At 33.6% G+C, this 72,089-nt stretch overlaps 2 protein-coding genes across 3 annotated transcripts in view; both read right to left on the reverse strand.

The window, feature by feature from the left end:
• Window positions 1–2,993: 2,993 nt before the first annotated feature.
• On the reverse strand, window positions 2,994–35,976 carry LOC121371360 (spastin-like). Of its 2 annotated transcripts, XM_041497186.1 has the most exons (16): window positions 35,577–35,976; window positions 19,435–19,518; window positions 18,213–18,296; window positions 17,655–17,768; window positions 16,689–16,858; window positions 15,541–15,682; window positions 14,903–14,967; window positions 14,369–14,443; window positions 14,014–14,085; window positions 12,924–12,999; window positions 11,928–12,019; window positions 11,348–11,427; window positions 8,923–9,045; window positions 8,168–8,238; window positions 7,560–7,600; window positions 2,994–7,142 (listed from the first exon to the last, which is right to left on the reverse strand). In XM_041497186.1, exons 1-16 carry the CDS (start codon window positions 35,974–35,976, stop codon window positions 7,020–7,022), a joined length of 1,812 nt encoding a protein of 603 aa, XP_041353120.1. In that variant the 3' UTR covers window positions 2,994–7,019. The 2 variants fall into 2 exon arrangements, with proteins under 2 accessions (XP_041353120.1, XP_041353121.1); XM_041497187.1 differs by lacking the exon at window positions 17,655–17,768.
• A 24,451-nt stretch (window positions 35,977–60,427) lies between these two features.
• LOC121372359 (proto-oncogene c-Rel-like) overlaps window positions 60,428–72,089 on the reverse strand; it is an 18,788-nt gene continuing 7,126 nt past the window's right edge. The window contains exons 6-13 of the mRNA XM_041498660.1: window positions 71,667–71,758; window positions 70,651–70,767; window positions 69,898–70,011; window positions 68,916–69,013; window positions 67,769–67,901; window positions 64,293–64,394; window positions 62,446–62,523; window positions 60,428–61,393 (exon numbers count right to left, since the gene is read on the reverse strand). Coding sequence (XP_041354594.1) covers window positions 60,675–61,393; window positions 62,446–62,523; window positions 64,293–64,394; window positions 67,769–67,901; window positions 68,916–69,013; window positions 69,898–70,011; window positions 70,651–70,767; window positions 71,667–71,758 — 1,453 coding nt within the window. The 3' untranslated portion in view covers window positions 60,428–60,674. The remainder of the gene's footprint in view (window positions 61,394–62,445; window positions 62,524–64,292; window positions 64,395–67,768; window positions 67,902–68,915; window positions 69,014–69,897; window positions 70,012–70,650; window positions 70,768–71,666; window positions 71,759–72,089) is intronic.

Raw genomic sequence — 72,089 nt, forward strand, 5'->3', positions numbered from 1 at the left:
AAAACTTGTTATATGTTTGCTTTTTCCATAATAATTCATCGATGGGAAATATGAACACACAAAAATTCAAAGAAGTTTGCATTTATCACTAGACATGTCTACAAAATGTGTGAAAGGTCATTACTATTTTTAAGATTTAGTAAATCAAAGACAAGAGAAAAAAAACACCAACCATTAACAAAAAATATTCCATCACAGTTGATAAATACTTATTAAATGAATTACTGTAAGATATTTTGAAGAAAATATACTTATGTCAAAACTGAAAATGGCAAAAATACACAGATTTTGTTTTACTACAACTTGTGACCAAACGTTACACTTTAAAGAGACGGACCCTAGTTTCAACCCATGAAAATTAACACTAAGTTTAGTTAATCTACAAACGTGTAACACACTTGGATAAAGTTACAATTAAGTGAAACAAGAGTCTGTGACTTTGAAATGGTGAAATACCCTCTAAAATAAGACTAAAACTTGACTCCATAACTGTTACTTCTCGGACGCATGTGTGTTTTTAAAAATATGAAAAATGGATTTTGTGATATTAAAAACACCAGGATGACCAAAAACACTTCGAATGTGCGGAAACGGATAATCTAAACAATAGAATCTAAGTAAAGTTTTATTTCAGTTATTAAAAACAGCTCTAATAGTAAAAAATATGCCTTAGTGTTTAAAAACTAGGGTATGTCCCTTTAATGTTTGACAGTCTGTTTTGATACATCCATTTCATATAATACAGATGAATATAAATTCTGTTTTGCATCTTCAGCAGATTTGATCATAATTATTTGGCAATGCATTTGTAGATTAATTCCAAACTAGGTAATACTTTATATGTGTAATGAGGATTACAATATACACGTATTTACATTTTTTAAATTTAGTAGCTGCATAGAAATAGTCATCAACTAAAAACAAGCGGATGCCAACATGAAAATATTCGGAGGTGTTGTTCAAGAGTCTAAAATGTTTATATTTGGTGTGGTTTTAGGTCACATTAATACAGGCTACGATTGATAATAAAGCACTTAAATGATGCCCACTGTATTACAGTGTAAGACATTACAACACATTAACACAACCCACAATAAAATTACAAAACAAAACCGTTTCACCAACAATAATGGATGAATTTAAATGAATGAATGAATGTTTTTCAAGACATCTCCACTTCACTAGCAGAGTATGTCAACCACCACTATACAAAATGCTACATATGCAATATGCCTTTGCCTATCATAAGATTGCTTTTCCTGTAATACAATGGGCAGGGGCGGAGGGAAGTCCAACATTTTATTAAAAGTCATTTGCATTGCATACACTAAGGGTGGAATAAAATGTTTTTTGCAGACTCAGAATTGGGAGATTCAAATTCAACAAGCTTTTTGTTTTTTTTTGTTACATAATATACATGTCAAACAATTAAAAAACTGTGAAGACTATAATAAACGTGACAGAATTACAACATGTTACCGTAAAATGTACCATAAATACAACTACACACTTAACACCCACAGGTACTATAATGAAATAACATACTAGCATTTATAACTTCAACCTGTATTGCTTACAAAGCCCTTCAAACAAAATATGAGAATAAAATTAGTAAATACCAATGATTTATGCATAGCTTAAATATAACCACACCTAATGAGGAATTACAATATAAGCAATTACTAGTGACATCATGATTTTTTTTTAATGAGATGAACACCTGGAATTTAATGAGATCATAAAAAAACTGCTAGAAAAATATTCAAGAATTTTTAGTTAAAACTATTTGCAAACTTTCACAAATGCTTTTAATTCAAAACTGAAATTTAAGATAACAAAACTGGAAGTTCATCATCCATTTTAACCTTCAATCTTTGCTATAACTGAATAGTAAAAATGGATGTCTTTAATTTGCTAAAAGATTTATTATTTTTATCAGGATATGCCATCAATTCAAGAATGCTTTGAAACACAATTATTATGGTATTTAAATAATGGACTACAATTTAAAATTATATCCAATTTTAACATGACGGTGTGAATGAAGCATTTTCAATAGTATTTTTATCACAAATATTCCATGCTCTATGTTAATGACAAATGTAGTCAACAAGCTGGGCAGTCTCTTCATCAAAATTTGTATAATGTATATCTAAGTTGTATGCAAGCAATATATCTATTCACTTCTTCATGACAGTAGATGAAGAGCCACAAACAGACTGTCTTGTGCACTCATGAGCAGGAATACTTCAACAGTTTTGCTGTTCAGTTTTGTGGCACCATATTAAATTATGTTAAGTGGACTCTGTTTAAACTGGCACAATATCAGTCCCATAAAGCTACCGTTAATCTATTAGCAATACAAATGCCTAAACTAGCTGCTGTTTATTCCAGATTTCAGATGCAAATTCAAGAACAAAGGAATGGTAAAAAGTAATAAGCTCAGTCTACACTGATAAGCAATTTTAACTTTTGAACAGAGACAGCAATTCCCCAGTAATTTGATTGATTGAAAACATATTTTATTGCATAAACAACAAAAGGATTGGGCCCAAGTTAGCCAACTTACTAGGCCTTCTTCTTTTCAATACATGTAGTATTAGGACACCAAAGTGAAATGAAATGATCACACCTCTCTGAATGCTAATAGACAATGAACTGCACCTGGTGTCATGGTTATATGCAACACGATCAACTGGATTATTAGTGCTATACAGAGTTGGTGTCTGGTCACTGCTAGTGAATATAACGTTTTATTTACGCCAGTATTTTCCTATTACAATATTGCAACAACTGTAACTCAGGATAAAGTCTGTCTACACCGACACTCTGTGTAAACTGGCATATTCCGTCAGTCCCAAGTGAGTGCGGTTTAGACAAAGTCCACTGTACTCATTTGGATATTGTAAAATATTATTGTGTGAAGTAAACAAGATCTCAAATGATCGTTACTTTACTGAGCATGAGCAACAATAGAAAACATTCTACAGATGTTTTTAATTACAATTTATTTCAATAAAGAGGATGAAATACTCAGTAGCCAGCTTTAAACTGCCCTTTTACCATTTATGATTACATATTAGCAAGAAACCAACATAATTTAAAAAGACGTAATTTTTAACAAAGTAAACATCTACATTGCATACATGTCCAATCCACAATGCAATAAAATAACCATACACTGAACATGTATTATGTAACAAATATAAACAAAATATTGACACAAATGGAAACAAAATGAAAGCCCTCAAATAATATGTCTTTAACTCAAATACAAGTACCGGTAAAACCAAGAATATTCATTTGTCCATGCACAACAGATTCACATAAACGAACCAATATGCAAATTTAGCAGGATTCCATGCATCCATGACCCCTAGATTTGGGGCCGGAAGCGTAAAATTATGAGAAAAAAATCCCAAAATATCTAGATTACATCATTTACAATTCAAGTGGAATCCTAATATAAAAACAATTCCCAAACTCAATGCCTGCAAACTAAAATCTATAAGCATTACCTTATATTTATGTTGCACAATGACTATTGAGAACACTAGGAACATTAAGTGGTTTAGGATACATGCATCAAGTAAACATTAAACAATATGAAAAAATACCATTCCATTTTTATGAAACACATTTGATAATTGTCCATTTTGTTTCTAAAAAGTGCCCCAAGAAACAACATACTTTTATTAACCCCAAAAAGTAATATGTTACTGCTGAATTATGAAAATTCAAAACAAAGTAATCAACGAATAGTTTTAAGTCCAATGTTTATATCATATGCATGGCAGAAAACTTCTATCACTGGTTTTCTTAAATTTACAAGCAATAAAGAGTAAAACGAACAGATTTTTATTAATTTAAAAACACAAACTGTTCACATGGTAACCAATTAACAGTTCACATGAACCCAAAATTGTGTAACCACTATTTGAAAATGCTTTAAATTGTACGTCTTACGGTAACTAAAAGATATTTTTTACTTCTAGCCAATACCAGTAGTGATTAATAATTAGTAAAAATTTAACAAATTAATGTGGGTAACATATAAAATATCAATGTCCAGCTTTCATAGGTTGCAAAATTTTGACATGCAAAACATGTTAAACTTTTTTTTTTTAAATTTATATATCTACTTTATGTGTAAATTTTAAAACCCAATACTAACACTCTGTAAGCTTTGGGCAATTTGATTTATTTGGCTTTAACACAAAAAAAAGGTTTAAAAAAAACAAACAAAAAAAACAAAAAAACATTGAACTACTAATGGAAATTTGAAATGTGTTAAAACATCAAATAGAGATTCCAAATGATAATGAAACACCAACAATTTACTTAAAATTGGTACTAACACAACTATATGAACATTTGGCAAAGAAGGCTTAACTATTTATTCTAAACCTAATTAATATATAAAATGTTTAACAATATGTAATATCTGACATTCTGAAAGTCTAAGTCTACACAGCATATTGCACTCCTTGCACAAAGACTGTCTGTTCTATAGTTTGAGCCAGCTCAACCCTGCACATAAATTGCCTGGACTTGTTGTTTGTAGAGCAGTATTACTGACTAATGAACTAGACATTTCTTTACTGAAATGAAGGCTGTACAATTAGCACTTTATAAATGGAAGATCAACAAAATAACAAAATGAAAATAAGTATAATAACTCACTTAACATACTTGTGTGAACACATCAATAAACTTATAAATTATTTAAAATTTTACAAACTATACATAACACTGACTGAACACAACTGAAACACACAAATTTACAATATATAGCATAATCACTAATCAAATGGACAACAACTGGGTATGGTGTAACAATATAAGCTTTATAACTTGTTAGTATAATGGTAAATGCAGATTGGAATGCAGTAGTAAACACTGCAAGCATAACCTGATAATGCTGGCATAAACAGTTATTAATTTTCATAAGCTGCATCAGCCATTTTGATGTACATTTTTAACAATAGTATCAAAGACATTTTCTTATTTAGTTCTTATATCTTCAAAATAATTATTAATAATACAGTGCCCAGAACAAAGTAATAATTATTTTACAGGTTAGTTGCCACAGGAGATTCAGATGATTTGGCTTACAACAAAGAACACTCTATTAATTAATGAAGACACTGCAAACAGTTAATGTTTCATGAAAGAGTGGTTTCAAGTCTACATTTAAAATAAAACAAAGCTTCTTGTAACTGGGCCAATTCATATATGGATCTCCATTTTGTCCCATCCTGAACAATATTCATTGCAAATAATGTTTAATGTCTGAAGATTGAAGAGATCAAAAGCTGTTTATATACAGTACTGGGCCTAGGAATATTCACTAAATTAGACAACTATGAATCACCGTTTTTAAATTATTTACAATGCATAGTATTCAGGACGGGCCAAAAAGGAGACCTTTATTTCAAATGGTCCAACTTCAGATAAATGATGGATGGGATATGTTATATGCTGTTAATCACGTGGTATGTGCACCTCATTAAAAATAAAACAAACTATTGTTCACACCATGTATATATTCGGCAAATATGATGGGACTTTAATGGAATTACAACACAATAAGCATTTACCACACTTGTAATATCTTATCAAAAATAATACCATGGAAATGTTATATTTTCAATGCAACAGGAATGTAACTTAAATGAAGCCGTTTTTAAACATTCACAATAAATTTGCTGCCCTTACTCTGAGTCGTGTTATTCTGCTTAAAGGAAGAATGGCATCACATCCAACAAATGTTAATATATTAATAAACTCAGTGGATTTATGGAATGCAATTAATGTGTTAATTGTTTATATATTTATTCATAATTCTTACCAAAAAATATCATCCACTACACTGACCAATTTAATAATGAAAAATCCTTTTTTTTAATGACTTCAGTTCAAACAAAGGATTTGGTAAACTTTCTTTATAATATGAACTACCTAGTGTTTGCACTGTATATAATACAATGTAGTAGCATTACAATATATAATTAGGTAATTATTATAATCTTACTTGGCATCAAATTAAACTTTAAACATTTGTTTCAATCATTTCAGAGTAAAACCCGAAGTATGTTATTTATTACCGGCGAGCAAAATTTAATAATAAGAATTTGCAACACAAGTGGCAACAAATTTTACTGCAATATAATTGTATATTTTAGTAGCAGAAACGTTTAACATAAATCAATAATTCTCCATTACGTATGCCAACAAACACATAAAAAATAAACAGGTTTTAATCTTTAAAGTATCCAGTAGAACTAGTTTAACCACAGATATGTTTTACATGCAGATACTAATCTAACTGTACTCCTTTCATAGGGTGAACACACATGGATGGGATGAAATTAACAAAACGATAAATGGGTGATGCAATAAAATACATATCAGCATGTAATTAAAGAATAACCTATGGTTATGTCTTGCAATTAAGACTAAAATTTAATTGCAAGTAATGATGTCAAGAATAACAATATGGCGGTATCACTGTGGTCGTCAGCATAGATGATGTCATTACCTTAGACTTAGACTTAGATACGGTTTTAACATGCTCCTAGACCTCTATGGTTTCGAACATGCCTATCCAGAGTCCGGCCTCCGATATGATCGGTGGTCTGACTCGGGGCAGGAAGATAAAATAGATAAATGCATGGTGGAAGCAAATCAAATGTTTTAAAACACTTATTTAAATGTCCACTTAGGGGCAGGGGCAGTCTTTAAAAATATTTGTTTTCTCCAATAAATTTCTCGCATTTGAATGGTCAAATATTTTTATTTCATGTTGACAACCACAATCGCCATCATTTAATTAGTGTAACACATTTTAACCATTTATTAGCTGGTTTTTTCCTGATTTGTGTTGATTAATGGATCAAAGGTTATACTGGCAGGACAAAAAGATCTTAGGCTGCTAAGACCTGACTTGGTGGGTTGGCTAAAAAAGTTTAATTGTTGATTGCAACATAAATGTACATGACAGAGCCGAGTTAAAACCATCATGTGGTGATATCACCATAGCTTCTGTTCCAGTCATCAAACTTTTGGAGAGTATCTACAGGAACACTTCGTCTTATTCTCTTCAGAGCATCCATGAAATCACCCATATGGATACTGCGCACCTACAAAAATTATAAAAAAAGAATCAATGAAGGGTTTTCTTTAAAAAATATTTCATCTAATATTTCACACATAATAACTGTAACCACTCCTGCTGTTCCAGTAGTAAGCTGGTCTGATTTTCCAAATATTTAATAATTAAATGGAATCTTCCAATGTATCTGTGGTTCAAGTTTCCTGTTATGTGAACATTCATATGTCCTGTTAATGTAGTTTTAAAACAAATTTATAAATCATAGTGGATATACCATTTAAACACACCTGGCTCTTGGGCTTAAAAGAATATGACTGCATAAAATGAAACCAACAAAAAAGACCACTTTATACAGTATTTTAAGTTATATTCACAAATTTTACTCAGGTAAAAACTTTTAATTGTTAACTAGTTAAATGTGTTTGAACAGTAATGCATCTCTTACCTTATTTGCATCTACACATTTTACTTCATTTAAACTCAGCTCTGAAATGTAAACAAGCTAAATGTAAAACATACAGTTTGTAAAAAATGGAGCTACATGCAAAACTTTGAAGCTGAACTAAACACAAAACATTGACACCATCACAACCATGGGAAACTTAATAGGTATATCTCACTTGTTTACTTTGTCAAGGTAAGACAATGAACGACTGCAGTTACAATTTCACTCAGACTTAAATCTTTTGACCCCTACAAGACCAAGTTATACAACCATATTGGATATCTATAAGACAATAAAGAACTAATAATTATTTTCAGTTCCATATGGATTTCAGAAATGCTGTAACACGAAACAGAATAACATAAGGTTTTGCCTTCAAGATACAGTAAAACTCCTCTAAATCGAACCCTCTATAAACCACAATTCCCTCAAATCCAGACATTTTTCATAGTCCCTTTTCAAATAAGTACAGATGAGAACATCTCCACACCAGATAAAATCAAACTTTTTACTTGGTTGAATGGGTGTCTGGTGTAGAAGAGTTTCACTGTAGACGTTAAACCAATAATTATTATCTGCAAGTGTTTATGTTGCCCTGCATATCTTACCTCGAATGGGCCCCAGAGCGGCATCTTTGGCTAAGGCTGTGAGATCACTACCAGAATAACCATCAGTCAACCTGAAAACAGAAAATAATGTTTAATTGGCATCACTTAAAATCTTCACTTTGAAATACCAAATAAAGTAAATCCTGTGGTCATTGGAATATATATACTATAAAAAAAAAACCAGAAACCTGTTTCTGTAAGAAAATATTGATAATTTGTCAAAAAGAAAACAACAGTTACGTCAGATTGAATGTGTTAAGTAAAATTTCTGTTATCCTTTCTCACAATAACAGTACTACCATCCACCTAGAGTGAGTTTTAATGGCTCATTGTGGAGATTTAAGTTATCTACAAATGGCCTCAGTGGTGTAGTGGTTAAGCAATCGGACCTAATCCAGATAGGTACTGGGTTAGCCTTCTGGTACCCAGAGTAAGTTGAACGACTCGAATCAATGGGTAGGGGTAAGACCACTACACAGACTTCTCTCTCACTAATGACAAACCCACTAACCCACTGCTCTGGACAGAGTCCAGATAGCTGAGGTGTGTGCTCAGGACAGCATGCTTGAATCTAAAATTGGATAAAAGCAAGTATGAATGAATTACTTCCCTCTCACTAACCACTAACAACTAACCCACTGTCCTGGACAATATTAACTGCAGTCCTCAACACACAGCCCAGATAACTGACACATGTGTGGTCATTACAGTGCACTTGAACTTCAAGTGGATATGAACTCGAAAATAATAGTTACCTGGAGAGATGGTCAAGTTCTGAGGGTGACAAAGGATTGTCGTGTTTTGACAACAGATGACTTATCATACTCCGTCTGGTCGCGAGGTCAGGCATCATCACATACACACGTTTTGTGAAGCGCCTGTTAAAACAAACAAATGCATTCTAATCATGTTATTTCTCGACAAAAAGTACATTAAGCTACACAGTTGATTCTATAAAAAATATTTGTTTGTTGAAATAAAACATACTATTTCAGCAGAAAATATAGTTTTTCTTATTTAAATTTTTTCAAAATATTAAATTGAAAAGAAAAAGGAAATAGATTAGGGTGAAAACAATGAATATGTATGATTTTTGTTTTCAAATAAACATTACATGTACAATAATGATTAAGATACTATAAAAGATATTTTCACTGAAATCTGTTTTAACACTATAGTATATAGCTTGTGTACCATATAGTTTTTCTTATTTAAATTTTTTTTAAATATTAAATTGAAAAGAAAAAGGAAATAGATTAGGGTGAAAACAATGAATATGTATGATTTTTGTTTTCAAATAAACATTACATGTACAATAATGATTAAGATACTATAAAAGATATTTTTAATGAAATCTGTTTTAACACTATAGTATATGAGCTTGTGTACCATACTGATTTTACGAAACTAATGTCAGGATTCTTGCATTGCCCGAGCAAGAGTGAAGGTAATACATGAATCCTAACACGAGTTTTGTAAAATCAGTACGACACACACAAGTTTAATAATTTGTTTATTATCCATAATATTATTATAATTGTATGAATGACAAGGACCGTGTCAAAACATTTCATAGCTTAACAAGAAGGAGACGACGAATTGACCAAACAAAATAAAGTCACAAAGAACATTACTTTATTAATGAAATATGAGCTAAGACTGGGGAAGCTACATTATGTTAATGAAATCACTTCCCAAAATCATGTCATTGGTTACTCACATGATTACATCATACCTGCCAACTCTAATGAAATGAAAATCCTAATAATCGATTTATAGCCGAGCCCCCACCCCCCTTGGAACATTTTGAAAAACTACATTAACAATGGTGCATTCTGGAGCATTTTTGAGACATTTTAGGGACATTCTTGAAGTGATTTGTACCAGCTTTCATCATAAGTAAACATATTTACAGTGAGTGTAACACATCAAAGTAGATAAACATGTACAATGTGCACATAATCCTTCAAACTACAAATTTCTAGGTTGGCGTAAGGTGCAAAAGGTGCAATCTAATTAAAATTAGCTCCACTATTACATGTGGATCTAAAGACAGCCAGTTGGAGCTCATGTCCACCAATCAAAACCTTACTTGCAGAATCCTGCCAGTGATTTAAAACTAACAACACTGCGTAGTCCCCAATGTCCAGGTAACATTTCGTCTGTAAATAATAATTTAAATATTGACCAATCACACTTCACCTTTTATAACGTTATTTGGGAGCATACAAATTCTAAAAATATCGGGCGAGTCTATTTTAGTGGCCGCAGTACAGCGAACCATACCAATACGTACAGGGTGGGTTATCAGTCTTCAATTTTACATTAAAAATTATTTATTTATTTTATAAAATTTAAAAAAACTAAATCAGTCTTCAGTTTTACATTACAAATTATTTATTTTATAAAATAAAACATGTTTTAAGGCATTCGTAATTCACACGAAACATGTATACCCTCAGGATAATTCGGAATGTTTTCAAATTATTTTTAAATCACTGGCAGGATTCTGCAAGTAAGGTTTTGATTGGTGGACATGAGCTCCAACTGGCTGTCTTTAGATCCACATGTAATAGTGGAGCTAATTTTAATTAGATTGCAAAAGGTGTAACACTATTTCTTAAAAAATAACTAAAATATAAATTTTCAAATAATTTTAAAATAGTAGTCAAATGGTAATTTTGGAGACCTATATAGCACTAACCTAACTTTTATACACTCAGCAAGTATGTAACTGATGTGACACTGCATTATTAGTTGCCATTTTTTTTGCCGGCTTGGATGATTGAACCCGCGATGAAACACGAGCGACGATTGGTCAAAATTGATTGCATGTGTGACGTAAAGTGCAATTGGACCAATGGATATGCATGTAATTCACTAATAGGACCAGTGTAATGTAATGGGACCTGTGTAATACCAGCATACTACAAACGGGTCACACTCAAAAGGACCGATTTAAGGACGCGCTGAACGATTTTTTTAAATTTGTTTTTAAAAAAGCGGAATACTATCTTTATAATTCGTAGGGCAGAATGGGAATAAACAAATCTTAATTATTCCGCATAAATTGTAATAGTTGGCAAGTATGTTACACTTGTTATTACACAGGTGCTTTGTATGTTTTTTTTTATTAACTTGATTATGTTGAACCCTGTGGATAATAAAGAAAGAGATTACCGTAATACAGCATCGTCCAGTTCTTGTGGTCGGTTTGTTGCTCCCATTACCAATACCTTGTCATCTGAACCACTAGCAACCTGAAAGTAAGTGGAATTAAAACACTTTTACAGATGAATTTGTGTCACGTTTAAAATTTTAAATACTTTAGAGAACTCAATACAAGCAGTAGTTCCTACATAATGACCATTTTCAAAATATAAAACTGTAAGAAAGGATATAAAGTTTGTTTTGTTTAATAACACCATCAGAGGATATTGATTACCTGATTATAGGCTACTGAATGTGAAACATTTCGTAATTCCAACATATAGTCTGCAGAGGAAACACACTACATTTTTCTATTAGTAGCAAGGGATTCTTAATATGGACTTTCAAACAGATAGGACAGCACATACCATGGTTTTTGATATACCATTGTCGGGTGTAGAAATGGAATGTTTATTTTTATGACTACAAAACATTCAAATATAATGAATACTAATAATATATATATTTTTTAAAGGTCTGATATTTGTGAATTTTAGCATTAATAAAAATCATATCTTGTGATATTCCAATAACTAATTTTATTACTTACTCCGTCAAACTGAACAAGGAATTCCGTCTTTAGTCGACGACTAGCATCATTTTCACCCTCTCGTCTCTCACACAGCAGTGAATCTATTTCATCTGAAACACCAACAAACAATGTTTTGAGTTCTGTGGTAACATAAAATTCATTAAAGTGAAAGACCCTAGTTTCTTGTTTAAGGCATATTTTTCACTATTGGAGCATTTTTAATAATTGAAATCTCACATTACTGAGATTTTATTGATTAGATTATCCATTTACACACATTCAAAGTGTTTCTGGTTATACTGTTTTCCTAATTCCTCGAAATGCATTTAAAAAAAAAAAAAAAAAAAAAAAAAAAAAAAAATGCATATACCTCTGAGAAGTAACAGTTATGGAGACGAGCTCAAGTCTGCATTTTAAACGTATTTTCCATTGTAGTGTCACAGATTCGTTTCACACTGTTAAAACTCTATCCAAATGGGCTAGAGATTTGTAGATTAAACAAATTTATTTTCCATTTTCACGGGTTGAAACTAGGGTCTGGGACTTTAATGGATGTTAAGTTACCAAAGAATATGCTACCTAGTGATGTTATAGTTAACACAGATTAATATTTAATCACAGTACAATCTGTTCAAGTATTTTCTGTATAGGAAATAGTTTATTTTCTTATAACCAAAATACTGTATTTACATGGTTTGACCAGTAGAAAAAAAAGTTTGTTTTGTTTTACGACAACTATAGGAAACATTGATTTATTAATCATCGGCTATTGGATGTCAAACACATGGTCATTTTGACAGTTTTTCCATTAGTAGCAAGGAATCTTTTATATGCACCATCCCACAGACAGGATAGCACATACCACAGCCTTTGTTATGCCACTCGTGATGCACTGGCTGGAATGAGAAATAGCCCAATAGGCCCACCGATGGGAATCGATCCTAGACTGACTGCACATCATGCGAGTGCTTTACCATTGGGCTACGTCCTGCCCTGACCAGAAGAAATACGAACCCATAAATATGATGGATGGCTGAAGTTCCCTGGCAGCTGCAAACAGAGTGCGGACAAGTTTTTCTCCTTCTCCCACCTGTAAATCCAGACAATAATAACATGTAGAAATATTTAAATATATAACTTATAAATATTTTATGAAGAAAATGTATAACTGTATTAAGAACATTATGTGTGTGTGCTAAATGTAGGAAGAGGCTTTAAAATAAGGAAGAGCCTGTTGGCCAATTCCAATTCTTGGCTGTATTTGATTGTAAAAATAAAATACAGCTTAAACGAATACCATTTTAATTTATCTGTACGTAAATGTTTAAAAGACCAGGTGCAACATCCTTTTCAATTCAAAACTAATGTTTTACTGTACCATTTGTATTAAATACCTAGAGAAAAATATATACCAACATCCAATGTGTAATGTATTGAAAAAAACCCATCAACTACTTTAATAATGTGAAATAAATGAAAACGTTTAAAATGAGATGGTGGTGTAATGGTTAAGACTGGTAGTTAGTGGGTTCATATCCTGGTACCGGCTCTAACTGAGAGCAAGTTTAACAATGCAATGGGTAGGTGACTACAACACCGATTTCTCTTTACCACTAATCCACTGTCCTGGACAGACAGCCCATTTAGCTGACGTGTGTGCTCAGGACGAAAATAACTATGAATGAAAAGAGGACGAAAATAACTGTGAATGAAAAGAGGACGAAAATAACTATGAATGAAAAGAATGAATAAAATCACCATTCAGTGTATAATAAATATTATTATCCATATGGATAAAATATCTTGGTACATATCAAAGTGATACATCCCACTAGAACGCCAAGTATGATGTAACACTTTGTGATGTCATCGATTAGTGCACTACAATTTTACAGAAATGTCAACCAAACAAATTGAGTGATATATATTAAGAACAATTAAGGGTAATAAATAGAATATTAAACTCGCTACCATTTCATATCATGTTTATGTCTCTCATGAAATAAATTTCATTGTCAATTGCGACAAATGAAAATTATTTCACTTGGGACATAAACATGAAACGAAATGGAAGCTTGTTTAATATCCTATAAAAGCAGCCTACCCATTTGGATGTGAGACTTGATGCACTGATGTTGAAGAAGACAGAATTAGACTCATTGGCAACAGCTTTAGCCTGAAATAAACATTTGAGTTAAATAATGATAAAGCTAACGATGTGTAAACTATTACTTTTAGATGTTGAATTTAGTGTGTGGAACTTGAAACAAAGGATTAATTTGATTTTTTTAAATTTTATGTTAAAAGAATTTGGTAAAAAATCCTGAAAGTGAAAGAAAATTATACCTTTACCATATAACTATTCAAACATTTTTTATAAATTAAGTACTTATCACTTATATTTATAACCAAAAAATATTTAGTTGTTTCCTATATAGGAATTAGAGCGAAGTACTAACCAACATTGTTTTCCCATTTCCTGGAGGTCCAAACAATAAAAGACCTCTAGCTGGGGCCCGCAATCCCGTGAACAGCTGTAAAGAAAATAGTATCCATCAGGCTTAAGTCTACAGTATTACAAATATAAATCTTCTTTTTTTTTTTAATTGTAACAAATTATTATGATCACATGTAAAATGAAAGTTTACTGGAAAAAAAATCTTTAAAAAAACATCAAACTAAGATGTCTTAGTTTGAAATTAGTCACTGGCAGGAATATGAAATGAAGGCTTTTACTTTTCTTCATCTCAGCCTCCACCTCCTACTTGTTCAATTTTTAAATGGCCAATATCAAATTCAGATATACACATTTTTAAAACGTTATTAATAGTTTAATGGACAACATAGAAAATGTCCTTACAATAGTGTATCATAATTATTATCAAACATGAATACATAAGGATTCATTTTATTCTTTTTAAATTACCTCAGTGAAAATGACATTAATCAATTAAATGAACTACTGGTAATTTTAAAGTGAAAACTCCACTCACCTCTGGTCTAAGTGCAGGTAATATTACAATTTCTTGCAGTGCTTGTTTGGCAACATTCTGACCAGCTGTAACAAGAACAAAATGTGTTCAATATAGCTGTTAATACTGGTGGATTCCCAGTAAACAAATTCATAGGGACAGTAATGTTAGATGTATTTAAATGGCTCTTAAAATGGCTCATAGTCAAATACTTGAGGTACCAATCAGCACCACTTACAAAAATTAAAATTTGTGAACCTAACAAGACCCATAAAGAGATGCCAAAAACATTTTATAGAAAAACTCTGAAGGTACGACTCCCCATTGATAGACAACAAAAAGTTCAAATTGCCTGCAATGGTCCATTTCAGACTGCATAATGTACTTGTTTATTTGAAGTTGGTTATAATAATAATGTTATTTTGGGCCACATTTTGGATGTCTGAGGGAACTAAGCATATCCTTTGATAGTGAAACTTCCATTAGAAAGTTGCCACCTTGTCCCATTGTCAGAAATAGCACTTGCAGCGATACAGCCTTCTAATAAACCAGTCTTGGAACATTGATCAGAATACAAAGGGCCTATATCATTGGGTCCATTGAGAATCATGAACTTGTTACCTATCCATCTCTGACTGATTTCATTTATGACAACCTACCAATATCCTTAAAATTGACAGGAGGTCCCTGGTCGACCACTTCATTGAGTATCATGTTGGCTAATTTCTTATCACAATTCTTCAGGCCAGACAATGACACCTTCCTTTGTTGACCAGAAGAGGAACTTCCTGAGCTTTTCATCTGTAACACCAAACATCATGTCAATTAGTGGATGTGGTTCATTTCTAAAGATTATATGAGTAAACTTCAGGAAGTATTAAAGGGACATTCCTGGCTTTGCTGCATTGTAAGATGTTTCCGACTAATAAAATATTTCTACGATTAAACTTACATATTAAAATATTTTCTTGTTTATAATATCAGTGTTTGTATATTCAATGTGTTTCTAGTCGTCTTAATATTTGTAAGAAGCCTAAACTGGATTTTGTTTTCAAATAATTTCGTATGTACGAAAAAAACATATTTTAGGAAATAAAATGAGATTAAGCTAGTACAAATATTAAAACGATCAGAAACACGTTTAATACACAGCCACTTATATTTTATGCAGACAAATATATTTGATATGTAACCACAATCGTTAAAAACTCTCTGTTAGTCGATAATTGCAGCAAACTCAGGAATGTCCCTTTAATGAAAAATATGAGTTTCAACTGGATAAAGTGGACACACATCTATATAAAACTAACTGCCAAAGTAAGTTCAAGAGACATGATGAAATGATCAACAGCATTTCTAGCGGAAATGAAATTCAAGTCTGTCTGTCTGTCTGTCTGTCTGTCTGTCTCTCATACACACAAATTAATATCAACATGACTAAATATAAACTGCAAATATATATGTATCTACTAATATTCTTTCTTCGAGGTGCATCTGAACTGACATGTTTTGGTTAGTACAGATGATATCAAACAACAGCAAAATCACATACCTGAATATACAATCCTTTTGGTTTTTTAATTCTAGCATTAAAATAATTTGTTTGGGTTTTTATTTTATCGATCTATTTAATGTTGTGAATCACGTTATATTTTACCCTATCAAAATGGACCTACTGACTGATAAAATTAAAAAGAAATGTGTACATCTCCTTCAGACTAAACGAAATCCCACCATGAATCAGCAAGTAAATCCAGTTGGATTGTAGATTTTTCTTTCACTGTTGATAAATTCGTGTGTGACTCACCTCTCCTTGTGAAAGGTTTCTCGTATGAAGGGATCCTTTCCTGCCAGTTCGTGGGGAGGTAAGGCCCCTGGCATCTTGGCCCTTGTTGGCAGACAGCGACCGAGGAAGTGTGTTACTTTTGTGTATTGCCATTGGTTGTTGCTTCAAAGCTCTCAGCGGTCTCGAAGAAGCTGCAAAGTTACGTGATGACAAATATTTTTATTTATTATAACACAGAATAAATAGATGACATAAATATTGGATAAGTTTCATGTTTGATTAAAGTTATACCCACTTTAATGGAATAAAGTTACGATGTTTTGTAACAATACAGAGTTAATTTCTTTCAATTGGAGATTTGTTTTTAAATGATTACACAGTTTTAATATAATTTTATTTTCATGCTAAAAGCAGTTTATTTTTGTTGTGGTTTTTAATACATAAATACACCGTAACACCTATAACAAATATTAAATCATCATTGCTATACGAGTCCAATAATAATAATAAAATTTTTACAACCTAAATAACAGAAATTATTACATAATGAAAATATATCTGTTTTCTTATTGGTCAAAAACCAGTCACATGACCTTCCATGAATAGTGAATTTGCCCTGAGATGGTCCCACCGGTCCATTAAAAGTGATATTGCCCTGACCAATGAAAATAAAGATGAGACAAAATTCTATTCAATTAATGAGTAGGTAACGTAATGCAAAGTCAACTAATGTAAACAAGCACAAACTTGTGACAAAACGCTTTGCTGTCTTTCAACAAAAAAATAACATATTTAGTCATACTGTGTTTAATTCCCCAAATACAACAAAAACAAGGTCAGTAATCGTCAAATTGTGTATGGAATATATTGCAGATTTAGAAACGTACATGATACATCAAAATGCAGTTGGAATCGGCACTCTCAGGATTTTATGTTACAAAGCATTACTGTGATAGATTGTGATACAAGGGAGATAACTACCGCTACCTTTAAAAGTGGTATCAGGAGCACTCCTGGATTTGGTAAAACTGCATCCAGGGACAGGTTCCCAAACAGGCTCTTCTTGAATGTCTGTTAACTCAATCTTTCCATATATTCTTTCTAACCTCACAAACAAAACACAATATAAACCAAAAACACAATAATAGCAAAAGATTAAAACAAAAACTTTCTACAACTAAAGAGCAAGTCTAAAAAGGAACAGCAAAAGCCACAAAATGATTGTAATTATACTACAAACATTCAGAAACTACAGGTAAATTCTTGTTTACCGTACACAGTAAATGAGCACATAACAAAATATATGAAGCCATATGTACGAAGCAAGTACACAAATAACTAAACTCAGTTGTGGAAATCCATGCCATAAAATACATAAAAAAATAATGGATTTTAGGTGCAAATGTTTTTTCTACACAACTCACTAAAAACAAAAATAAAGACACATACTTTTAGTCTATATGTACATCTATGCTTTATTCCCCAAAACCAATACTTATTTGACATTTCAAAATGTTGGATGCACCTGCAGAGATCTCTACTAACCAAGAATTTCCAATCTGTCTCGTGCCATTGTCATGTTGGTCTGCATTTTCTCCCGGAGGCGCTGAGCTCTCTCAACAGTCTGACCTGATAATGTAATCACCACATAAAAGACATCACAGTATTACAGCACACCAATAATCTAACATTACGCCAAATGCAAAAATATAATATTTACTGTAAACTTGACAAACCCATTAAACATCATGACTCCTTTTTTAAATACAGTATCTAAAGACTCAAGAAAGAAAGAAAAAAATATTTTATCTAACGACGCACTGAACACATTTTAGTTACGGTTATATGGCGTCAGACATATGGTTAAGGACCACACAGATATTGAGAGGAAACCGGCTGTCGCCACTTCATGGGCTATTCCTTTCGATTATCAGCAAGGGATCTTTTATATGCACCATCTCATAGACAGGATAGTACATACCACAGCCTTTGTTACACCAGTTGTGGAGCACTGGCTGGAATGAGAAATAGCCCAATGGGCCCACCGACGGGAATCGATCCTAGATCGATCGTGCATCAGGCAAACGCTGTACCACTGAGCTACGTCCCACCCTTTGACAAAAGAATAAATGCTAAATATTCCACGACTATGTCTGTACCCAAAAACAATCCATTAACAAGTGTCTGTTTGACATTTCTTGTGTGAATGGCTTTATTTTACTGGAAAATTGTGGATTGTACAAAACATGAATTGAGCTAGGATTATTTTATGATCATACTGACATTATAAAAGGAAGGAAATATTTTATTTTACGATGCACTCAACACATTTTATTTTCGGTTATATGGCGTCAGACATATGGTTAAGGACCACACATATACTGAGAGAGGAAACCCACTGTCGCCACTTCATGAGCTACTCTTTTCGATTAGCAGCAAGGGATCTTTTATATGCACCATCCCACAGACAGGATAACACACACCACGGCCTTTGATATACCAATTGTGATGCACTGGCTGGAGCAAGAAATTGGCATTATAACTACACATACTAGTAATTTTAACATTTCAAAACAATATTTTGTTCAACAAAAATAAAATAAAATTGAAAATAAACATTCACGGTGGCTAACTTTCAAGCAATTATGGGAGATTTCCTACAAAAATAGTTCAGACTTTTATGTTTAACAAAATATTTGTTTTATTGAACAGATCAAAATGTTCCTTAATTTACTAATATAAGATTGAATGGGTATATTATACATACCTTGTCCAGTAACAACCACAGCAATCCCTTTTTCCAACTCCATGATGCCTTTCTTGTACAACTCAATAGCCAAGTCTTTGCGGCCTGAAATATAAATAGTAATATTAGTAATTTAATCATAAAAATAACAATCACAAACAATAAGGAAATAAAACCAAGTTATAGAACTAATCAATATTCAAATTAAATCACAAATGTTCACTAAATCAGATAAATCTTGACAAAACACTGTAAAAATACAATACAAAGTTAAGTTTGTAAAACTAAGTATCTATATGTTCAAAGGACCACAATATGGCAAACACTTTTGATATATAAAAATGTTTCATGTTAGGCCTAAAAAAATTTTTTTTTAAAATGCCCCCAAAAATGGGTATGGTAGGTTTGGTTTAAAAAACAAAATTCTTTTAAAATTACTACATTCACTGTTAAGGGTCCAGATAAAATGTTATGTATATGTACACTTTTCACCTATAAGAATACAAAAATAAAAATAATGGTTGACCCTTTTTTCTAGATAAGGTCAGGTTCCTGAAAACACACAATTTTGTTCTTCAGGCCTTAGCAGAAACATCAAAACTGTCTAGAATACTCAAATTGAAATACATGTACATGTAACTTAACTTTGTCAGACTTAGATGTAAGGATAAGAAAATGTAAGCCTTCAACGAAACCTGTTCATTCCTCTGTACTGAAGTAATGTAACTTTCAAAATGAATTAACATGCAAGTACAAGACAATGTATTTTGACAGGTTCATTCTGCCACATTACAAACCATACTGTACCACATTTTAGTCGACCTCTTAACAGTGTAAGAACTTATCACAGGAAAACTGTCTCCCAATGGTTGTTATGCTCAAACGTTAATTAACATTAGCAAAAACTACAAAATCCCCAGGATTGGTTTAAAGGCGCTTACATTTTTAGGATGAGTTAAACACAAATCAAGTCAAAATAAGTGGGGTAATGGGTTGAAAACAGTTAAGTGTTTATCTTCAAACCAGCAAATCATGTTTGTTTTTTGTTTTTTAATTAAAATTATTATATTATATTATTTATTATATATTTCTTTAATTTATATTATTTATTTTAGTTTAGTATTATAATTTTATGTTTATTGTGTCAATGACTCATCATTCAGTTAATTAAGACTGGGCAGTGTTCTCATTGGGTGAAAATTAAAGGTGAGCGGCTGAACGACTCAGCCCCCACTTTAATAAAAATCATGGGCTAGGATTGTTTGATATCAGAGCAGCATGCTATTAATCTAGTAATCGTACTCATACCGAAGTATCGGGGAGACAAGATGGCTCCACACTTTAACGCATGCCAGCTTTGTTGTCTAGGACAATTTTAAAGCAATTGACCATTGTCAAATAAAAGGGTGTTGAGAGCCTTGCACCTAATTAGGTATGAAGAATATGTATGACCTATTAGAGGTGTGCATACTTGTGTACTGTTAAGTTCCAAAAGTTGTTACAAACATCAGTCTATTATCACACATGGTCAATTAAACTGTACCAGCAATTGATTTAAGATGCTTCCATGATGCTTACTTACATACCTAAAAAGCAGCATCCCGCTAAGCTATATGCCTCTGGGGAAACCCCTGACACATTTAGCTGAACAATACATAAAGCAATAAAATATTATTATCTGGCTCAGTCAGGAAAAATATTATATATATTGCTTGGGTGTATTTTCTAAATGTTAGATAATTAACACAAGCAGTACTAACAGGAAATGTTTTATTTAACGATGCACTCAATACATTTTATTTACGGTTATATGGCATCAGAGATATGGTTAAAGACCACACACAGATATTGAGAAAGGAAACCCGCTGTCGCCACTACATGGGCTACTCTTTTTGATTAGCAGCAAGGGATCTTTTATATGAACGATCCCATAGACAGGTTACCACTGTCTTTGTTACACTAGGTGTGGAGCACTGGCTGGAACGAGAAATAGCCCAATGGGCCCACCAATGGGAATTGATCCTAGATCGATCGTGCATCAGGCGAGTGCTGTACCACTGAGCTACATCCCGCCCCTCAGTACTAACAGTTACATCTACCTAAAGCAACATCATTAGTGGTCGGCAGATTATGTAGCGGTAGGTTAATTTATACTGCTAGTATATTATAAGATTTGGAAACATTCCGACACTATACATATAGCCACAAAGTCCTGTCAGGGTTATTGATGGTCAAGTACAGAAAGCTGGCTTTAGAACAATACCCCATTTTGTTTTTTAAAAACATTAATTATGTTCTCTGCTTCTACACTGAAACCCCTCTAAACCAGACACCCACGGGAGCAAGGAAAACGTCTGGTTTAAGGGGTATCCAGTATAGAAGGTTCTGTTCTGTATGGACATATTTTTTAAAAGATTGAACAACGTCCTGTCTTGAGAAAACGTTGGTTTACAGAGGATCCAGTTTTGAGTGGTTTCACTTTATTTTCATCACAATGTCCACAAATCTGAGCTTGTATATAATAATAACAACAAATAATTAAAAAATGTTTCATTAACTGATGATGAACATGACAGAAGCCAACTGGCTGGTTTAGAAGACATGTATTTCATGTTACAGCGTACATGAAGTAATAGCTCAAACCGCGATACCCAGCTGGAATAAACTAACAGTTCATATATACGGAATTAACACCCCAACAGACATGTGTTAATGAGTGTAAATAGAAATGACCATCAGTCATGACATTGTCCACCTGTCATGCACTGGACAGTGAAAAACAGGCATTCTGAGAGTAATGCTACAGCAGGAATACATGTCCCCTACCAGGCCAAAACAATTTTTGACATCTCCTAAGTTCAAGGGCCAAACTCAGTCAAAAATGGGTAAATCGCCATAAAACACAAATTTAATCTGTAACAGTACTTGATAAAGATAGTACATGATAAAGCTATACATAAAATTTCAGCTTAATATCTCAATGCATTCTGAAAAAAACCCATCCAGATTACTATACGGAACAGACAGGACAGACATGAAACCTATAGTCCCCTCTGGTTGAACCAGTAGTGGACTAATAACCACCAGGAGACCGGACACTGTCCACCTATAGTCCGTCCCACAGGGAACACCTTTTTTCATGCTATAGAATTGACTACAAGTTATTGATTTCTGAGCCGACTGTTTTCTAAATTGGACACAAAAATAGGGTTGTTTTTTTTGTTTTTTTCCAACACACTTTTACTTTTCTTATGTCAAACAAAACTGAAATTATTTACAAAAAAAGGTTTTGTAGGATGGGATGGACTATAGCTGTCAAGCATTGGACAGTGAAAACTAACCTTTCTTTAAACCCCAACAGCTAATTTGCATTCATGTTGGGGTATCATTCATCCATTCATTTATTTGGACAATTCATTTGGACAGTGAAAATAAAACTCACACTGGATTTTATGAGATCATCATGATGAAATTTATTTTAAGTGATTTGACTAAAACATTTTTTAAATGTGTACTAAAATTACAAAAAGAAAGAAAGATGCACTAAACATGCCATTTCTTGAAAAGTTAAGTAATACATATATGTCAAATTCAATTTAAAATCACAACATTCATATAAAAAAACAGGTGTCTTCATTGATTATACAAAAGAAAATAACCTGAAACACCGGTCTTTACATTCAGTCAATCATAACTCTTATGTACATCATACATTAACATCAAGCCAAATGGCTTTTTCGCTTCATTACAAGCATTATATTAATAATGCCCAGGGTGATCACACCATCATGAAAAAAAGGCTATAGACACCGCCATGGCATGCAACAACATGACTATGTTACATCTTGTAAGTGAGGATTATCAGCTTCCCAGACCTGCATGGATCAATAATCCACGAAGTGTCTTCGTTCAGTGCTGTGATCCATCTACAGGAACCAGAAACCAGCTGCCTTCAGTCGACAATCTTATACACATTACCGTTATGTAAAGCCTGGCAGTAAATGTATATCCTTTATGTAAAGGGTACAATTACAAACACATCACAGCTAGATTCATAATATTCGTGACAAGCATCAATTCCATTTATGAATGTTTATGATCAGGTTCGTCAATACCAAATACACCGTACATCAAACATTAAGTGCACCAAGTTGGATAGACAAATTCAAACTTTTCTTGCAAATTCGAATCCAAATTATTTTGACATCCTTACTAATAGCAAATAAAGACAAAGCTCATTTATAATGGGCATCATGAAAATACATTGCGAAAAAAAGAAGATGAAATTTTTTATTATCACAGATTCCTGTTATGTAAAGGTGTGGGAATCCAACTGAATTTTCATAGTATTTGACAGAAATGTAGGTCTCTTGTGTTCATAGTAATCTTGGGTTTTTTTTAAAGATTAAGGTTAGCAGGATAAAATTTGGGTTGGTCAGGTAACCGGAAACAAATAATATTTTATATTATGCCGTAAAGAAAGGAAGATGAACTTTTCAAATTCTTCTACTGGAAAGGTACTCCACATACCAGTACACAAATGAAGGCTACTAATTTTCATTAACAGCAAAATATCTGTACACTTTTCCAATAAAAGACTGCACATATAATTATTTTATCGATTTATTTTTTATGCTTACAAAAATGTCATTTAACAGGAGAAATTGTCTCCCACGCAGAGGGTGGGAGATTTGATCAAATACCAAGAGACTCCCGCGGAATCCGGGAGGGTTGACAGGTCTGATATGTGATATATTTAGCAGTTTTTAATACATGATCAGCGATCGAAATAAGCACTTGTCCGTTTGTCAAAATGTACTTGAACAAGCATAATGTACCTCATTGGTTATCCGGTGGACAAACTGGACAAGTAGATTTTAGATTACTTGTCCTATGGACAAGTGAATATTTTTGCTTATTTCTATCACTGACACATATAGCAGGAAATAACACAATGGATCCACTAAGCGGAACTGATCTAGGAACCCTTGATGTGTTAAACAAGAGCTCTACCACTCTTCACAGTTTTATTTGAAAATCTTCACTATATTACCAGTTGGAACAGAGTACTAGTAGCTCAGCCAGTGTAAAACTTTGTTTTGTTTAATGTAGTCTTCAAAATGAAACCCACTATATTTTTTCATTAGTCGTTTCATATGCACTTTTGTCATGGACAGGACAGCACATACCACATTCTTTGATATACCTGTCGTGGGGTATTAGCTGGGATGGGAAAAAACCCCCAAAAACTTAACACGTCTGTTGAGTAGGTTCTATCCTACGACCCAAGCACCTCAGGCATGCCCTCTAAAACCTGAGCTAAATCCTGCCCCTCAGTTACATGAAGAGGAAGTCAACCTAATTACATCTGTTCTGGAAGAGGATGTGATATAAACAAAATATCCAACAGTGGTCAGTCACACCCACTGGTGAACTCACCTGAGATGCCAGCTATCTTAATTACATATGAAGATACTTCATTATATTTCACACTGATGGACCAGTATGCCAATACCAGCTTTTTGTTACATTAGAGACGAGAAGTTCACATGGTGAATGTTTGCTATTGTGTAAATGTAAGATATTTCAGCAGCTCACATTTCTAGATGCGTGTATAGCAATTAATTAACTTTCTCTAGTCTCAGAGGTTTTCCTCTTTTGTGTTTTCTTTTGTATAAGCCTCATTTTGACATGTATTTCGGTTTGACCATTCATGGTCTTATGAATATTTGACTAATACTAATTGATAACTGGTCTCCACAGGTTCCGAGACTTTGAGGTATTCAATGTGAATGTTAACACAAACATGATTTCATATATGTATCTTAAAATAATTATCTCAGTGTTTAAGCTGGTAGGAAAAAAAAATACAGCTATATAATTTGGCATATTTGGGTTGAAAGCATGTAGCCAAATTCCACTGCTTGTAGTTAAAGTAAAATGTTTGGGGTTTTTTTTAAAATTACGATTCGTATTTATCAACACCAAAAAATAAAAAAACACCCGTTTTTGACCCTGGTTGGGCTTCTGGTGCACTCTTACATTTAACAGTGTGGGTGGTCCCTCCTCCCACCCACTCCAAACCCTTTCCTGTCCTGGATGGAGGAGCCGGCATAAGTCGACACCTGTGCCCATGACAGGCATGCACTACAACAGGTTGCTCTGAATGTGCGCATTATGACCAATAAAGACATCAGCTATTGGTCGAGCCGGTATTGGGATGCAAACCCAGTACTTACCAACCTTTAGTCTGAAGGATTAGCCACTACCCAATCTCTGAACTTTTGACCATCTTATAATTAACCATATGCAGTAGAAAACTGCAGTTTTCTTTTCATGAGAAATTATCTTCAGACAAATAAAAGAATCATTAACTTGGTGGCCAGGTAAATCAGGTGAGAGATGTACAGTTATAGATTAATTATGAAAACTATAAATAGTTAGTATCTGTAGTACTTACAATACTGTGTGATTGCAACTGGATTAATTAATAAAACATCTCCATCCAAAACTTTGTTTAAAATAATTAGGTGTTCAACTGAGACTCAATAATAATAAACAAAATTAAACACTTTTTAAAAGCAATTTTTGACAAATTTTAAAAAACGTTAATGTTTTAAACAAAGCCATTTGTAACGACACAGAATTTCATACACCCAATGTTTATAATTTTTATAAAATCATAATAATATATTTTATATATTATGGATTTGAAAATCAGTGTTTTGCAAGGTGGTATAATGTGTCAATTTAGTTCTGACAATGACTGCAGGTTGGCATAAATATTGTATTTCTAATGATTCATTTTTGTAACAATCTCAACCAATTCTCAAATGTACTTTCTTGATTTCTCAACTCTACAACACACGTTATGGAGCATATTAAAGTTATCCACCAAGCCATCAGCGAGCATGCTCGTAACATGAACAAGTGAACAATGAAAGCCAAACCTGAGGACTATTACTACAATCAACTTGCACTGCCACTGACAACAATAGAAAACAGGTGTGTGTAGGCAATTGCTAAATCTGGTGCAGGACAAACTGTCTGCATGTGTTTGGCTCAAACGGGAAATTTGAAGCGACTTGTTATGCTGGGAGAACTTCATGTACCATTTGGCCATAACAAAAGATCTGTATTTTTTAATACACCAAAATATACTTCTCTCCTGTTTTTTGTTGTTTTATATGTATTAATCTGAAACAAGTGGTCCAAAATCAAATGAGTACAAAAGCACAGAGTAAACAATATTGAGAGAGAGAGAGAGAGAGAGAGAGAGAGAGAGAGAGAGAGAGAGAGAGAGAGAGAGAGAGAGAGAGAGAGAGAGAGAGAGAGAGAGAGAGAGAGAGAGACAGAGAGAGAGAGACGAGAGAGAGAGAGAGAGACGGAGGAGAGAGAGAGAGAGAGAGAGAGAGAGAGAGAGAGAGAGAGAGAGAGAGAGAGAGAGAGAGAGAGAGAGAGAGAGAGAGAGAGAGAGAGTTTTAAATCCATCTTCAAAAAAGGGACAAAACTTAGCCCAGTGGTAGTGCTCTAGGATTAATCCCAGTCTGTCTAGGATCGATTCCAGTTGACCTTGGTCCAGCTAGTGCACTCACAACCCTTGTATTAAACTTGAAAGGCTGTGGTATGTGCTATCCTGTCTATGGGATTGTGCATATAAAATATCTTTGCTACTAATGGAAAAATGTGATGGGTTTTTCTCTAAGACTACATGTCAGAATTACCAAATGTTTGACATCCAATAACCAATGATTAATATTATAATAAACAACACAAACTAACTTTCTATCTTCAAACAAATATGCTATTAACTTTTTTTTGGGCAGGGGTGTGAATGTTGGGACTTCTAAATGGTGGAGGTTTTGTTTTGCTTTTCTTTTTTAGTAATTTTTTATTACAATATTTATATATCAGTTTTAAAAAATGTATAATAATAATATTATTATTATTAAAAAAAACTGTACATAGATAATTTAATTTATTTCGATTTAAATTTCATTCATATAATATTCCATATGTAAATAATAGGTACTAAACAAATAGTCCTGTGACATACATATTTTTTTCATGGCTCTGAAATATGTATGAATGTTTAATGTATTATACAGCTATTTTTTTTAGCAACCATAACACTATCAACATGTCGAAATTCTAAATTTAAGAATAAAACTAACAAAAAAGCTTTGTTTGAAAATGAAGTCCAAGTGTAGGATTAACACTGGCCTGATGAAATATGGACCCCTATGTCCAGTAGTGGTGGGCAGAGTTGGGATTTGATGTGCCACCAGCTTAAAGCCGAATGCTTGTTCCAGAGTTTCAAAGTAATCCTCACAACATGGCCAGACTGGATAATCTGGTTTCTCCAGTTTACTGCCAAGCCAAGGAGACTGCTCACTGCTGGAGTCAAATGATCATTTAAAATCTGTCTCAATCTGGGTTAGTCACCAGTGGTGACTGGTCTTAAGACTACCAAAGCTGCACCTTTTAGAAAAATCCGCCATTTATAAGATTCTGCTCTTTACAGCCATCACATCATACAGAAAACAGCATGTGCATTTGAATATTAAAATATCAACTTTTAAGGCCAAATTAAAATACAATGTTTTGTATGGGCTTTAGATTATTTCGAAGTCAAGATGATAAATGCTTCCCAAAATAAACAATCCCAAATTAAATACAAACATGCTGACCTTAAAACATCCTGGGCCGAATTTACAAAGCCTGTTGGGTTTTTTAAACGAAGATGTTTAAGCATTGTAAATGTATGTGGTTACACATGTAAGTCTAAAATAGGCTTTGTAAATTCGGACCATATGTTATTATCAGGGGCTTAACATAATGGCGCAATGCAAAACCAGTGTCAAAACCAAAACGGCATTCAGTTTTCAGTTTGTTTGTTTTGGGGAGGGGGAATTTTTTTTTTTTTTAAGGGTGAAAACAAGACAATGTTCATGTGTCACTAAGACTTGGCTCTTTGTCACTGCTGTGTAAGATTCGTCATTTCACACAGATTGACACACACTCCAAAGTCATCGAGAGCCATACATTATGTCCATGAAAAAGATTACCTAAATTTAATTAGCAAAAAAAAGAAAGAAAAAAAAAGGAATTTTGTGCAAAATTAAATTTGTGTGAGTGGTGCGTGAATGAAACAATAATGTTCGCATTCTCTGAGACCTGCACTCGATCATGCACATTTGTAAAATAATTGGAACTGGCATGTATATAATAAAAGTTAGAATTTACCTTCATATTATCTGATAACAATCCCTGTTTATTTTATCTTTTTAGGCTGTTAACAATAGTCCAACTCTGAATTAATAACAGGTGTTTTTTTCCATTTGCTAACTAACTCTTGTATATAACACTGTACATTTATAGTTTTTTTATAATTTTCACAAGACTTTTAGAAAAATATTTACAATTAATAGTGATTCATGTAAAGTAAATAAAGTTTGTTATGTTTTATAACACCATTCCAGCACATTGGATGTCAGTTTGTAATTCTGACACATAATCTTCAGAAGAATCATGTTACATTTTTCCATTAGCAGAAAGGGAAGAAGGACATGGTTTATTTAATGATGCACTCAACATATTTTAATTACAGTTATATGGTATCAGACATATCAGTGTCTGCGCTTAACTTTTTTTTTGAGTTGCCATCCGGGCAAGTGGTGACAGCACTTTCACTTGCCCGGATCTATTTTCACATGCCCGAATAATATTTTCTAAAAAAACAAACAATATTGCAACAGATTATAAGAGAAAACATTTATTAACGTTGAGCACTGGTATAACCGACATAACCCCCACCCCATCTCAGTGAAATAATAATTTAAAAAAAAACTAAAATATAATGTTCAGTGGATACAATCTATGACGTGTACACATAACCAGGGCTGAATCTTGTCGACATGAATTTGTGCCCAATTTTACATGCCACTTAACTTACCGTACACCTATTCTTATATTGGGCATATGTTTATATGTAAAAGCAGACCTACACTTTTTCATGGTGCGAAGTAGGCTACATAGCTGTACTTTTATTTATTTATTATTTATTGATTTTAAAAAATAATTTAAAAAATCGGTTGCCAGGCGGGCAACCTTACTGTGGGTTTTCAGTCGCCCGTCGTCGTTTTTAGTTGCCAGGGACGATCGGGCAACCGTTAAGTTCGAACCCTGCATATGGTTACGGGCCACACAGATATTGAGGGAGGAAACCTGTGGTCACCACTTTATGGGCTACTTTTTTCGATTAGCAGCAAGGGATCTTTTATATGCACCATCCCATAGACAGGATAGCACATACCACAGCCTTTGATGTACCAGTTGTGGTGTACTGGCTGGAGCGAGAAATATCCCAATGGGCCCATTGACGGGGATCGATCTCAAACCGACCGTGCATCAAGTGAGCGCTTTACCACTGAGCTACGTCTCACCCTAGCAGCAAGGGATGTTTGATAAAACTTTCCCATAGAAAGAACACATACGATGGTCTTCAACAGACATACCAGTCTTGAAAGAGGAAGAAACCTACTCAGAGAATGGCTCCACCCAAGGGGTTCAATCCTCTAACAGTTATAGAAGACTAGTGTTACAATTCATAAAATCTTAGTCAGAAAAGAAAAAAGTGTTGAAAATGAGGGAACATTTTTAGTATTTCACTAGTTTCAAAGGTCGTTACACTATTAACTACTAACCAGCCTCGGTGGTGTCGTGGTTAAGCCATTGGACATAAGACTGGTATGTACACGATTCGCAGCCCAGTACCGGCTCCCACCCAGAGCGATATAAGCATGAAAATAAGTTCAAATGAAATGAAATTAACTACTAGTTGTTAATCAATTTTCAAACTGGTAGCAAATGTTGCTAATAGATTTTTTAAAACAAAATGTTCCATTAAAATTTGTAAAATCTAAGAAAGAATTATCCATGATGCATACAAAATAATAAATATGAATTAATACAATTTGTGAAGTAAAAGGTATCAAACTGCTAACACTTAATACTATACTGTACAATCAATGTTTAAGGTGTCTCCTCTTTTTACAGTTCTCTAACAAATATCCTCTTTTGCTACTTATCAGCTTCTTGCCAGATGACTTAAACCAAATATCAAATGTAGCATGTGCCGCCAGTTTCCTTCAGGATAAAAGTCCAGTGTTTGAAATGAAACAAAGTGGTGGATTGTTTCAGGGATATCAAACTGTCAGTATATATACTAAATTATCTTATCACAGCTTTAGAAAACACACATAGCAAGTAGTTTTCCACTATGTTAACACATCTGAAACATTTAGTAATGTGCCTCTGATATAATGTAACTCTTTGTAGACATTTAAAAAAAAAAAAAAAATGTCTTGAATTCTATATATATATAGTAGTACCGGTACAGTGTACATATTATATAGCTCAGCTTGCTTCAAGCTTTTTACCAGTACTGCCAACCCACCCAAAAGTGCATTCTTAATTTTGCCAAGAATTTCCCCAAGAAAATATCTGCAGGTTTAATTTAGATACAATTTCTCATAAAAAAAATAAATGATGGAGCATATTTATTTAAGAATAGCCAAAGACTTCTAAAAAAACATTGTCTATTATGAGGCAGGATTTAGCTCAGTCGGTTGAGTGTTCGCATCAGGTGCTTGCATCGCAGGATCGATCCATCTCAACTCATTAGCTTTTTTCTCATTCCATCCAGTGCACCACAAATGGTGAAAAAGGTTGTGGTATGTGCTTTCCTGTCTGTGTGAAAGTGCATATAAAAGATCCCTTGCTGCTAATGGAAAAATGTAGCAGGTTTCCTCTGATGACTACGTGTCCGAATTACCAAATGTTTGACATCCAATAGCCGACAATTGATTAATCAATGTGCTCTGGTGATATCATTAAACAAATCAAACTTTAAACTTCTGTTTTATATATTTCTGAAGGTGTAAAAGTTTTCAATAATAATAAACTAAGGTGTTCAGTGTTATTTTAGTGCTGACCATATACACTACTGCCAGTCATGAAGTCACTGATGGTCTGAAGTAATCAAGTTGTTAATTACCCCAGCATGTTTTAAGGGTTTCAAACTTGTTGAGTTGATGTAATGTTGCATGGTGCTAACCCCCAATCTGAAGCTGGGTTAAAAACAAAACAATAACAAAACTGACTGACATGGAAAAAAAGAAGGTGGCAAACACAATAGAGCTAGAGCACACCCTTGAAATTAGTCCTTTGTAAGAACAAAATTTCACCAAATTATTAATTAAACTTAAACAATTGTACAAACCACGATTTTTACCAATAAATTATTATAAGAAATTACTCTGCCAAATTAAAATAAAATTCACCAATTGGTTTAAAAAATGTTCAGCTGGTTAAACTTTAGCATTAGTCCTCACCCTGATAAAATGAAACAGGAAGAAGTTAGAACACTTAAATATGTCCTTACTGGCTATCCTTTTAACAGTACAATCACCAAGACGTTTTTATGCATAATGTTACAAATTATCAGGAGCAAAATCCAGCCAAAAGATCCACCATAGAAAATTACAAATCATTTAATTCATCCTTAATTACTATAACTCATTATGTCACAATTATGTTGATATGTGATGAACATTAAGGAGCCGTCCATAATTTTCAACATTTTCACGAGCGTACAAACCGTACGATGGGGGGGGAGGGGGTTAAGGGGCCAGCGTACACTTTTAAAAAAAAATGAAAAATGTCGATCAACATTTTTCATTTGGGGATGTACACTTTTAGGGGGGGGAGGGGGGTCAAAAATGTACGGTTTGTACGCTCGTGAAAATGTTGAAAATTATGGACGGCCCCTAAGTGAACTCTGTAGTAAATCCATACACTGATTATATGCTAGTTATCATTTTCTTGGGTAATTAAAAGAGAACTCGGACATTCTGACATTCTTGTCTGTTTTTGTCATGCTGTCCACATGACATCAGTGTTGTACATCAACCCCTGCAATTGCCCGCGGAAATCAGCAATTCTTTGATTCTCCACAGCACTATTTTTTTATGTGGATAATATTCTTTTTTTTTCTACAGCATGTTTTTTGCTGTAGACATTTTAATAATTACAGAGGTTGTAATATCCATTGTACATATATACATTTTTGTACATAGCAGGGTATGAACATAATAATTTGTTACAGGTCTATACCAATTTTAAAACATGTTTGTATTTGAGGCAAAATGCTCACTGACAACAATTTTGAGCCAGTAACATTACAACAAACATAAGAACCAAAAATTATGGCTATGGTTACGGGACGTTTTGTACTCAATTTATTTAGTCCCTGAATGTTTCATACTCGCAATGATTTTAAGGCAACACATCATCATTTGTTGTGCGTTATTTTCTGTAGCAGATTAACATAGTCCGGTTTAGGAAATAGTTTCTCATTAAAAAATACTACAAAATTCTGATATACTTTTTGAAATCATTCTTTGATGATTACACATAAGTTGACCTCTTGTATTTAAATAACACATTGGTTTGAAGTAACTTTTTATATGTAGTACTAACTGATCAATAACAACTGTGCAAGTGGTATGGTGCACTTGTATAACAGCAACACAAGGCAGTGGTCATGCCTAAAATTAGTAGTCACATGACCCTCTCAACAGTGTTGTATTTTTCACAGAATATATTCTGACAGAAATTGTATGGAACTGCACGGAGTAATTAATGGTGGCGTGTAACCTTGATACCCTAAATGTTTTGTCCTGTGGTCATTTAGTACATGTTTTATGTTGAATTGTACATTATATTATTTGGTCTGTCATAGTTGTTTGTTTGAAGGTGCAATTAGTACTTTTGTTATTATATAATAATTGCAAATAATTGTATTTCATATTTAAATCTTTAATACAGTATTTGTTAATCTCAATTAAAAATATAAATACATGTATAATGTTTGAGTTGTATATAACTGTTTAGTTACACTACAGTACTGTAAGTCAGACCCACCATATATGTAAATAATATGTGGATTGATCAAGGATATTCTAGTTTTGCAGCTACCTATATGCCGTAGAGACGTTTCATTATAAAGCATGTACCAGCATGTAAATGACCTGGGGACGAAAGAAAATATTAAAGTTTTTTGTTGTTTTTTAATTACTGTCTTTCTGTGCCCACAGTAAGTATGTTTGAACTTGTGTGTGTGTGTGTGTGTGTGTGTGTCCCAAGTCAGTAAGCATGTTTTGAACTCGGGGGGGGGGGGGGGGGGGTGACTCAATTAAAATATCATGCAAACAACTAAGACGACCAAACAATATACATTCAACAAAAAACGTTTACTAAATGATCACAGAACAAAACATCTAGGGTATTAAATGGTAGTGAGTACGAAACGTCCAGAATCAAACTGGGTATGAAACTTCATATAACCAAAAATTATCCTTCAACAAATACCATTTATTTTTATTCAGTGGCAAAAAACGTCCATTAGTAAAGTCCCTGACCTAAGGCAATTCATATCATAGCCACCGGAGCCATTGTTAAGTCCGAGCCCTGATGTATGTATTTAGAGAATAACTAACAAGCAGGGATAGTTTTACCTCTTGCCAAATGCAAATTTTAAAAACATTGACAAATTTTATTTTAATTTGAAAAAAACATTTTATGTAAAGATTGATATTTTATTAAAAAATAAATTTATGGGGTTTTGTAATTTTTTAACTTTAATTAAAAAAAAATATTTGCAATACCTATATTTTAAAAAATGTCCATGGCAACAAACAGCACTGTAGAAAACAAAAAGGAAAATATTCCACTGCAAGCAAAGTGCTGCTGTGAATTAAAAACTGCAGCAATCTCCACAGCAGTTCTGATGGACGTGGGAAATTGCAGGGGTTGAATTCGGCAAAATTTTCCACTCACCCTGATCCAGCCCTATGAGAAATTAGGAATTATCTGTCCCAAATGAATGAATGTTGTAAAGTAGCACTTTCATTTGTTAAATATCTTAACATAATACAGTGTTCTGTATACACTGAAGTGTGATGTAATGTGTTTTGTAACTTTTTATAGCTACATTGGATATAAGTTAGTGCATAATTGATTTTGCGCTGCTATCAGCATTATCACAGAATATTTTAATTACGAACATATTGGTTAATATTGTAGGTCGTGGGTGTACATGTTCATTTGCATATAGAATATATTTATTTTCATTCAGTCATCCTTAACCTGTCAGTACCCTAACTAGACAGACACCAAACATTTTCTTTTACAAATGTAGAAAAAATACAGCTTAAAGCTAGGATTCCATTTGTATGGCAAATTTATATGTCAGACTTATGCATTATGCTGTAAACAAACTGATATAGTTGAAATAGATAGACCTGTATGATTCTATATGTCGGTGACTTATGTAGCAAGTCCGACTGCACCCTGTAGCGATTGATCAGGGAACATTCTGTTTTCAAAATCCTGATTAACGATATTGATTAGCAACTACTGTTTAATGTTTTAAAATTGTGTAGCAATCACTTAAACATGTGTAGCAAATTGTGATGCGATACTAAACAAAATGTTCCCTGTTGATGCCGGATAAGCAAACAATAAGGCAAACAAAAACATTTTAATGGCAAAATTTTAAAATTCCGCAACAATATATACGAGGTTAAAAACAAATGCCAAAATCAAAATCTTTACCCACAGAGGTAGAAAAGTTAACAGAATTATAGGCAGTGACTATTAGTATAATGATTAAGGGTTGTTAAAAAACTATTATTGATCCATTCATAACTTGAAGACATTTGGTGCATGGAACAAATATAAAAACACATAACTGCTTAGCGTATACTTGAGTAATCAACAGTCGCAAACGTCACATTTTTTCTAAAGCTCACGGGCACGCGTGAACCTGTGATGTCATATTTATCAACAAACAGTCAAGTAAATAATAGTTATTTTACTACTTTTCGGTTACACATTTACTTTACTGTTTATCCTTATATGCTTGACTATTCCATAGATCTACTGATTACTCCAGGATATAGGCCTACATGAAATCTAACAAGCCTAATACCCCGTACACTTGCAACAATCTGCAAATAGCTTTAGTTTTAAACTATATTTTAGGTATGATGCAAAATTATAGTAATTCAATGTCCTGTCGTAAATATGAGTTATTTTACCTGCATCTTCTTCGTCCAACTTCAAAGCTTTTGAAATGTACTCAAATGCTTTTCTGTGGTAATGTTTCTGTTCAGCCAAGGCTGGCTCGGCTGGACCCACCAGCCCTTTTGTCTTGGAGCCATCTGACATTACTAACGATCCTTGTTCTTCATCTGTTGCTGTTCTACGTATATATCGTCGAGGAATTGTTAATTTTGATTTGCATGCTATAAACACAATAACTATCCAGAGTTGATAAGCAAATGTTCTTAAAACAGCGAATATAAATAAGACCGGAGCGGCTACTAATCGAAAATTTCTTCTGTGGACAGATTCGTAGTTTCTGGGATTAGGTCTGCCTTTCCCATCACCCCTCTTTCGCCCAAAAAAGCGTCCTCCCCCAGGTCCCTTTCGTTGCATATTCTTTCCCTTCCGCCATATTTTGAAACAAGCACCTTGTTTGGTAATATTTCCCACTAAACATCTAAAAAATATATAATAGATTTTCAAACAGTATCATTTTTTTATAGAAATAAATAAAGACTCTGAAATATATTTCATTAATATAGCGGATATTTCTTACTAAGACATAGTTTGTTCTTTAGAATACAGCCGTATCAGTATAATTATTTGTGAAAACAATACTAGTTAACTACCATATATTATCACGTATCAGTAATTTATTTTCACGAAAAGGTTTCCCTTCGTTTCTAAAAGCGCTGTTGACGTCAGACGGGGAATCCTCTATAAAACACCATTTCATTGGTAAGGTCATAATGAATATTTACAATGACCTGCATTAAGGTTGGTATTATCGGGGACACTGAAAGCATGCACATTGCGCCTAGCGTTAGGGCGTGTCAGTGGAACAAGAAATTCTCCAGATGGCTGATCGACTAGTTCAAGAAGAAACAAAAAGATCTAAATCTACCACTGTCACTAGCCTACAAGATCACTGTCGAAAAGCCATTTTAAAATGTGTGACATTATCGCGGATACAAGAAGTCGTGGATCTTCCATTGCCTGCAGTCATACAGGATTTCTTGATGAGTTTTAGCATTCCTGAGGACTTTGATTTAACTGGTATGTATGTGGATTATAATTTTAATTTTCCATACCATTTACATCATCGGACACATCAGATTCATCCCGGTGTGTTTGTGTTAGACGGTACGAACGTGTTGATCAAAACGTACAGCGATCTACCGTGTAATATGTGTGGCGATGAAGGAAGCAAAGGGGATGATAAGAAAACGCGGGAAATCTGGCGCACAATAAAGCATGAAAACCTGCAGAATTGTTTGCTGACAATACGAGATCCTAGTAATAATTTCGAGTGCACTGTGTTTGATTTCCCAGTGATGAACTTGCAAGACTATGCATACAACGTGTATTTGGCTGGGAATCACGTGCCGGAATTTCTAGTGTGGGAAATCCTATTGAAATTAACAACAGCGCTTCTATATTTAGCAACTGCGAATGTTGAACCGTGGGATCTTTGCAAGCCAGAAACGACGGTGATTGACGAGCGGGGACAAATAAAGCTGGAGAACCTGTTGCTGTATTATCCGGCTAAGAGACCCTTTCGACCCCAGGACAATGTCGCGTTCTCAAAAATGTACCAAGCGCCGGAGTTGGCTTACACGGGTAACTCGACAGTCAATACTGCTGTATGGGGCATTGGGAGAATTCTGCTGGAGTTGGTATTGCCCGTCCCCATTGTTCTGCTTAAAAATCGCGGGAGTTTCCATTTCCCGCCAATTTTGCCATACGCGACCCATTACTCATCTCGACTTCACAGCGTGATCCTGTGTTGTATGAGAAGTCAACCTCAACAACGACCGTCTTTGAGAAGTCTGCAGACGCTGGCGAAGAATGAGTTGAAATATCTCGGTAGTGTTTACACCGGTTCTCGCAACTTGTTGCAATTTATTTAACAGACTTAGAACAACATTAAATACGCTTCATGTGGATCATTTTAACACTTAAAAACACTAGTTGTAAATTGTGGACGTCTGTAGATTCAAATTGCCGAAGGATCGAACACAGACGTCTTGAAAAGAAAACCCCAACAAAAAACTTTGAAATGTTCCATATATAAACGACTTGGACCCACCAGCTATTGACCACACAATTGTGCCTTTTGACGTTGTTGGTATAGGCCTAGGTCTATTTTACATGTTTATTAATAATTCATCTAAGAAAGCATTCCATGAGTATCTTTTAAACAAATATTGTTTATTTTTCAGTCTACGATAGGTTTTACGTAGGATGTTGTTACATAAATGATGACATTTTAATTTGTCCATCAGTATCTATCACTACACGTCCATCCTGATGCAAGTAACGGGATACTGCCGAAACGGTAGAAACTAACTTTTAAAAAAAAGAAGAAATATAATAAGATGGGGTTTTTATGATTACTTTGTAGGACTACAAAGATTAATTCCAGTGCCAAGAAACACTCATGACTTGGGAGCTAAGTAGCCATGCAATTGTGGCCCGTTTCTCACTAATAGAGCCCTTTCCACGATTAATTACATTTCTTTTTGGGGTTTTTTTTAAGAGTACGAATGTCTATTGTGTATGTAAAAATTGTTTCTGGTCTTCCCGTGGATGTAAAAAGTAGCTCAAACTAGACTTCCCCCCCCCCCCCCCCCCAGTAGTTTCTTACGTACTAGTATTAAAACATATATTAGATCTAAAGAGGTACGGCCCAGTTTGGGCTAAGCTATTACAAACAGTAGGACGACCGGAAACCGATTGAGATTAGATATACAGACAGATTTTCTAAGTTATAAAATGAATTAACTTGATCAATTCCTTACCAAAAATATATTATAGTGGTTGAAAAGTAAAGATTTGTTTTTAATGTGAACAAACCCATATTATGCCAAAATGTTCGTACTTTTTTCTCTAAAAAATCAAACTAAAATTGTCTTTGCAAATTCTGGACAAGGGATTAAAATAAATACATATATGTTTATATATATTTTTAAAACATGTTTATTTTTATTTTTTTAAATGTCTGGTGAAGGTACGTGTCATATTTGAATATTTGTTTTGATGTAAAGTACTCAAGAGCAAGTATGGCTCACCACACTTGACTAATATCTATGGCCCTGTCTGTCCAGACAGGCCAGAAAGCTGATAAGCACGGGTAACGTACTTGTAGTTAATGAACATTAAAAAGTAATATAAACACGAATATAAACTTAAAATGATATTAAAATGTCAATACGTTGTTGGTGAAAAGTTGCTTATCTGATTGGAAATGCATTTAGGAAGCCTTGACAAGCAAAATGTGTGACATTCGTAAATCATTTTACAAGTTATAAATATAATATATTGTAATTCCTTACGGACGTATTCAAATACACACACACACGCACACACACACACATATATATATATATATATATATATATATATATATATATATACATTTATTTATTTATTTTGTGCTCTTTTCGCCTATAACATCGTTAAGTAACACTGGTTAAACGTTATTTCCGGCACAGATTGCTGAGTTCCTGTAGATATCAAATTGTGTAATCATCAGAATACACGTATAAGCAAGCATGACATACGCTGAGAATATCGAAGTCTAAAACAGCTTTGTAACTTCTATTTTTTAAATCAATGTTTTATATATACTGCATGTTAGAGGTAAAATACTTGTTAATTCTTGCGTTATGTGCCTTTTAAAATATTGTTGTATATTAATAATTATTATATATACATTGTAATCGATGCATCAGATTTGTCCAATATACTACCTATATACGCTATGTGATACTACTGCCTTCTGGATTAGTCAATAACGCATGTTTCTATGGTGATGCAGTGCCTTGTTAGTGCTTCGTAAACTACGCAGACGTACCCCTGTGGAAGTTTAGAAATCCGTTCGATACACGATGATGAGAGTATTTTATGACGGATGTTCGACTGACGGCAAGGTCACCCATACCATATATAGTATATCCACGGGCATAAAGCTTGGTGTCATCACAACCGCATTCACGCGTGCCTTTGTCTGTACATAAAGTATAACGAAATTTTATGTTGTACTCGTACATTATTATTATTTTTGGTGTACACAAGTTTAATGTTTTAGTTAAACTCGTGTGGAATTAGTGGATTTCTTCTCTGACCCGTGAACAAGTGTAGCGTAAAATGTATCATTTGCTTGGCACCTTGTACTAAGTTATAGCCAATATGTTAATGTGTTGAGGTGTCTTAAACACATAATCCTTTCCTTTATACAAGTTCTTCAAGCTTTCTTTCAAGACGTTTTGCAAAACTATTATATGTATAGACTACTTGCGTAAATTATATTTAAAAAAAATTCTCTCTCTCTCTCTCTCTCATGTATTTTTATATTTTGAAATCCACTGTGAAGTCATGCCAAATGTTCGTGTCGTAAAGATAATTTCAGTTTTATTTTATTGTTGAGTAATGAAATTCAGCTAATGAAAACCATGAGAGAGAAACGCGCTGTTTTCACATACGTTACTTTTTATTGTTTATTTATGATTTTCCTTAATGTCTATCATTTTAATAACTAGACGTGTCAGACATGTGTTTAGTAAGGGGCGTGCGAAAGATGTGCATACAGCAACTTCGTCGTGTTTTGAGTTGTTTGGTTTGTTTAATGACACCACTAGAGCATATTGATTTATTAATCACCGGCTGTTGGATGTCAAACATTTGGTAATTTTGCCTCAGTCTTAGAGAGAAAACCCGCTACATTTGTTCCATTAGTAGCAAGGAATCTTTTATATGCACCATCCCACATTGATTGCTAATCAATGTAAAATGTTACAGGTTTCCTTTGAGTACAAATACAAAATTACCAAATGTTTGACATCCAGTAGCTGATGATTAATAAATCAATTTGCTCTAGTGGTGTCGTTAAACAAAACAAACTTTAACTCGTAATAAATTAGCTGGAATTCTAACTCTGAAGTTCAACAGTGAACGGAACTTCCTGTTGTGCGATCTGTTACGTGTATGTCTCTGACATTTTGAAGTGCACGTGGCTGCCAATTAATTGGCTGTTTATGAAATCTGTCAACAGTTGGGCTGTGTGTTTTCTTTTACTGCTGAACTTAACAAAAGATTCTCTAAATATTTACGTAATTTAAAATGGTTATTAGCACCCAGCAGTGCTGTTGCCATGGTTTGGAATTTGGAAGTAATAGGCTAATATACGTTATTAATTAACGACTCGTTCTAACACCACCCCTTCAAAACGCTGGACTTGCAGATAGTTTACTCATTGGCAAACCAGAGGCGTCGTTTCAAACGTCATGGTCATTTGTTGCTACCGTTACACGCTTTTGAATCAATACAACAATGTTTTTGGTCTTTTGTTCATAACATGGTAATACCGATGTCCGGATTCAATGTTGATACAAACCACACACAATGTACATGAATGCATACATTCATACATACGTCCATTCGTACGTACGTATATACATTTGTACATTCGTACATTCGTGCATACGTACATACATTATTTGTTTTATTATTGAAACATATATTTAACAACGTATACACTTTTTGATTGTTTCCAAGTATCTCATTATCTATGCTGATATGTTAATTGAATATTGTTAGCACTACAAGTAATGCATTTTGCTTTTGTGCACGAATTCTGGCTTTTAGGTGTACTAAAAAACAAATCCTTGAAAAGTAAGTAAAACACTTGTGCTATTTCCCATCCGCACTTTCTAGCTCGGTATTGTCAAAAAAAAATCAGCGTGTACTTAACTTCTTTCAGTTTTATTTTTCACTTTATTTATTTTATTTTCACTTATCTTCGTATGTAAACTTGTTTTGATAAAACTACTTAGTTAAAAAAAAAGTTAACTCAGAAAACAAATCCAATAAATTGACCACCGAGGTACAAAGCGAGCATTGCACTTAATTACTCGCCCTGCCCACTCCCGTGAATAAAACTGACAGACCCACGTGTCGGTAAATCATGGGTGCACTGTGCATAACAGTGGAAACCCCTTGGCTTCTGTTTCTTATACTGGAACACTGGCGAGACAGATCTGTCTTTAACTCCACTTCCTTCTGTCGGTTTGAGGGGTTAATTAGGCTCCACGTGCTGGTATGTACCTGTCGCTATCAATTCTCGCACCTGTCTGTATTCAAAGCCGGAATTGTGGCAGTGCTCGTTTGCAATGCATCATGATGTGTGTACTAGTAGTTCACAGTGCCAGGAATATAACTTACTACTTTAATATTTTACAGAACACCTTTTTATTCGTTATTTTTTATAAACTGGTATATTAGTCACACGTATATAGATATATTTACAATTCAATTCATATATTTACATACAAGTACTCTTTTCCTAATTGTTTTTGGTAAAAATATATATTAATAAGTCTGTGAATGTGAGGGCAATAATACTATCGATAACTACTATCTTTAGTATAAGTCTAAAATGTATTCTAACGGAACTTTCAACCTAACCTTGCTAGATTGTTATAAGTTAGCAGATTAGATTACATTGGTCACTTAGTGCTGCTTTGTTTTTGTCTAGCTTCTTCAGATCAAATGTGGCCTTACATGTATTAATTATCACAAACTTATGTTGTACAGGATAGCGCATATGGAGTGAAATCGGGTATGACATTGTATTGATGTTGACATGATGTATTACGTTAGCTTTCGTTACTATCAGAAATACTCCATACGCTTGTCGGAGTATGACACATTCCTTGTACATCACTTCCAGAAAACAGTTGTTATGGTATTCGGAGTGCCTTTGAGGGTTTTATAGGACAATCCAAACTTGTGCCTTTTTCTGATTTTGACTGGCTTTTATTATTTTTTTCTTCTTCTAACCAATATTTAAGAAATTTAACCACTATACGTCAGTTGTACCAGCAGTGTTTTGATTATTCGAATGAAAGGTCATCTGGACACTCGATATGACACATGACCTGGGGATCGAGCGTTCGCGGTCTTTGCTAAACTGGGTTTTGCTCATAACGCTAACTCGTACAGGATATGAGGGAAAACAAAATCAAATTACTTGCAAGCGCTCGCTTTTCTGAACACGCTACTGACTTATGTTGGACTTTCAGATATTTTGTTTTTAATAGTTCAATTAATTTGGGACACAACTGATGTACATGTTTTATTTTATTGTTTAATTTATTCTGATAATAATGCAAATTTTGCTAGTGATTGTAAACGTTTGAATCGTTATTAAAAATTAAATCCATTGAACTGAATTGATTTACAAAGTTGTTGAATAACAAAATAATAAATTTGTCGTGTTTGTGTTAAATCATTGTAATTTTTAATAATAATTCTACAATAACTATCATATACTGCCAGTTACTATTGTAAGACATTTTGTTACTGTGTCATTCATTATTCAATCGTTTTATACGTACATTATCTATACAACGTACACGTATATATGCATTATTTTATATACATACATGTATATGCATAGCTGTAGAATAGATTTTTATCATTAAAATTTACATTATTGTACATAATGACAATGTTGTACTTAAATAATGAACGTATTTTTGTGTTCACATATTATATATTATTTTCATATGCACCCCTCAGGTTACTGGTTTATTTATAGCGAGTTTGTATTTGTCTTCCAAATTTTTATTTTTTTATCTGGATTATGTTTACAATTTATGTTTGTTTTTGTTTTTGTTTTTTTATCTTTCAGTTGGAGCTTTGGTTACTGTAACTTTATTTTGCAACAAGTAGTCAAATTGCTTTTTCTTGTTTTGTTCTAGTCATCTGTGCAAAATGTGTTTCTTATTAAATATTGTACCGTTATTCTTGTTTGACTTGATATTATTTTCGTTTGTTTGTTCGATGGCCTGCGAAATCATGGCCCGCTGTGTATATTTAAAAAGTGGTGGTGGTGGTGGGGATGATGGGGCGAGTGGAATATGGGTGAAAATACATGTATTTGAAGGCCAGGGCATGTTGGTGGAAGGTTTCAGGGTCGTGCTCCCCTGATAAATGTTTGAATTTCAGTTGTCAAATTACGGTATCCACTGCCTTTTGAACAGAGTAACAGGGAAAAGTGGGACCTTCGCGTCCCATGGAGATCATCAACGGCGGGCTTGGTGAGAATAGATTTTTATACAAAAAAATCTTAAAGAGAAAAAATATAACAACAAAAAACATGCTCTATTTGATAACAAGGATAATGGACAAACGTTAATACGAGTTAGGGAAATCCTGGACAATCAAAGATATTGCAGATGTCATTTTCTAATTCTGAAAAGTCATGGAAGTTTCAGTTAGTTCATAAATAGTTACGGGAAATATATTTTGTTGTATAAACATCAACAATAATTACGATTATTCCACATTGGTTAATATATATCTTTCCCATTGTTTATTAAGGAAAATAACGCTCGAACATTGCGCAGCTGCTAGCTTGATAGTGTGAAAATATATGTTCTATGACGTCTGTTGCCAGATCTACACAGGCGCGTGTGTTTTGTCGCATTCAAATCAGTGCGTTTCATTTTGGACTGGTACCATACTCGCCAGAACCAGATTCAGTGGGGTTTTTTTTTTTTTTTTTAGCCTTGGCGTCCTGGCTAGATACATGACGTCATTTGAATGAGCACGTGCAAAATTGTTTTTATTGCACGGTCAGAATGGTCTTTATTACCATACAGTGGCGGATCCAGAAAATCCATTTGGGGGAGGGGGGGGGGGGGGGGGCAGTGACATGAGGTGGAATGCCATGGGAACTTTGGGGGAGGTTTGGAGGGGGATTGTAAAAAAAAAAATGAAAATTAATATATAATAGAATTATAACTCGCAAAATTTAGGAGGGCGGGCCCCTGCCCCCTCCCTATATCCGCCTCTGCTATAGTAAGATTAAATCGGTATTTAATAAAAATTTCCAACTCGTAGTAGCAAGGAAGGTTTGCCAAAATGGGTTCGGCGCTTAAAAACATCACGTCTTCTTTTTGTTCGCCGATTGATTACACACCCAGGTCAGCAATTCATTTATCTCGTACAGCTTTTTCACCAGCAGTAACCCGCACTTAAAATCTTTTATTTTAATCTCTATATTTGTTTTTCAGCTACAAGAAAATTACATTTTTGACATTGAAAAAATCCTTTTATGCTTTCCACAACCATTATATAATCATCTTGAAAGCTATTCACCAATATTTAAACGTGCTAGTATTACTATTATTTACAGATTATTGTATCCATGTGTATTTATTTTAGAAACGTCACGTGCTCCCAAATGTATATACAATATTAAAATTTTATATAAAAAAAATAAAATATTAAAACATTTTGTTTCTTCTAATATTACAAATCTCGCTTCGTTTATTATTAAACAACATAATTCGTGTTTTAGTTTCTTGTTTCTTCGTTTTAAATGTGTTGATTTTGACTTGGTATTTTAAGTCTTCGTTTACTGGTGTCACCGAGTTTTGTTTTATAACTGCATATATATCGGTTTCACCGCTATTAATAATCCATTAGTATGAATTGTTAATGAAACAGCAGTAATTTAAGTCAAGAAACGTTAATTGCAAATACGACGTGATTTTAAAAAGTTTACGCGATTATATATACTCCTTTGTATGCAGTTTCGTTTTTACTTTGTATGTGATACAAATTATTCAACACCCATCTTTAAAAAAGAAAGCCCACTCTTGTTCTCATTTTTTAAAAATACCCACCCTTGTTAAAGTATAGAAATGGACAGTTATTATTAAACTGGCTTTAAATCATTTCGAGAATGTTAAACCAATTCAATGTTCCTATTTAAAAGTCAAACGAAATATGTTTAATATTATAATTATAGTGTTTTCTGTGAGTAATATCCTTCAGAAATATGTCAGACTGTAGAGGGGTACAGAGTACTTTTTTAAGCTGAGTATACAAGGAAACGGCCACTTTACAACACTTCCAGAATATTGACGGTGAAAATGCACGTCAGTGCATAACAGTAGTGGAGTCTGACTGCGCCTCGAAACATTAAGTCACGAATTTTTTTCTCTTTTTTGTTTTGTTTTAAAGTAACAAAAGGTATTTTGTTTTCTGTCTGTCTCTGTCTCTGTCTGTCTTTCAAAAAAGTAAAACAAACGAAAATGCTATTTCTGTCGGTAGGCTATTTTGTTCTCTCTGTCTCTGTAAAACAGACGGGAATGCTATTTCTGTCTGTATTATTCTCTCTTTCTCTCTCTCTCTCTCTCTCTCTCTCTCTCTCTCTCTCTCTCTCTCTCTCTCTCTCTCTCCGTCTCTCGCACGCGCGCGCGCGCACACACACACACTTGCAGACAACTCACTATTAATGTTTAGAAGTCAATGTACACGTGGAATAGACATTTAATACGACATTTGATTTTTTATGGACAATATCTGACACTTTTGTTTTTAAACATGTACAATTTTTTTTATGCTAGATCATTCGATTTTGACGAGAAGTGCTTTCCAAATGCAAACACATTCTTTTAAAATATACCCATTTTTATTTAGGTATGCAGTATCGCATTTCTGTAATATTCTGAAATAAAAAGTCATCGTGTAGGCAACCAAAACAAATGAGCTATTTATCACAAGTCGCCATCACCCAACATTTGTTTACCCAGCTAACGTTGGAGCCCGCATTCTAGAATTTCTCCACAAATGGTGGTTTTATGATTTGGACCAAATGTCAGACTATTCATGAACAGTAATGACATACTAATAGGCGTGGTGTTTAATGTTAAGTGTTGCCTGTTTTACACGTTAGAAGCGTGGTTCCGCGCGGAATCTCCTGTAGTCAACCGTTCACTTATTATAATTGTTGACCGAGCCAGTACTTAACTGTGCAGCTATTACAGTTACAACATTTATAGCAATAACTTAAATACATCTGGTCTTCAAAGTATTGTAATACACTAGTATGAATTCTGACTTTCGATACAGCGATTAGAACTCACCATTAGTGGAATACGGGAGTACTGTGTTCATGCAGCTAAGTAACAATGGGACATTCATAAGATAAAAATAGTCGTTCTTAATTGTACTTGTGATTTCACATAACTATTCATTGCATACATTTGAAATGAACTTAGCTACGCCAGTGTTCACTATTACTATCAAACAAATAATACAATAAGAATCTACGTCATCTGGATAATTTTAAGGTTTTTGGTTTTTAATGAATTTATACATTTTATGGTTATGTTTATTGCAAAAAAAAAGAAAGAAAAGAAATGTATGTAAGGAAAAAGATTGCCAACTTGTATCATGCGTATTCCTTCGTATCCCCCGACCTCACCACTCCAGGATCAGATGAAAGTAATGGTAATCCTCAAACACCGTTATAAATGTCCAGTTCTGTGAAATGAGAAAACGGTGTATCAACCTATAATTCTGAATGTGTTAATCCCTTCTTTAAATACCAAAAACCAAACCAAACGAACAACAAAAAAACAAAACCCCACCTAAATTTAATGTGAATTATATCACCGTTTGGGTTTCGATGTTCAGTATACATTACCTATTTACCTATATTAGTATCCCATTCCATTAAACAATGACATATATTAGATATAACACGCCGTTCCATCTTAATGACTCTAAACACGAGTATACCACGCTGATTATTCGAACAAGTAGAGATATTATTAGGATCGTGGTCACGAAAAGAACAATATAAAAATACCAAATGGCTAAAGGTCATCTGTTGAGATACACGTGAATGTAAAGCTGTTCTCTATAAGTCTCACTCGGGGCTACTGCCAGGGCTCAAAATACACTAACCAGACCCTCCAGAACCGCATTTAACGGGAAGTTTATAATTTATAATAAACATCCACTGCTCAAACCTGAAAGTGCAAAGCCGAGTGCAAAGAAACTTGGCGACTAGTCACTTTGATAAAGAACGTGGTATTCACGACGGAGTTAAAACAGACAAAATAAAATCGACTGGCCAAGGCAACATAGGTCCATATTAGTTGCAGATATTACAATTAAAAACTGATGACAAAAAGTACCAAAAGTGGTAAATATGCAAAAGTGGTTAATGTTGTTAAATAGAGAATACGTATTATTAAACAGTGATAGAAATAAGCAAAACATGTTTAGTCCACCGGACAAATACATCTACACATCTATTTGTCCGCCAATATTTTCACTTGTCCAAACAAATGGATTGTTTTATTCAAGTACCAGGATGATATTTGTGATTGCTCAAAATAAAACTGCACTGAAATGTTTTACTGGTCCACTGACAACCGCCGAGGCACATTTTGCTTGTCCAAATAGATTTTCACTTGTCGGGACAAACGGACAAGTGTTTATTTCGAACACTAACATATATTAGTTCGTGTGTTTCTTTTTTTTTTAAACATATTTTTAAATATAATTTAATTTTTTTTAAAATTATTATTATGCAGATCACAAATGAAAAGGCAGTTTCTGTCATCTGCTATCTATACAAATATATTTGGATTCAGCGTCCTCTGTGTCAGTATAAGGCTAGAGTATAGTGAGTGTTGAAAACTGTCAATTTCGACAACTAAACGATCGATAAGTACTGTGGTCAAAGCGTACGTTTACTAAAGAGATGCCGCAACTTGATGCCTTTCATACCAAATGTTTGACATCCAATAGCCGATGATTAATTAATCAATGTGCTCTAATGGTGTCGTTAAATAAAACAAACTTTACTTGATGCCTTTCAAGTTCACTCCTGACATTAAACTTGCAAGGTGTACAAATAAAATACTACGATAAGAAACCTGCCACCCCTATCAAAAACAGATTAAATGTTCTAAATCTATTTCCATAAACTATAGAAGTATTATACATGTGTAATATATATTTTCTCTATTTTCAATAAAATGTTTTTGCAACCACATGTATAACAAAACAAAACAAAACACAAATCTGAATAAAATATATTGTATTAAGAATGACATAGTTCGTTTATATTATTGTTAGTCAAGTGAAAACCCACCAGCAGTATCTGTTTGAGCTTAAAGCAAAAACACAATGGTAGAATGTTCAATTTACACCTTGCCCTATCTTTTACTTCTAACCACTGATGAAGCTGTTCAAAATTATTTATTTTGGGGGATTTTCAAAAGAAAAAAAACCCCGACCCTACTAAAGCAAAAACAATAGAGAGAAGAAAAAAATAAAATTTCTTACTGACCTACTAAAACTGGGGAGGAGGCGTAAAAATATCTTCTAAAAACAACTAGGCCTACCGGTAGTTTGCTAAAGATCGAAGGCTCATATGTATATCGAACGATAAAACCGTAATACATGGTCACGGTCGTATCTCTGCATACTGCAAAGTCTAATGGCGATTTGGCAAAATAGTGGTTGATTCCATGAATCTCTATGCCGGTATATTGGATGAGATCCTTACTGGCTATTTCATCCCTCTTGCACCGCCCCAAAGAGGACTGCCACTGTTTACTAAATCAAAACTAACACGGGACAAAGCTTATTAGAATAAGAACAGCTGTGAAGACATGCATTCAGGAATCACAGTCATTAAATTATTTGTAATTTAAGTTATGCCTATTTTAAACAAAAGGGAGGTGGGATATCATAATAATAACTTGGCTGCTGGACTGGTCTGTACAAATTGTATTCTGGTATTTTAATTTTTAATATATAATATGTACTATATACATTAAAAAAAAATCACTTTTTAAGTGGTGATTTTGGTGGGGTTTTTTTTTTTTTTTTTAACCTTTCTCTTGTTTTTTGTTTTTCTCTGTATTTTCTTTTTTTCTTTTCGGTTTTTAACAATTGACTGATTTATGTTTTAATATGTACAAAGTTGTGTCATGAACAAGAAAAATACATATAGTAAACTAAGGTATTTTACTTCAGGAATTTACATAAAATATACTGTAAAACTAGGGTCAAAAAACACTATGTGCTGTATACAATATGCTACAAATTATATTTATTTATTATAGAGCAAATTAGTTCATGGTCATAATTATGAGCATTTATTTAATACACATACAAACATGCTTCATGATGCAATTAAGATATGCACCTGAAAGTGGATCTTCAAGTTGAATATTTACTTTGATATATAAAAAATATATAATTATTCAAATGGCTTCAAAATGAACTGTGCTATAATTATCCTATGAAGTTTCAAATTACTTTGAAGTTTTAAAGTGACAGACCCAAGTGTTTAAACACTAAGGCCTATTTTTCTGTATTAGAGCCATTTATGATCACTGAAATGAAACATTACTTAGATTTCATTGTTTAGATTATCCATTTCCGTACATCTGAAGTGTGTCTGGTTATCTTGATGTTTATAATACCACAAAACGTATTTTTTAATTTTTTAAAATTTCACGTGTGTCTAAGATGTAATGGTTGTGGAGACGAGTTCTTGTCTATTTTTATGGGTATTTCCCCTTTTTAACATCAAAGACTTTTGTTTAACTCTATTTATTTGTAACTTTTACCAGATGTGTTACAGGTTTGTAGATTAACCAGACTTACTGTTAATTTTTACAGGCTGAAACTAGGGTCTGATCCTCTAATGGTTTTGTGAAATTAATGTCCTGATTGAACCGATATTCTGTTGATTAAACAATAAGGAACCTTTAGCAGATGACAATGATTATCATCTATAGTCCTTCCCAGCTACATGGACACTGTAAATTTGTAAATCATTTCACTTTGATTTGATATAAGAAGAAAAGTAAAAGTGTTTTGAAAAGGACAAAAACCCCAACAACACCCAAACCTATACAAAACAACACTATTTTTGTGTGCAATTTAAAAAAACAATCGGTTGAGAAATATATAAAATGATGGTACATACCATAGTAAGAAAATTACATTCATTGCTGGGAAGGACTATAATCGGTATTAAACTGTCAATACATGTTTAATCTTACTTAAAAAGTAACCTAAAGGTTTTTTGGTGTCTTCTGTTATGATTACAATTCTCTATATTAACAACATAATATATCTGACTATAATGGCTTTACATTAGTTTCAAATGGCTCTTAGCCTCAAAATACAGGTAATACTATAAAACAGTGACATACAATGGACAACGTCCAAACTGGCAAATCAGTGTAATTTGGATTTAAGTGTAAATCAACATGATCTCAAAGTTCCATTCAGTGACAATAAATTGGGAGAAGTCTAATCTAGCATGTGTGTATACTGACACATTTCGTCTGCTCCCCTCCCTCCCCCATGTACCCAGTTTAGACAGTGTCCACTGTATTTTGTACTGTGTGTAATACTGGAATTCAAAACAATTTTGGTTCATTTTGGTCTATTTGACAAAACTGATGTATTAAACACACTGTTTTTAAACACTAAGGCATATTGTTTTACTATTAGAACCGTTTTTGTAACTGAAATCATACTTTACTTAGATTTTATTGTTTAGATTATTGTTTTTGGTCATCCTAGTGTTTTTAATATCACAAAATGCATTTCTCATATTTTTAAAAACGCACGTGCGTCTGAGAGGTAACAGTTATGGAGTCGTGGTTTAGTCTATTTTAAGAAGGTATTTCACCATTTCAAAGTCAGACTCATGTTTCACTCAATTGTAACTTTATCCAAATGTGTTACAGGTTTGTAGATTAACTAAACTTAGTGTTGATTTTTATGGGCTGAAACTAGGGTATGTCCCTCTAAAGAGACTATCCTAAGGTTGCTGCCATTGTAAGATATACATTGTATGACATACCATACATAGCCTTTTTGAGAACTAAAATTACATATTAAAAGTATTTTCTTATTTAGATTATCAGTGTCAGTATAAACAAAGTGTTTGTTGTCATCCTAATGTTTGTAGTGCTCAAACCTGAAATTCTCTTCCAATAATTTAGTACATACGAAAAAAACCAACATTTATGAATTAAAATTAAAAATGACTGCTACAAACATTAGCACACAACCAAAAACAGACTGGGTATACAGACATTGGTATTCTAAACAAACAGTTATATTTAATATTTAATTTTATTTGCCAAAAAGACTCCGTTAATCAGAAACATCTCAGAATGGCTGTAAGCTCAGGACAGACCTTTTAATTGTTCATAAATAGTACTCTGCTAACACTGAGATAGATAAAAAAAACCTAATAAAAAACCTGATTTTGTTAGTGTCATTCAGAGACAGTTTTCAACAGTGTAATAACCAACATATTAACGATATGGGCAAGAAATAGTCACATATGCAATGACAACAAACACATCTATATGCTGAAAAATAATCATTACCAAACTACACGATATAATATTTCATTTTTAAAATACAGCTAATAAACATTTTCAGAAATGGCTCAGCCTTTAAAGAATATTTTTTTCACTAACAACTCAATGGCAATCACAATTTTCCTTTCTACGACCTCTTACACAGTTTTATTCAGTTATCAATACTGAAGCAGGTTTTATTGTTGAAAAAGTTAATTCTCTACTTTATCTCAGTCTTAACATACAGTCTTGTGAAAAAACAACAACAACAACAACAACAACAACAATCTGATTAAAATGAGCTCTACTGGTCTACCAGTAGATCTAACAGCATTGCATAGACTCCCATGTCCAGGTGACATTTCATCTATAAATAACCATTTAAATATCAACCCATTACACTTCGCCTTTTATAGCGTTATTCGGGAGCATACAAATTCTAAAAATATCGGGCGAGACTACTTATGCAGTAGACAAACTTGTTGGTCTGTTTCAACACTGAAAAAACACGGGGAAAAGTGCAGTAATAAACTCTGGATTGTATACTAGTATAAACAGATTTTATGGCTATACCATCACATTTTTTATTTCATCTTGAAAGAATTTTATATTGAAATTAGTTTCCGGCATACTTCGTAATTCACCTAAATCATTTCGTATACCCTCGGCATAATCCTGAATGTTTTCAAATTCTTTTCAAATCACTGGCATGATTTATCAAGTAAGGTTTTGATTGGTCGAATGAAAGGTCAACTGGGCATGAGCTTCAACGGGCTGCTGTTAGATCCACATGTAATAGTGGAGCTAATTTTAATTAGATTGCAACAACAACAAACACTGGGTATTTCGTCACTGGTCAATACATATTTTAAAATATCATTACAGCAGCCATAAATAAAGTCAACAAATATCATGATTGTGGGGTTTATAATGGAAAATGACATCTAAAAAAGAATACTTAAAATATCAGGTAATTTGTCACTGGTCAATACATCTTTAAAAATATCTTACAACAGCAAAAACTAGAAACTGCTTTCAAACTCAACAAATATTATGACTGATTTTTTTTTTAAATGGAATAACAAAACATGCTGCCTTTTGATATGAAATTTGTGGAGAAAAAAAAAACATTTATGAAAATTAATAATGAGATGACTATTCTCATCAAGCTAAACATTTTGTTTATAAACCTGCACACTTTTGCCATTTTCAATTACTAGTTCACCAAGTGTCTAAGAAGGACATTCTTACATACGGTACATTACCAACTTTGATGTGAACAATTTCTTTAAGCAACATTAGTACCATAAATCTTATATTACCAAAAAGAATAGGAAATTATGGCTGAAAAAATGAACAGATGTTGTTATTATGTGGAAAACAATATATTTTAAGGTTACCTAAACTTTAAAAAAAAATTAAATAGAAAATTATCAAAATGCCTGTAAATACTGTACAAAACTGATGATAAAAACCAGCATAGTATTATAAAATGAGCACTATAGAATCATATAATAAATAACACTTACTATATTAGGTACAACTAAAAACAAATCATAATACATGTAATTAATTACACAGTGAAACCCCTCTAAACCAGACACTCTTGATATCTGGTATTAAGAGGGATCTGGTTTAGAGAGCTTTATACCATGGATAAATGTACAAATTGTTCATTACATTCATTAATATATTGAAACAGACGTCCATTGGTTAGTATACCTGCGTTTCACATTTATTGTTTAAAAAGTGAAATTCCGAAAGAATTGATACAATTACATTTAGCTATTGCACTGCATATTATGCACACAAACAGTAATGAAATCATTAAAGGTACCATACTTCAACCTAAATACGAAGGTAATTTTTCTGAGAAAATTATGCATTAATCTAATTACGACTAAAGCACCAAAACAATAGAAGACTTTAAAAGTTCCAATTCTGTCTGTAGGAGGACTGCCACTTTATAGCTCATGTCAGTAAAGCCGCCAAAAACCTTTCTACAATTTCATTAAGAAAGGAACATCTGAAGGAAGGAAATGGTTTATTTAACGACGCACTCAACCCATTTTATTTACGGTTATATGGTGTCAGACATATGGTTAAGGACCACACAGACATTGAGGGAGGAAACCCGCTGTTGCCACATCATGGGCTACTCTTTTCTATTAGCAGCAAGGGATCTTTTATATGCATAAAGGAACATCTGATTGCACATACAGATTTGCATAGAACTGCAAGTAATTTATTGAAAAATTACTGAAATTATTTTGTGTGTGAAGTACCTTTAAACATAGCAATTAGCATTAACATGAAAACAAACGCATGTTGTGGAATTAAAGGGACATTCCTGAGTTTGCTCCATTATAAGATGTTTCTGACTAATAAAATTAAACTTACATAATATTATTAAATATATTTTCTTGTTTAGAATATCAGTGTCTGTATATTCAATGTGTTTCTATTCGTCTTAATATTTGTAAGAAGCTGAAACTGGATATTTTAGGAAATAAAATGAAATTTAACCTAGTACAAACATTAGAATGATCAGAAACATGTTTAATATACAGCCACTAATATTTTATGTAGAAAAATATATTTGATATGTAATTATAATCGTCAAAAGTCTGTTAGTCGATAACATCTTAAAAAGTGCAGCAACCTCAGGAATGTCCCTTTAATACAAACTGTCTACAACTTAAAAGTATCAACTTATTGATGTGAAAAGCACCATATTTATACATGTCATAAATAGTATTACTACCAACACTGTTGCAGCACATATGAATCACACATACAATTATTTTCTGTACTAATTTATGAAATTTATTAATATCATTTTAAAAAAATCTTCAGATATGGTAAAATTTATGAATGATAATTGTCTGCAGCAACTTTTAAAATTTTATTACATTAAATAATTAAATAAAATGAACACTGTAAAACAAGAACACATATTTTTTTAACAAAACTCAAAATAAGATATCACATTAAACTAAATATACCAGTAAACACATAACATCTCCCTACCCAACAAAACACCCCCCCCCCCCACCCCAATCCACAATTTTCACAATACAATAGTAAAAAAAGTGATTTAACATGAATCCATTTTTGGTTGAGCAAATTACTTGCATTTACATATTTTATTTTCTAATATTTCTAAACACACCTTTATGTTGAAAATTTCACCAAATGTGGTATCATAAATCAGACAAAAATGAATAGTAAAGAAAATTCTAATAAGGAAGCACATATAACATATAACAGGTAAGAAGCTTTTTTCTTGGGTTAAGCTGGAGGCAATTTCTAAATATTTCTAAAATACAAATAAAGATCAATTATTTAATTTTATTCTGTGATAAGAAAAAACCCTCCTGCTTTACACACAATTCCTTTCTGATCATTTTAAAAAAGAATCCTAACTATCTGGCATTTACAACTCTTTCAACAGCTCAATCCTCTTTAAGTAAAACAGCAACATGTATATTATGTAATAAATCAAACAACAAAGTACAATGTGCAATGTACAAGCAAAGTTTTGAAATGTTGAAAACCACAAGGAGAACAGATTGATACATGGAATTCTGATCAAAACTACCCTTGTCCTCAATTGTCAACTATTGAAAGCTCTTCAAAGTTTGTGTACAGTATAAATATACCTAATCGTACACTATGGAGTGTTTTGTTTTTGTACTATACCTCCACATAAAGGCCACATTTCAGCTGTATGTGTTATATGAAGTGCTATGAAACTACCAGTAATGATGCAACATTCTGTTTTGAATATATTAGTTGACTTAGGTCAAAACTTTACCCGTGAAGTTTTGTTACCAGAGTTAACTGATACACATGCTTAATGTAAACAAAATATTGAAAAACTGTTTTAACTGTGTGTTTTCAACAAGACCTTTAAAAAAGTTTAATTGGTGTTCATACACAACCTTCAAATGAAATTTTATGAACAAATGACATGTATTCATTACATTTGATCAGTGATGATGAAATTAAGACATGTATTTTAGTATTTGTATATGTGCTGGTAGCACAAGTATACAAAAATCCAAACAAAGTGTATGACTTGAGATCACAAAAACAACACTGGGAAAATAAATGAGACAGAGTGATGGCTAATATAATATAACTTTCTCAACTTCCTGTGACCTTGATATGTCTCTGATGACCTTGTTGTAACCAGATCAAACAATTTACAAATTTAACAACTGTTTAAAATTCTTATCACAATAAATGCATAAAAGGATAATTGTTACTGGTTTTCTGTGTTTCATGTATTACAATTTAATATACTGCAATATATTATAAACACATTCTACATAGTGACACATGCTGTTTCGTTAGAAAGGTACTTTTTTTCCATTTTTCTTCTTTTTTTCTTCTTTTTTTGTTCTTTTTTTTTTTGTTCTTTTTTTAGAACTATACAATGTATTTACTATTTGTCTTAAATGATTCAAATATATCAAGATGTATGACATTTGGTTAAGCTAATAAAAACAGTGTTCAACAAAGATTTGAGAAAGACACTAGCCCTCACAAAAGCTTTAGCCAGTACCCTATGTATTATAGTAATTCAGTGGATGATATCCACTAGCTTTAGCCAGAACTCCATGCATTATAGTAATTCAGTGGATGATATCCACTAGCTTTAGCCAGTGTCCTATGTATTATAGTAATTCAGTGGATGATATCCACTAGCTTTAGCCAGTATCCCATGTATTATAGTAATTCAGTGGATGATATCCACTAGCTTTAGCCAGTATCCCATGTATTATAGTAATTCAGTGGATGATATCCACTAGCTTTAGCCAGTATCCTATGTATTATAGTAATTCAGTTGATAATATCCACTAGCTTTAGCCAGAACCCCATGTATTATGGTAATTCAGTTGATAATATCCACTAGCTTTAGCCAGAACCCCATGTATTATAGTAATTCAGTTGATAATATTCACTAGCTTTAGCCAGAACTCCATGCATTATAGTAATTCAGTGGATGATATCCACTAGCTTTAGCCAGTGTCCTATGTATTATAGTAATTCAGTGGATGATATCCACTAGCTTTAGCCAGTATCCCATGTATTATAGTAATTCAGTGGATGATATCCACTAGCTTTAGCCAGTATCCCATGTATTATAGTAATTCAGTGGATGATATCCACTAGCTTTAGCCAGTATCCCATGTATTATAGTAATTCAGTGGATGATATCAACTAGCTTTAGCCAGTATCCTATGTATTATAGTAATTCAGTTGATAATATCCACTAGCTTTAGCCAGAACCCCATGTATTATGGTAATTCAGTTGATAATATCCACTAGCTTTAGCCAGAACCCCATGTATTATAGTAATTCAGTTGATAATATTCACTAGCTTTAGCCAGAACCCCATGTATTATAGTAATTCAGTTGATAATATCCACTAGATACCAAAAATTCACTAGCCAGGACTGAGGGCTAGTGGAATTGTCTCACCCTTATATAAAGATAACTCTACTGGAAATACCGAAATTACCATATCTTTAACATCCAATAGCCAATGATTAATACATCAATGGGCTCTATATTGGTGTCGTTAAACAAACCTAACTTTAACTATTGGGAATGCATGCTATACAGTTTTAACATTCATTCACACTTAACATCATATGTACATTCAGCAACAGTGAGTAATGCTAACAGTTTGGAATGATTTCACTGGTTTTTGTCATGGTCATTTTGGTTAACCTGAGGCACAAACATCAGTCTAGCACGCATTTTCTTGCTCCGTCTGGCTGAACTCAAGCCTGTCATTAAAATTTGAAGTATCTGTCCACTTTGACTCGTCTGTGAGAAATGTGCATGTCCCACACAAATGTTTCAAAATATCCACTTGATTAAAGGAAACATGTCACGTAAACCATATTTGGCACCAACCATGTACAATTAATTATAAATTGAACCACCTAAAAAAAAAAATTATAAAAAATTAATTACTTAAAATATCTCCATAAAAGAACCCCAGATACGAGCTCTTAGCGGAAATTGCCGATCTTTAATGAGCAGGGCAATCACGAGGTCCGTGACGTCAGAGACGCGTCGCTTGATCTGACGCCTTACACTTAAAAGCATTAGTCCGTACCACTCATAAAGAATCTAAGACTTGCACAGCTTACCAAAACAATGAGTGTTCGTTCGCAAAACGTTTTGCCGTATCAATATGAGCTGTTAGTAAATGAAGAAAGACACACATTTACTTACAACAGTGATACTGAAAAAAAAACGGATAGCGAGTCGGAGGGTGGAGAAACTGATGGTGCCAGACCAGACCGGTCGACCAATTTACAGCCCGGAGCCCGAAAGTAACCCGGAGACAAAACCAAAACTCGGATGCTAATGCCGAGGTGTATACTGTTCATATTTAGCATAAAGATACACCTCGATATGATGTATTTAAATATGTAAAAAAATATAAATGTAGGACAAAAAAAAATTGGTTTTTTTTTTTTAGAAAATATCGCATTTTTTTTATGTTCGGGCTGTACATAATGAAATCTGTATGCACAGTGTAAACAAACGCTCTAATTTACGACAAGGCGCTTCACTTTCATTAACCTGGCTTGTAAAACAACATAAATGACTTGAGAGTATAATCAACTTTTAAACTAAATATATTTCTATTTGCATCAATAGAACGAAATGGGGTTATAGTATTTTTCTCTCATAAAAAAAAGTAGCATATTATTAGGCCTATTGGTAGGGTGCGTTAGAGTAAAAACGACCACTCACGATACCCAAGTGATAATTTTCTTTTCTTTGGTACTACGTAATTGGTCAGTTTTGTAATTTTAGATGGGAAAGTCTACTTAATCAAGGGTTTTACAGCATTATTTACAGTAATGAAGCAGGGCGGCTGATAATGTCCATTAACATTGTACTATAGTCGCGACAGGTTACGCCACAATACCCTGTGATCTTAAAAAACTGGCACGTATTTTGTGCGTATGTCTAGACCGTGGTAATCACTTACCTGGTCGATACCCTGCAATTTACACCTGCCAATCAGGAATCACATGTGCAGGCCACGGAAAGAAAGGACCAATTAACTAAAACAACACTCCGATTCTCAAGTCAGCCCGTGGATGAAACATAATAGTTATTTCGACACCGACAGTAGTGGTTTATTTGTATTGAACTTCGTGTTGCTTTGGGGCTTCGGGCGATGAGGAACGTTTTTGTGACGTATTCCGCCCGAAGATTAAAAACATTATTTAAAATTATTATTGTTTTCTACACATTTTTTTAAAAAACATATTTAAATACATCGTACTGAGATGTATCCTCATGCCAAATCCCATGTTTGTATATGCCATATTTAATTACTTATTGACGTTTCCTTCTTCGGACGGCGAATACAGATTTTGTTATGTAGGCCTACAGCCCATACATGAAAAATCCTTTTTTTTCTCCAAAAAAATAAGTAAATAAAAAATTCTACATTTTTGTTTTAACATATATAAATACATCATGCTGAGGTGTATCTTTGTGCCAAATATGTACAAAGTACACCTCGGCATTCGCAACAGAGTACTGTTTTTTGTCTCCGGGTTTTTCGGGCTCCGGGCTGTAAATAGGCTGACACCAAAGTACTATGCGGTGTTGGTGTCCAATCATTTCTTTTGCGATAAAATACACGCGTCTTTCTTCGGATACAATCCTTTGGAAAACCATAAAAAGACAATCCCGATCGTTTAAACTGTTTATTTTTACACCCAAAGGCCGCGCAGTACGGCACTGTTGGACTGAAAAGATCGTAAGCCCCTTACTCCATATATAAACAGTTAACAACAATGGAAGAGTACAGCGGCTCTGACGTCACTTCCCTTTTTTTCCGAACGCTCACGAAGAAATATGCATAAATCGTACTTTGATACTGATTAGCGTAATTTCTTCATTTTAAGTTAACTACACGTATTTTATTGTTATAAAGTTATTTGTATATTATTTTTATATCATTTTTCTTTTAAAATGAGCTATAATATGGTCACGTGTCATGTTTCAATATCACAATGTTAAATTCATGAATAAATGATCATTTTGTCAATGTGTTGTATAATAATGTATTCATGTGTGGAACACATTGTGAAATGATCAGCAATCCAAATAAAGATATTCAGATATTGTAATTTGCAGGTTTCACTTGTCTAGTCACATAAGCTGTTAGTTAGAACAATTTATTTGTCACACACCCCAAAACACTCGTCTCGGGCAAGTGGTCAAGTTTTAAAGTAGAGTTCTGCATCTGTTTATACAGGTGCGGGATGTAGCCCAGTGGTGAAGCACTTGCCTGATGTGTAGTCTGTTTAGGATCGATCCCCGTCGGTGGGCCCATTGGGCTATTTCTCGTTCCAGCCAGTGCACCACGACTAGTATATCAAAGGCCGTGATATGTGGTATCTTGTCTGTGGGATGGTGCATATAAAAGATCTCTTGCTACTAATGGAAAAATGTAGCAGGTTTTCTCTCTAAGACTATATGTCGCAATTATTGAATGTTTGACATCCAGTGGCCGATGACATCAGTGTGCTCTAGTGGTGTTGTTAAACAAAACAAACTTTTTATACAGGGACGTACTGGGGCGTAGCCAGAGAGGAAAAAATGCCGAGGCAAACCTAGACCTATAAAATAAATATCAGTGTCATGGGAAAAATAAAATAAATCTGGGGAAATTCCAGACGAGGCAAGCACCTCATCTGCCTCATACTGGCTATGCTATTGACGTAGATAATTCAGATTTTCTCTTAAGAGCATAAATGCATGCATGTCATCCTAAAGGCCCTATACTTTGGGTGATTTTAACAGATAATCTGACTGTATGTGATTCACTCATTTAAGATTTTCTTCCAAATGATCAGCATCAGTTTGTGGATTATTGATGAAGTTGGTTAAGGATAAACTACATGTAGTTAAATCCATACTGGTAAGATTGCTGAACTCCATACTAGGCAGTGAATCAGTAAACAGCTCATCAGAAGACAACAGTGAAATTGGTTTTTCTATACTTCCTTCCCCCGAAATTGGAGAACCAGTTGAGTTTGGAACAGTTGAATTTGGTGCAGCTGATGTAGAAGGTTGGGCAATTGTCTGGTCTGTGTGGCCTGCGTCTGTGGCACACTGACAGTCAGGTGCCCCCACAGATGGTTCTGATGTACACGAAGAGTGAACTGCTGCCGATGTAACAGGACACGTTTTGTTCAGTCTTGCAAAAAATGTATTTGGACATCCCTGTATCATTTCAGGCACGGTTGTCGGCAATGTATGTGCGTTGGTGTTGTCACAAGGAAACTCTGGACGGAGTGATGTAGCTTCAACTTCATCAACTCTGTCAGTCTTAATGTTATCGTGTAATGATATTGGATGTTGGTAGGCATTACCATCATCCTGAGCTTCTATCTTCAACTTTTGACAGAATCCCTTGGTTTCTGGAACATCACTGGTTTGGAAAGAAGGTTCTGTTGCTAGGTAATCGGAAAGAGACGGAGCAGGATTGATGTTCTGTGATGCAGAGTCTTCACTGAGAGCTATAGCTCCATTTCCACCAGACTCTGGAAAGAAATATTAAATTTATTACCTGCTTTTAAATACTGAGGGTGGAAAGTTATTCATCTGAGGTGTAATGGGGTCACAGGATCGGACCCTATTCCCCATGTCCCAACAATTGCCTCATCACTGGTTCATCAGAAGCTTATATTATATGTACTGTTCAGTCAATGAAAAAATTAAAACACTGTCTTTATAATACTCTCTCTCTCTGTCTCTCTCTCTCTCTCTGTGTGTGTCTCTCTCTCTCCCTTTTTTTTTCTCTCTCCCCTTCTCTCTCACCTATCTCTCACCTCTCTCTCCCCCTCTTTCTCTCTCTCTCTCTCTCCCCCCCCCCCCTCTCTCTCTCTCTCTCTGAAAGTGTCAAGGGGCAAGATTTAGTTGGTTGAGTGCTCACCTGAGGTGCTTGCATCACAGGATCGAACCACCTCAGTCGATCTATTCTCATTCCAACCGGTGCACCACAACTAGTAAAAGGCCATGGTATGTGCTTTCCTGTCTGTGGGAAAGTGCATATCAATGATTTCTTGTTGCATTAGGAAAAAATGTAGCGGGTTTCCTCTGATGACTACAAGTCAGAATTACCACATGTTTGACATCCAATAGCTGATAATTAATTAATCAACCTGCTCTAGTGGTGTCATTAAGCAAAACAAACTTCTTTTTTTAACTCAAAGTGTCAAAAAAACAACTTATATATCAAATAACCACAGTTCACAATATGCTGAGGTGTCATTAAACAAATATTGCTTTCCTTTCCTTTTATATACATGTACATGTACCAGTATCAAATATTTCAATATTTAATGAAAGTGAATTCAAATTTCAATCTTTTAGAACAAGCAAAACCTACTCTTTAGACTGAAGTTTATGGCACAGATGTTTTAAAAATTTGTTTGTAATTTTAACCGTGTCTGTATCCAGAACATTTTAAACTATTTCACAATTGTTGAACCTCAAAAAGTTTAAAACTTTAATATAGCTTATACATTTGAATGTAGGAATAAAACATTTGCTAGCAAAATGTTAATATAAAATAATGTAAACTTTTGGACACCTGATGTTCCATTGCGAAACAGTTTCCCTTTTAATTTTTCCTTCACATCTTTACCTGTGACTGGTGAAAGGCGTGGAACTGAAACGAAACAAAATAACAAAAACATTTAACGTTGCATTTTTAACATTTTGTCTCTGACACACACAAGGCCTGAAGGGGGAGGGATGTAGCCCAGTGGTAAAATGCTCGCTTGATGCACGGTCGGTTTAGGATTGATCCCTGTCGGTGGCTCCATTGGGCTATATATCGTTGCATCCAGTGCTCCACAACTGGTGTAACAAAGGCTGTGGTATGTACTATCCTGTCTGTGGGATAGTGCATATAAAAGATCCCTTGCTGCTAATCGAAACGAGTAGCTCATGAAGTGGCAACAGTGGGTGTCCTCTCTCTACATCTGTGTGGTCCTTAACTATATATCTGACACCATATAACCGTAAATAAAATGTGTTGAGTGCGTCATTAAATAAAACATTTCCTTCCTTCCTGATATACACAATGTATAAAATTATTTTAACTGATAAAATTTCTTACATTATATTATTGTCTTGATGACAAAATAGTCAATTAAAAAGTGCCACATGTGACGAAAAACATTACCAAAAATAGTTTTGTTTACCAAAACAAGATCTGAATATAATGTCCACTTCTTGTTACATTTTTGGAAGTCAGTATAACATTCATGTATTACAAATAAAAGCATTTTGATCATTATTAATAATTATTCAAATCTAAGAATTTGGACAAATAAACTAAGGCATAGTCTAGAGATCTAGGAGACTGAAAAATATCTCCTCCAGATTAAATCAGGTAAGTTTTAAGAGAGATACTTTAAAAGTTGTAAATAATAATACTCTTATATCCAGAGATCGGACCCGGGACAGACATGCTCGGAACTCTAGTGGTATATGATCATGTAAATAAATATTGGTTGGTTATTTTCAGGTGTCATAACTTTTCTAAGTTGCTATTTTTCATCTTCTAGAGTTCAAGTTGCAGGCATGATGGTATAATGGAACAATCACTTCTCTTAAGAAGTATCTCAGTGGTGAGATATAAGGTGTACAGCAACATACAGTTTTCATTCATTTATTTCAAGATATTTTCATGCTTATATCCAAATAAGGATACATAGAATCCAGGGGTGGGGAAAAATAAAATTGTCAATCAGTCCCAGGCTGATACTGTCATAGCTCAAATGAAGCAACAATTTTTAGGGTTGTTTAAACATATAAGGCACCACGAGACAAGCTGGGTGCCCCATTGAATATTAAAATTATATGTACATTTGAAAATGTCTCTGCTTGTATAATAAAAACTGTTAATAAAGTATTTTGAGCATGCTTGTGTTCTTTTTATCTGTTAAAAACTTTGTGTAAAATTTAAATTTAATTAATTTAAAATTAATTAAAATTTTAACCTGTTGATGGGCCTGACCTCCAAATAAACCAGACATAAAGCACAGTCCTATCAAGTAGTCTCATACCAAAATGGATATTCTTATGACTTAGACATCTCATTATTATCATCTATTTATATATCCGACCTCTGAAAATTGTGAGAAAAATTACTTGGTTTGTGTATTGCTCAATACAGGACACCATTTACATGGTCATGACAGATTAGGGCAGAAAAGAAATGGGTTACTGGAATTTCTTTTTACATAACTCATAAAATAAGTAGATTTTCTATTGCAGAAGCATGAACATTTGTGATGTAACAAAAGGAAGAATGTCTTTGTCTTAGAATGTTGTGTTTGTAGTGTCTTCTAAAAAACAATAAAGCCCAAAACGTCTGTCCTGGATTAGCCTTCATAAACATATACCGTATACAATATGCTTTTAACTTACATTTTTGTGGTGGCTCAGCATCTGCCATGTTGTTCAGAATACGACCTAGCCATGCCTGTGTCTCAGCCACCAGCCGCCTCTTCCTGTTGATAAGACCCAGATCTAAAAAACAATATTTTTCACAGTGTCTGGTTACCATATAATAATATCATGCACAAATATGAAATACAAGTTCTACTGCACTTTTAAATTTTTTGTCTGTGTTCGCTATGAACAGAGAATGTCAAAAGTATATGCTCGATTCATCGCCTGTGCGGCCATTGCTCGGCAAACCACAATCGACAGCCTGTTGTCAATTTCAGTTAACAGGTGCATTTGCGGATTTGAAATTGTAGGGTTCGTCTCAAAAAATTAAATGAGAATTCTTGCACTGTACAAAGAACGTTCGGTTTTGATCTTGACAACGTACTATCGACAATCGTACCTTCCTATTTAAGAATTAATCTTTTATAAAGTGTTAGTAGAACATTCAAAGTTTAGTTTGTATAACACATTGATCATGTATATATTTTTAATAAAATATACTAAAGTAGAAAATGACCGTTTTCACTTTTTAATTTTACGTGTGGTAAAATCGACAAATTCAAATAAATATTTTTTCGTTTGGAAAGGGTAAAGTTAGTTTGTTTTGTTTAACGACATCAGTGTTAGAGCATATTGATTTAATAATCATCTGCTTTTGGATGTCAAACATTTGGTAATTTTAACATATAATCTAAGAGAGGAAATGGGTGCATGTGCAGGGGGGAGGGTATTGGGGGTCGAAACCCTTCCCTGACCAAGATAAAAAAAAATTGAAATATATTTTCTGGGGGAACATGGCCCCATATAAACTTCGCTCAACTCAGTCTATAACCCCCAACCACGCTGAAATCCCTGAACACGCGCCTTGGAAACACGCTACATTTTAAAAATACTTTTTTTATTATATTTTTTTTTTTTTAGCAAGGGATCATTTATATGTACCATCCCACAGACAGGATATCACATACCATGGCCTTTTATATACCAGTCATGGCACACTGGCTGGAACAATCCCGCCGATGGGGATCGATCCTAGACCGACCGCGCACTTAAAAAAACACCACATTTTTAGGTCTAAGTAATGAATAGAAATAACATATAGTCTTCATAAATGTTATGTATATCGAACATATCGCTCTCTTCCTCTACCCCTAGAGCATTACATAATTATTAACACCCCCTTACATGTAACGCGTATGCCAACCGCTGGTCACTGTCAAAATTTCAAGGCAAATCCCCCACTGACCCCTGGAAAGGTATTGTACCATACCTCTATGGATATAAATATATTTTAGAGGTATGAGATGACCCCTCAATCAAGACAGTTAAATTTGTTCAAAATCACGTGAGAAGCTCAGCGCCTGCGCAAATCGTGTAAATTCCCAGTTCTACTGGCGTCCCGCTAATTGAAGAAAAACAAGCTGGCCATTGGGTTTGCAGCTGACCTAGATAATGTAGATAAGTGAGCATTGCAAAACTATAGCGATGTGGTGGGCCTTTTATGTACCAAACAGAACTGGATCATCTATTCTAAATGCTTAAATAATAAAACTATTCCAGACACTGCAGCTTTAAAGTTGCAGACCCTAGGTTTCAACTCCTAAAAATGGACAAATGGATAAAGTTACAACAGAGTGAAACAAAAGTCTTTGTAGTTGAAACAGAGAAATATCCTTAAAAACAGACTAGAACCCGACTTTATAACTGTGACTTCTTGGCCATACATGGATTTTTTAAAATATGAAAAAATGCATTTTGTGGTATTAAAAACACCAGGGTTGTACAGAAATGGATAATTTAAACAATAAATTATAACTAATGTTTAATTTCAGTGAACATAAACAGCTCTAGTAGTACATATTATGCCTAATTAGTGTTTAAAAAACTAGGGTCTGTGACTTTAGTGTGAATTAAGATGCTGTCTAGAAATGTCACAGGAACCAATGCTTGGTTCCGTTGACATGTACTAAGGTGGGATTTTAGGTTTGTTTGGTTTTCTTTTCTGTTTAACTCTGTTAGGTCAAGTTATGCTGAAAAAATTTAATTATAAAATTTACAACACTACTTTTTGCTTACATAATTTATTTTGAGTAATATTAACATAATTTGTTCTTACTAACAAAATAATAGTTTACATTTTTAATTTTAATGCACAATTAATTCTCCCCGGTGGATCTATTTAGTTATGTCCAACTTCATTCAGTACTCTGCAATTGGCACATCAAAGACTAAGGTTTTGCACCGTCTTTTTTTGTGTGCATATTAAATATTTTTTGCTGCTTTTGATGTAGCAGCAGGGTTGTTCTTTAACACTCTAAACGGGGAATTACAATATTTAACATCTCATGAACATTGTACTCATGAATTCATTGCTTGATTTGTTCTATCAAATTATTTTCTTATACACTCATTGGAGAACACACTGTATAAGATATATGGTATCACACAGCAACATCACACATACATGTATGTTGGAAATCAATTTAAACACATCTGATTGGCTACTCAATAGTGATGACCTTATTATTCTATTTTAGATTACATGTCAAAGGTAGAAATCAGTTTTTGTGGTGTTAATTTCAGTGGGTGGCTTTGCTTTGATATCTAGATGTGTAAGAAATAAAATAATATACTCATCTCAGTCAGATACCATTTATTGCAAAACTCATTAAAAATGGCATCTAATGTAGTATTCCCTACTTATCCTATAACTTATCCATGATATCCATGACATAAACCCATGTGATAATTTAGTGTATTAATTCATGTAATAATGGTATGCAAATTTGCAAGGTCTCTAGGTAATAATGTGTTGCTGTCACGGTCATTTGTTTACAAACCAACAAGACCTGTATACCTCAGCGTAACATTTTCATAACATTTAGTGCTAATCATGATAAAGGAAGGAAATGTTTTATTTAACGACGCACTCAACACATTTTATTTACGGATATATGGCGTCAGACATATGGTTAAGGAACACACAGATATTGAGAGAGGAGACCCGCTGCCGCCACTTCATGGGCTACTCTTTTCGATTAGCAGCAAGGGATCTTTTATATGCACCATCCCATAGACAGGGTAGTACATACCACAGCCTTTTGATATGCCAGTCGTGGTGCACTGGCTGGAACGAGAAACAGCCCAATGGGCCCACCGACTGCCCATCAACGCTTTACCACTGAGCTACGTCCCACCCCAATCATGATAAAGTCCTATTACCGATGGATGCGACTTTAGCACTGTGATTTACTAACTGTCAAATGAAAATATTATTTTAGAAGTGTTATAGGATAAATAGAATTCACTACTCATGTTTTTTAATGTAAAATATCAAACTTGTCTACTTAATCGGTATTTCTCTCAGCAGAGCATCAACAAATACTGATTAACATAAACTCGATTGATATTTTCCATATTAAAAATACTTGAGACAAATCCTCTATATACACCTGCATCAGCTGTATAGGTGAAGTCAACTTCGTCTGTCTCTTGAGTAGATTTACACTTCAGTATTAGTCTCACTTCAATATCTCTTTCACTGTAGCAGTCTTTATATGCAGGCACTGGAAACTTTATCACATGCTGAAATAAAAATATACACAAGATTTCAACTTTAAAATACATAAAATATATTATACCAATAAATGGCTCTCTTATGAGGTTCATAGAGGCCAAGACCAATTCCAAACATCTAAATTTAAAACAGGTGATAATTTTTTTTTTTAATTAAATAAAATCATCATCAACCTAACAATAATAAAAAAGTAACTCCAATTCTAGGGATTAAATATTCTGGATTAAGACTCTAAAAAGTATTTGTGTTTATCACATTTTAGAAAAATAAATGACATTATGGATTTAAAAAGATTGTTGCTGGAGACTTGCATCCTTGTTTGACAAGATTGTCAATACAAATGAACTCTACCCAGTATAATATTTTATTTTTCAAACAGAAAATTGTTAAACTGCTTGCTTGTAACCACATATAAATGAGTAATAAATTAAACCACATTTAAAACTTGTTAAAACCTTCTGAAACTGTTACCGTAGAATGAAAAATTAAGTATATTTTTAATCACATAAAAAGAAAGCCTTTAATATCAATTATTAAAAAAGGGTAGGTAATGAATAATGTTGTTTTAATGCATTTAAATGTCATTCTAAGATAAAAATATCAAGACTATGACAACCTGAATGTCTTATTTGTGGAAAATTGTTATTTCACACAGATAGATTCCCAACACATTGTTTGCTATGTTGAGTTAAATAGCACGTGGAACATCATGGGTGTTGCAAAAGTGGGTCCCATAATAATAATAATAATAATGCAAGTTTATTTTTTTAATTTTGCAGCCACAAAAATGAAATACTGTAATTTAACTTTTTTTAAAATGGCGAACATTTTAACATGCACAAATTACCCTTTTTACTTATTTAGAACTCCACATGGTGTTATGAGTTATGTCCCTTGAATTATTTTTCACAGGCTATCTGGAAATTAAAAAAATAAAAATAAAATAAAAATAAAAACCCCACCAAAACAAACACCCCTATAATCTCACTATAACAGTAGACTAAATGCAGCTACAAATGTACCTTGTAGAATATATCTGGTTTCTTGGGACAGAATGGAGGTGAATGCCACAGACATCTGCCATCCAAACCAAGTTCTTCCAAGTAGACTTCATAATCATCTGGATGTAAACACATCAACTCATCAAATTATTCCAGTTCACATTAAAATTATTCTCACTCATATAATTTGTAAGCATGATTCTGATTGGATTTCTACTAGAACCTAAGGTGATAAAGTCTTTGTTTCATCTACCACAAATCTCTGAACATTAAAACTTTAGTGTTTTCCCTAGCTTGTTTTAGCATGGTGCGGCACTATGCCTCAATAGTCTGAATCAGCACCATGCTGCCCTGAGAATAAGCAAACATTTTACAATAATTAATTGTAAAATTGCCTTTATAAAACACATAGAAAATGTATTATTAATTAATAAAATATTCATGTTATATACTTTGTCATTCATTTATTAAAGCAAGCATATTAATCACATTTATTTTTATTTCAAATTTTTTTTCTTTGGGTATATATAATATATATTAACTTTCACAATGCGAGATACGAAAAATATCTAATGGGTATACATGTATATAATATATATATCAACTTCCACTGAGAATTAAGACCATGGATGGGTCATTTGTTTACAGCCAGCACGATTTGTATACCTGAGCAAATATTTTGATATGTTTTAGTTGAAGTGTGTGGTGTCCCATTACCATTGAGGCAACTTCAAAATTTTTATTTACTAAATATCAAATTAAAATGCTAGAGGATAAATAGAATTCGCTACTCATGATTTTTAATATGTAAAATATCAACCTCGTCTAGTTAATCAGTATTTGTTTCAGCATATGAATTAATATAGACTTGGTTGATATTTTCCATATTAAAAAACACTCAAGACAAATCCTCTATATCTCTGACCATGTTGTAATTATAATGACTAACATAATGAGAAGCAACACTGAACAACACTGAAGTATGTGAAATTAAGAAGAATACCTGGCTCAATGTCTGGAGAATCTTCTCTGGTCATAATAACGATCGGATCTACTTTTCCCCTGACAGATGCTGTCACATGACTCAAGTATTCAATTTTAACTTTAGCACCATCACCTGTAGCACAGAGTAAACAATATTGAGAGAGAAAGAGAGAGAGAGAGAGAGAGAGAGAGAGAGAGAGAGAGAGAGAGAGAGAGAGAGAGAGAGAGAGAGAGAGAGAGAGAGAGAGAGAGAGAGAGAGAGAGATTGAGAGTGAGAGTGAGAGTGAGAGTGAGAGAGTGAGAGTGAGAGAAAGATACAGAGAGAGATAGGGGAGGAAAGGAGAGAGAGGGAGGGAGGAGGAAATGAGAGAGAGACAGAAAGAGAGGGGGAGGTGTGACGAAGGGGCTTTGGAGAAAAGGAGGGGGTATATGAGTATAAGTGACAAAACAATCTTTGTACACCTCAGATATGAGTTAACAAGTGGACAGGTGAGCCAGTGAGTGTGAGTGAGTGAGTGTGAGTAAGCGAGTGCAGGGCTTTAGAGACAATAAAGGGTGTGTCCACAATAATCAGGGCAGGTGGGTTTGTGGATGGGTGAGAGTCGTCCAGTCAGTCAGTCAATGTGAGTGAATGAACATTTAACTTTGAAACCTAAAACCTCAGAAGTTATCACTAAAATGGTAGTACTGATTTGATAACTGAGCCAGAGAATGTCTCGGACAATTTCACAAGTACAGTAATAGAAGTGCTTATAATATCTGCTTTGCTTACGTTCACTTTTAATGATGCTGGATAAGTGATTGATGGTGTTCAGTCTCTCAGGTACCGTTAAACAAATACACAGTCTCACCATCTTGGTGTCATATTTATGATGTGAATCAACAGCACCTGTCAATGACAAAGAAAGAAATGTCTTATTTAATGATGCACTCAACACATTTTATTTACGGTTATATGGCGTCAGACATATGGTTAAGGACCACACAGATTTTTAGGGGAAACCCGCTGTCGCCACATGGGCTACTCTTTTATGTCAGGCAGCAAGGGATCATTTATTTGCGCTTCCCACAAGCAGAATAGCACAAACCATGGCCTTTGTTGAACCAGTTATGGATCACTGGTCGGTGCAAGTGTGTCAATGACAAAGAAAAATATCATTAAAAACCCCCAAAACACAACATTATATATAGAGGATATTATAGGAGCGTCCATGACAGACAGAGTATCTAAATTATCATATTTCCCAAGCGAGACCAAGGGGAATATGATAATTTAGGCATGAGTCTAGTAAACTTCATCTGTCATGGACATGAATGTAATATTTTGTTTATTACCATAGGATTATTAGAAGAGGTGTATTTTTATTACAGTCAATCATTAAATGACAAATCTAAGAGGACATACGACTATGTTTCGAATACATGGAAACCGTCAGAAATCTAAGTGTATATAAAATAATTTCAGCACTCTTTTTTTTTATTACTTTTTTATGTGAAGAAAGTTTTATGCAGTCAACGTTCATGACTACACAATTTTACTAAAAAATGTATATACGTGTGTGTGTGTATATATATATATATATATATAATATATATATATATACACATACATATATATACATACATATATATACACACACACACTCACACACGGGTATTCAAAACAGGATATTTTATAAGAAACAGTTTTCAATATTTCAGTGTGGTAGATTAATAATATATGTAGTGTGATTGTTATAAAATCCATTTACATTTGTAGGTGAAATACTTGTCTTTATAATTATTTACCATTAAAAGGTGAAGGCAAATATTTAAGTCGTTCATTCAGCTCAGTTGTAAGTAGTTTGGACTTCACTCGTCTGATCTGTAGATAGGGGATTCTATGGATAAAATTAAATATAATACATAGTACAACATTTTTAATTTATGTTATCATGCCTTAAAAAATTATGCTATAAACTTTTTCATCATAATATTATAAGAATTGTTTGTAATTTTTGTGTGAATTTATTGATGTATAACAGTCACAAATTGTATAAAATTGCATATCGTAGCAAAGCAATTTTATACTAAATTTGTGACTGTTATACATCGATACATTTTTAAAACATCAATTTTTTATAATTACAAAAAACACAACTTATTTATAGTTAAAATACACATAAATCAGTTTTTAACGTCCTTGCCACGACTGTTTTACGTAATGACATC

Source organism: Gigantopelta aegis, chromosome 4, assembly GCF_016097555.1.
Source record: "Gigantopelta aegis isolate Gae_Host chromosome 4, Gae_host_genome, whole genome shotgun sequence".
In the NCBI taxonomy this organism is placed as follows: Eukaryota; Metazoa; Mollusca; class Gastropoda; order Neomphalida; family Peltospiridae; genus Gigantopelta; species Gigantopelta aegis.

Excerpts from the sequence above, each read along its gene's own strand:
- LOC121371360 (XM_041497186.1), bottom strand. The coding sequence starts at position 35,976 with ATGCAACGAAAGGGACCTGGGGGAGGACGCTTTTTTGGGCGAAAGAGG. Across the intron at positions 9,046-11,347 it reads CTGGACGATGCTGTATTACG|GCGCTTCACAAAACGTGTGT; the intron begins GTAATCTCTTTC and ends TTGTTTTAACAG. Across the intron at positions 7,601-8,167 it reads CGCTCTGGGGCCCATTCGAG|AGCTGAGTTTAAATGAAGTA; the intron begins GTAAGATATGCA and ends TTTACATTTCAG.